Source organism: Lissotriton helveticus, chromosome 3_1 (genome assembly GCF_964261635.1).
Source record: "Lissotriton helveticus chromosome 3_1, aLisHel1.1, whole genome shotgun sequence".
Lineage (NCBI taxonomy): Eukaryota > Metazoa > Chordata > Amphibia > Caudata > Salamandridae > Lissotriton > Lissotriton helveticus.
Genome location: NC_136061.1, coordinates 463,149,081 through 463,221,169, shown reverse-complemented (window position 1 = coordinate 463,221,169; position 72,089 = coordinate 463,149,081).

Here is a 72,089-nt window from a genome sequence, read left to right as displayed (position 1 = left end):
TCTGAGGTGGAGGGCAAGTTTCTTACACTGGGCGGGTACTGAGGGGACACTTCGCATGCAGTTAGCTAGGCGTACTGCTAATGATAAGGTGTTGGAGATAGCGAGGATGTGGGGTGCGCTGGTGGCGGAGCTCCAGGTTCAGACAGAGAGGACGAGGGGGAGGAAGAGATTGCGGAGTTAGGTCTGGGGGAGCGGACGAGGGGGGCTGACCCGTGAGGGACAACAGGAGGGGTGGAAGGTCTCATTGTCTGAGGGAGGAGGACAGTATTTCCCATTCCAGGTGTGAGGTGCTAGTGGATCCCTGCGAAGACGTAGGGAGGTAATGCTTGACTATCGGAACACCCAACCAGTTCTCCTTTATGCTTTGATGTGGCATCCTTAGATATAGGATGGGTTGGGTGATGTTGGAGGGACTGACTGGGCCAAGGCACACTGACATGGGGGGTGGGGGTAGGAGGGAGGAGGATAGGAATGTTGGGCTAGAAGTTTCTTTGTACAGCTTTGAATAACGTGTATGAGCTAACAGGCCATCTGCGAAATGACCGAGCAAAAGTGAAGGAGATAAGGGTTGTTGGTTATTGAAAACAATAAAAAAATATTTTAAAAAAATATATATGTTCACCTCCTCTCTCCCCTCTCCATCCTCCCTTCTCATCTCTTTCTGGCCTCACCCCGACCTTGCACCTTATTTTCTTCAGAACAGTCTGGATGCTTCACAGCTCCTCTGGCCTCCCTGCCCCCTCCCCCCTGATCTATTTCTTGATCCTCTCCTCTCCAGCCTCCTTTTCCTCTAGTCTCTTTGCACTCCCATCTCTTATGAGTCTCTCTCTTCCACCTACATCCTCGTCCTTATCTCATCCACCCTATTCTCTCCACCTTCCATCATTTTCTCCTGCTCCTTCTATCCCACTCTTTACCCTATCACCCCATCTCTTTCCTGCTCGCTCCCCGTGCTTCTCCATTTCTTCTATTTTCTTTTCTCTCTCCTTCCCCAGCTTCTGCTCTTTCTGTACTCTCCCCTCGTGATCTTGCCTCAGCTTATCACCTTTTAGTTCTCCTCCCTCCATCTTCCACTTTTTCCATCGATGTTCACTCATCTCCCCGCACCCTTCTCTCATCTTTAGATCCCATGCCGTCTCCCACTCTCCTTCCCTCTATCTAGTCTTGTGTTTCCTAGAACTCGCAGGTAGACAGAGGGTAGGAGGCTTCTGAGTTTCTAAAAGCACTTTGCACTTCAGGAGGTCTAGCCCACACAAGAACAGTCATCCCCCTTGAAAATGATCCTTCATGTGCTGAAACGCGACTCTCTAGTTCAGGCGTGTGTGCTCTCTAGGGCCCAAGCATGATTAATTGTTGGCAAACTGGCCTGACCCCTACCTAGGCTAGTGGTCTCTCTGTGACAAAGAGCCATGCCTTGTGGACTACCAGATCCTGTACAACTGTGCTTGCATACATGCAGTTCATAGTGGGCACTTCACACACACACACACTGCACCCTCACACACACTGTACACACTGCACCCTCACACACACTGCACACACTGCACCCTCACACACACTGCACCCTCACACACACTGCATCCTCACACACACACACTGCACCCTCACACACACTGCACCCACACACATGGCTCCCTCACACGCACTGCACCCTTACACACACTGCCCACACTGCACCCTCACACCCTGCACACACTGCACCCTCACACACACATGCACACACTGCACCCTCACACACACTGCACACACTGCACCCTCACACACACTGCACCCTCACACACACTGCACCCTCACACACACTGCACCCTCACACGCACTGCACTCACACACACTGCACCCTAACACACTCTGCACCCTCACACACACTGCACACACTGCACCCTCACACACACTGCACACACTGCACCCTCACACACATTACACACACTGCACCCACACACACTGCGCCCTCACACACACTGCACCCTCACACACACACTGCCCACACTGCACCCTCACACACTGCACACACTGCACCCTCAGACACACTGCACACACGGCCCCCCCACACACACGGCACACACTGCGCCCTCACACACACTGCACTCTCACACACACTGCACCCTCACACACACTGCACTCACAAACACTGCACACACTGCACCCTCACACACTCTGCACCCTCACACACTCTGCACCCACTGCACCCTCACACACACTGCACACACTGCACCCTCACACACACTGCACACACTGCACCCTCACACACACTCTGCACCCACTGCACCCTCACACACACTGCACACACTGCACCCTCACACACACTGCACACACTGCCCCCTCACACACACTGCACCCTCACAAACTCTGCGCACCCTCACACTCTGCACACCCTCACACTCTGCGCACCCTACCACTCTGCGCACCCTCACACTCTGCGCACCCTCACACTCTGCGCACCCTCACACTCTGCACACCCTCACACCTTGCGCAACCTCACACTCTGCGCACCCTCACACTCTGCACACCCTCACACTCTGCACCCTCACACTCTGCAACTTCACACACTCTGCAATGGAACATACACTCCAAATACCACTCAGTGCCTCATATTTACACTGCACTCCATGCAACATACACTCCAAATTCCACTCAGTACCACATATTTACACTCCACATAATTACACTGCAATCAATGCAACATACACTCCAAATACCACTCAGTGCCACATAATTACACGCCACATAATTGCACTGCACTCAATGTAACATACACTCCAAATCCCACTCAGGTCCACATAATTACACGACGCATAATGACACAGCACTCAATGCAACATACACTCCAAATACCACTCATTGCCACATAATTACACGCCACATAATCAAACTGCACTCAATGCAACATACACTCCAAGTACCACTCAGTGCCACATAATTACACGCCACATAATTACACTGCACTCAATGGAACATACACTCCAAATACCACTCAGTGCCACATAATTACACGCCACATAATTACACTGCACTCAATGTAACATATAATCAGTGCCACATAATTATATGCTACATAATTACACTGCACTCAATGCAACATACACTCCAAACAATACCACTCAGTGCTACATAATTATATGCTACATAATAACACTGCCCTCAATGCAACATGCACTCCAATGTAATGTAATGTAATGTAATGTAAGCACACATTTTTATAGCGCAACTATCGCTCCGAGGAGCATCTTGGCGCTTCACATCCAACCCAGATGAAATAGGTTGGTAGACAGAGGGCAGTAACACACAGTACAATCACTACACCAATGCTCTGCAGGCTACATCAGAGAGCGAGAAGATCCATGTTTTCAGAGATCTCCTGAAATCCTTCTCCTTGACTATACAGCGGAGGTGAGCTGGCAATTTATTCCAAGCTTTTGATCCCAGCACAAAGAGAGATTTCCCTCCTTTGGTGGCTAGTCTAAATCTGGGAACAACTAAAAGGTTTTGATTGGTAGACCTCAAACAGCGTGTTGGCATATAGCGTTGAAAGCCCCTCAGAAGATATCTAGGGCCTTGAGACTGAAAGGCTCTAAAGGCAATCACAAGAATCTTAAAAAGTACACGTTTGTGAATAGGCAGCCAATGTAGAATTTTTAGCGCCGCCGAAGCAGATGATCTTTTCGGCCAGCGTAGTACCAGGCGAGCTGCAGCGTGTTGGACCATCTGCAGTCTATGCAGCACCGCTTTATTGGTGCCTGCATAAAGACTGTTGCAGTAGTCCAATCTAGATGTTATAAGGGCCACTGCAACAGTCTTCCTGGCCGCCAGAGGCAGCAGGTCAAAAAACTTCCTCAGTGATCTGATGATCTGAAAGCACGAGCCCGCCACAGCTACTGCCTGCTGTTTAAAAGAGAGTTGGTCATCAAATTTGACTCCAAGATTTCGTGCAGAGACTATAGTGTTAGGGGGAGCTTCAGCGCCCTCAGGCCACCATTGTGAGGGGGAAAACGTGTTTAGAGCTCCAAAAGATATTATCTCTGTCTTCCCCGAGTTACATCTGAGGTGATTGTTAGTCATCCACTCAAATGTGGCCCGGAGACAGTTCATCAAATTTTCTTCTGCCCCCGGCAACTCCCTATCCAGCACTAAAATCAGCTGAGTATCGTCAGCGTACGATATGACTTCAATCTGGTAGGACGCGATCAGCACTCAGCACTCAGTACCACATAATTACACGCCACAAAATTACACTGTACTGAATACAACATACACTCCCCATATTACCACTCAGTGCCACATAATTACACGCCACATAATTGCACTCTTCTCAATGCAACGTAAATACACTCCATATAATACCACTCAGTGCCATATAATTACACACCTCATACTTATACTCTACTCAATGCAACATAGATACACTTTATCTATCTATCTATCTATGGCCCTCACTCTATCTGTCTATCTATCGCACTCACTTTATCTATCTCCTTCACTCTATCTATCTATCGATCACCCTCATTCTATCTATCTGTCTATCTATCTATCGCCCTCCCTCTATCTATCTATCGCCCTCCCTCTATCTATCTCTCGCACTCACTCTATTTATCTATCGCATGACCATAGCATCGCTCAGGGGCACCACAACATCACTATGCGCTACCACAGAATCACTGTACGCCACAGCATCACTCGTCGCCACCACAACATCACTCAGCGCCACCACAGCATCAATCTGTGCAACCATTTAACAACAACTGGTTCAAATATGTTCTCTCAAAGTTTCAAGCTTTATTACAAATGTCACAAAACGATGTTAATATTTCACTTCTGTTCTTGGAATCTTCACAAAAGTTATTTACAAAAGCTATTGCCATTATAAATTACAATAACTTTTATTTAAGTATTAATAATTTAAAAAAATAAAATCCCTTTTTATTTGTAATAGCAATACATCTAAGTCACGTAAATACAACACATATTGTATTACAAATGCTATAGGTGTCACATTTGCGAAAGTTACAACTATTGGCATTGAAAATGACAAAGCTATTAATTTCGCTATTTTTAAAATTGTAATTTACAATACCACTAGCTCAAACGTTCCTAATGCGAGACCTATAGCATTGCAAATACTTGTTTTCTGTGGTTTTTATGATACATTGTCCCGTCAGACGCGTGGGATTTGCAGGCCTGTGGCTGTTTTTTGCTACTTTTTGTACCGCGGCTGGCCTCATCGCAAGATTTTTTGCGTCAGCACTTTTGCGGCGTGGCGTTGATTTTCACGCGGACATTTGCAGCATTATCTGGTGTCTATCGCATGCTACCACCGCATTGTGAATTTCACGTTGACACAGGGTATTAACCTGTAATAGGCTGCGATGTTGAAAGTTGCATTACGCTACTCTTGCGGTAGTTACCATCTATTCTTGTGCATATACCCCCTAGATGGGTAGTTGGTCTTGATAAGGGTGATGGTAATGAAGAATCATCTTTCATTAGGTGGGATGCTTGCAAAAGAAGGTGGAGTTTGTCGTATGCTGGAGGTCCAACTGTGTTAGAAGTACGAATCTGAGGGGATATATTAATGACATCACTTACATACATCATGAAATACAGGACTTGGCATCTGAAGGAGTTTGGGATAAGGTTGGAAAAGGATTTGGAGCTGCTGGAAATTGGTTTGCAAATCTGGGAATTGGAATCTTTGGATACATCTTGAAACTGATAATGATTGCTATAATCTGTCTCATTATCTTGGTTGGGGTGATAAGGGCATATAAGTGGCGCAAAGCAACTGGAGAGCGCAAGAGAAAGAGAGAGAAGGATGGAAAGACTGCAGGACAGTCACTATGAGAAGGTGAAACAAATGGAGGAATTCAGACAGAAGACTAGCACCGACATCTGTTTAGATCAGACTACTCTGCAGGGATGATTCAAAGGGTTTTATGATGACTCAACTCATCAGAGTGGGGGACTGATGGAGCATAAATCTCTTTCCATTTGAAGGGGTGCATTATAATCATGCGTAGAACGCATCCACATATAATCTTGCAATTGTATTAACATGAGGTGTTATTTTTTTTATGTATTAACGTAAGTACGTGTTATCTCTGAAGTCACTGACAAGTAGCATGGAGAATTAACGTAAGAAATTAATGTAACTAGCAGAAAACAATAATGGGAAGAACATGTGCTGCGAAACTGCCGACATCCATATACTAATTGTGTGTAACAATAATATTTTATATGGTAAATATGTTAGCAGTGATAGGGCTATGCAAGTCTATAATGCTTAACCCGTTTGATTCTTGCATCGGCCAATTGCAGACGCAAGCACTACCTCCTTGGTGCCCGGCAAGTCAAATTGCCGCCACCAGGGAGGGCTCCCTTCAATCCTCTGGTACAAAGCACCCGAGGTTTCCTTCTTAGGTCTCACCTAGCAGCGCGCAAGCGCTGCTTTGGAGACCTTTTGGAATTACTCCGGCCTTTATTGGGAACTTGTGTATGTTTTGCACTGTTCCCAATGAGTCCTCGTGCACGTTTGGCGATTCCCTTGCGGGAGTGAGCAGCAGCACCATATGTTAGCAATTACCACGCTCGCTCCCGCAAGGGAAGCGCCATGCACCACAGGAAAGCCTTCATTCACACACCCACATGCTTTTTTGTGACCCACGCAGTGTCTCTCCCCCCTCGTACAGGCCATGGTTCTTGGACTTTCACTTTCCCATTCTGGAATGAAAGCGCACACACCCTGGCTTATTTTAATAAACTGTCGAAAATGTCATTCAACTACATGAGGAGAGAAGATTTAAACTGATATTTCGACAGTTAAAAGTGGCCATTGGCAGGTGAATAGAGATATTACATTGGTTTTTGGGAGGACGTGGTGAGCCCCGGACGTGGATGTTGACAGATTGAGGTCATGGCCGGACTGGCTACCGGGCAGTTGTGTGTGCTGCCGAGCTGGGGGCTAATTTCTCTGTGATGTGGGCTTATTTCGTTGATGGGGACGTGCGTGCGCTTTGAAATAAAAAAAGCAAAACAAATTTGTTTTGCACACGCAGGTCCCCATCAACGAAATCATCCCCCTGCTCGGCTGGACACACAACTGCGCGGTAGCCAGTCTGGCCCTGATTGAGGTCAGGTCTCACTGTGATGCTACTGAACAGCTGCGCGCAAGACTGCAAAATGACCGGCCAGGCCTCAAAAACCAGACCGGGTCCGCTCTTCTCTCGAAATTAATAATGAATCTTTTCACCCGTAAAACGAGCCCTCTTCGTCTCTCTGTCGGCGGTTTCCGCTTTTCTAAATTCACTTAAATCTGATCTCCATAATTTTATTTTAGCAGGTAAATTCATTAAGAGGCATCGACTTTTTTGATGGGACGGTGCTATTGACTTTTTTGTTGGGAGGGTGCTATTGAGGGGCATACCCTGTCGATTGTTTGAGGCCTCCTCACATGTGTCTGGGAGTTGTTACAACTGTTTGAGGCTTGCCGCACCCCTTGTGTGTTGTAAAAACTCTACACTTGCGAAATTTTAACTATCTTCATATCTGGCATCAGGGGTTGGGAGGGGCAACTCGTGTCGGTTTAAACGTGCAAATTCACTAGTACGTCACCAACGTCTGCTTTTTGTCCCTCAAGCTTCCCTGTCTCTATGTCGTTGCCTAATTTAAACACCTATATCTTACTTACGTGGGCGACAGGTCGCTTTGTGTCTCACCGTCTTATTTTTTTCTCTTTCAGGAAATGGCATTTTTTTTATTATTATTATTCTGATCCGTGCATTTTAAAGGGGAGCTTGAAACTGCTCTCCCTTTCCCATTCAGATTTCATTTATGAGTAATTTAGCTAATCCAGTGTTTAACTTTACATTCTGGGACTTGTAGTGCTTGTCACATTTCTATAGCACTTACTATCCTTGAAGGAGGTATTGAAGCGCTTAATGGCAAGTGATCCAGCGCTCTGTTTGAAAAACTGTCTCACAAACACTACCTATCACCTCAGTACACACCATTAATCATGAAACACATATAAAGGCCCATACTACCAATGAGACAATTTTTGAGCGTCTGAATCAGGTGGTATGATTAACTAAAACTACTCACATATTATTTACAAAATTATATACAACAGCTGTTTATCTATTTTTACCATGGTTTTAACATTTATCATTTATTAATCAGACCACCAAGGCGATTGAATCAACTGATGGTAACTAGATCATGAATAAACAAGACCAGCTTGTCTTTTCAAATCTAATTTTATTAACTGTATTTTTCATAAAGAAAAAGCATTTACGGTTTAAAATCTTTATTTTATTAGCAATTAGGAAAGCAGCATTTTAATAAGGAAATGAATTAATAAACTGACATTTTCAAAGCAAGCTCAGAATCATGAAATATTAGCAGAATACCAGTTTCCATTCTCTAAATCTATTTTCCTGTCTATTTCTCACTTCATCTAGAAAGGAAAAATCATTTAAAGTCTGCTGTCCTTACGTGCGCCAAAAGTCCAACAGCATATCACGTCAATCAGGATTCGGAAAGAAGCGAGCTTTTTCCCTGCTCATGGTATCAGGTTTTATACCTTTCTTTCTAGCTAAACTTTCTACATTTTACATTCTTTAAAGCAAATCCGAGCTTTTCATTGGCTGTCCTGTGTCAGTCCATGATAAAATGTATTAGGTCATCTCCGATTCTTAACCAAGTCCAGGCTTCACATAAGCCCTATTGTCTTTCATTTCCACATCTTTCAGCTTCCTCAAGAAAGTTACTTTTCCTCGAGTTTTGAACATTTACTTCCTAGCCTTGGCACTTTAAGTTTCTGTCCTTGAGCCTTTTCTTCATGAGCACGTTCAACTCAACCAAAGAACTGCTTTTTCAATTAACGATGACAGTGCAGTAAAAATCTTCACAGCTACGCATGTGCAAAGACTTAACTCTGGACAAGCTTTTGCATCTGCAGCTCTGTCAGCCATGCTTTCTGAACCACCTTTAGGCCTCACTTTGGAAACTATTATTAAACAAACACAAGACATCAATTAATTAAAGAATTGAGACCCATTCTGTTACCCACTTCCTTTACTAATTAATCCTGTTAATTATGTTACCTAGCAAAAGCACAATCAAGCAGCATTATAATTAACTCTCCTTATTGGACCTGCACGAACTCCTTGAGCTTTCGTCACAGAAAGAACATAACATAAGCACACAAAATAAGCACATGCCATTAATTAAATAGCCGCATTTAATACTGACAAAGACAATAGACAAGGTTAGTTTATTATATTTTTTCTTTGCGTTTGCAACATAAAGCACATTAGTTTATCCCACGTGTATTGATGAATGTATTCTTAAACTAAGTTGATTAGTAATTTCACCACAAACTTATTAATTTAATTTAATTTCTGTTATGGGAGATTAACTTCACAAGTTTGAACAAAATCTTGTTCTTCAACTTGCTTCATCAACTCCCTCATCTGGTGATTTCTAAATCACCAAATAATACCCAAAATGTATACATATTCAACCCTTGAACATGTTTTGGACTTTCTTAATATTAGTATGTCTAAACTTTAGATTCATCTGTTTTCTGCATTTATCATATTGAGTTCTCCGAAACTCTTCTAATTCTATTTCTTTTTCTTTCTCCTTTCTAAGTTTGCAAATTCTTTTCTTTTCTACTACATGTTTTCTTCTCTTGTGTATCATGCAACAAATTTTTAACAAAAGTATCACTATAGCTATGACTATTAAAGGAAACACTATTTTACCTATAATTGAACTACCAATCTCTTGAAACCAGTGTTTAATTGCTACAAATCTTTTACTTAAACGTTCTGAAAAACTTTAGTCTTCCAAGGGTTCAACTTTATTAAGTAATTCAGTGATATATTTAATATACATTTCTATATTCTGACTTTTGTCAGGTATATAAGTACAACAAAATTGAAAAATTGTCCGAGCCAAGAATAACCTTTTCATATTTTGTTAGCCTATTATTTGTCAAATGTTGTGTTCTGCTTCTTGTGAGGAGAATATCAACTGAATGTGGTACATATACTTTTACAGGAAATCCCATTATTATTCCTTCACTTTGTTCCAAACTTACACTTGTTGCAGCTACTGCTTTTAAGCAACCTGGTAATGCTTTTGCAACAGGATTAAGAACAGCTGAGAAATATGCTATTGGCTTTCTCAGTCTTCCATGTCTTTGAATCAGAACTGATAATGCACATCCTTCTCTTTCACTGCAATACAGCTCAAATTCTTTTTCATAATCAGGCATTCCTAATGCTGGAGCTTCACACAAACTTTTCTTCAACTGTTCAAAAGCTTCTAATTCAGTTTCTGTTAGGCTAATCTGGTCTTTTATGTCTGCTTTTCTCAGTCTCTGCAGTGGTTTTGCAATTACTGAAAATCTACTAATCCATTGACGACAATAACCTACCATTCCTAGAAACATTCTAACCTGTCTCTGTGTTTTTGGAAGTTGCATTGCTTGAATCATTTTTATTCTTTCTGTTGTCACTTGTCTGACTCCCTTTGCAATTCTGTGACCAAGATATTTTACTTCTTGTTTGCAAAACTGTAATTTTGCAGGAGATACTTTATGTCCCTCATCTGCCAGATGATTTAAAAGAGTAATGGTATCTGTTACACAATTATCTCTTGTTTTTGCGGCCATAAGTTGGTCATCAATATACTGCACTAACGTAGATTTTCCAGGTAAATCTAGATTTTCCAATGATTTCTTTAGCAACTGATTAAAAATAGATGGACTTTCAGTGTACCCTTGAGGGATTCGACACCATGCTAATATACGCTTCTTGAACCGGAACACAAAAATGTATTTGTTGGCTTTCTGGATGCAATGGAACAGTAAAGAATGCATTACACAAATCAATAACCGTATACCATTCTGCATCATGCGGAATCTGATATAAAATTACCGCTGGGTTTGGTACAACTGGGCAACATGGAACAACAATTTTATTAAACTTTCTCAGATCTTGAACAATCCTGAACGTTCCATTTGGCTTTTTAATTCCCATAATCGGTGAATTACATGGACTACTCTCAATTTCTTTTAGAACTCCTTGTTTTATGAATTTGTCTATTACAGGAGTAACACCTTCAATCACTTCTGCTTTCATTTTATACTGAGGAATGTTTGGATAATCTGCTTCTTGTCTTACTGATATTTTTACTGGGTCTACATTTTTCATCAAACCCATTTCATCTCCAAATTTTTACATTCACTGTGTCTTTTAATTCTTCAGGTAGATTATTCTTATCAAACACAGGAAATAATTTACTTTCTTCTGCCTCAACCATTGACATTGTTAATTTGTAAAGCCCATCTTCTTCTTGAGTTTGAAGCTCTATACCATCCGGTGAGCAATATATTGCACAATTCATTTTGCACAGGATATCCCTACCTAGTAGATTTACAGGACTGCTATCACAAACTACAAATCTATTCATGTCTTTAAATTTACCTATTTCAACTTCAACTGGTTCAGTTAAATCTGTTTTTATTTGCTGATTAGCTACACCTACTACTTGGATTTTATCTCCAGAGAGAGGAAGGTTTTCTATTTCCACTGATCTAACAGTAGAACGGGTAGCACCTGTATCCACTAGGAAAGTAATTTCTACATCATTCACTTTACCATTTACAAATGGACCAGATTGATCTACCACAAGAGTGGCTCCAAGCACACACTCTTCCTCCTCTCTCAGGCACTGTCAGAAGTAATCTTCAGATTCACTCCCTCCATCTTCTTTCAACCAATATTGTTGAGACACATTCGACACATTCACTCTTGGCGATCTGTTTACCTGTTCACCTCCGCTGAATCCTGTTTCTGCACTGTATCTCTGCACATTTACACAGTTTGGAAGTGGCGGTTGTGGTAACTGACTTTGCTGAATCACTACCTGTCGCAGTAGCTGTTGCTGCTGATTTATCTCATTCTGCATCTGTGGATTTAATGATGTATTTTTAAAATAATTTCGGGGCGGATTCTTACATTCACGCTTCCAGTGTCCAATTTCGCCACAATTATAACATGGGAGTTTCTGTCTTAACTCTTCTATATTTCCCATCAATTTTGGTTTATTATAATTACCTTTAAATTTCCCTTGATTCTGATCAACATTTTTACTTCCTAAAGTTGCTATTTGTTGTTCAGCCACTTTTACATGTGCCCACATAGCCTTTTCTTTTAACTTCTTTTGTTTAGCATCTATTTCATCACTACAGTATTTTGCTTTTCTCAAGATATCATCTACTGTATGTGATTGCCAACCAACCATTCCAGTTCTTACCATTTCACAAATACCAGCAGTAATCTTTCATAAAATGAATGTACTGATTCCTTTGGGTGTTGGGTTGTTCTATCTATTTTAACCCAATCTATCTCTTTGGGGGGAATCTTGTTTTTCAAAAACACAATTACCTGTTCGTACTTTCTCATTACCTCTGGTGAAGGAGCACCTGTTACTTTATGTCGAGGGTATTCTTCTCTAGGCCAATCTATAGTAATTTTACATTCTGCCCAAAGATCTGATGGGACAACTATGTCAAAGAATCCATCAAGATCAATCCACAAAACTTTTGAAACTTTCACAGATCTGTCTACCTGTCGATACCATTCTACAGGTTTTTCTCTTAATCGAGGAAAATCATTTGTAAACATTAAAATGTCCTGTCTTGTCCATGGGACATGCACATACCCTCCTCCCGGTATTTCTCTGATAGGAAAAGCTAAACTTGTTCTGTTTTCATCTATTTTCTTTGCCCATTTCACTCTCCATTTACTTAATTCACCCCATTTTCTCAAAATCACAATTAAGTCTTTTATATGAATGATTCTTCCTGTGGTATTCATATTTTCAATATCTTTTTCAGAGAAATCCACCCTATAAGTTTTCTGCAAATTCTTCTGCTTACTTAAATCTACTTCTAATTCAACAGCCATATCCTCTAATTGATCATATTTGTTTTTCGTTTTCCATGTTATGCTTTTGCAAATAAATAATAATTCATCATCCTGATATGCCTTCAAACTGTCGGTACCAATCGTTCCAATTATTAATTCCTCTAAATCTGCTTTCAATTTTGCAACATCAAGTAATTTACATTCTGGGGTTTGTGTTAAATCTATTTTACTCAGACTCTTTTCCGGAGTACCAGAGTCAGATTCTGCACCAGATAGAGTTTTACTTGACAAACTTTGATTAAAAGTTAAGTCAGGCATCATTATTTTCTCTCGATGTATTTCAGACAAATCTGAATAAAAACTTTCGGTCACTTTCTGTATTTTTGAATTCAATGGAACAGTTAAAGCTGATTGCCTAATTTCTTTTTGATCAAATACTGGAGGAACAGGTCCAATCGTTACAGGTACTGTTACTGCTTCCATGCTTTTAGTTAACTGCTGTATTAAATAATTCAAAGAACAAATATATTCTGAGGTATTTGGTAATTCCTTATGCCTTTCTGTTCTTTTTCCATTTCTTGTGGTTTCATTTCTTTGAACTGGTGATTCAGTATAATTTCTATTTTCTCCTGATATATTTGAACTACATCTTGTTTCTACTCTTTCAGGTGTTTTTCTATAATTCTGATTTGTTTTAGGAGATGTCTCATCAATAATTTCTCTTGGAGGGGCACTTGGAGAAGACCATGAACAAACTGGTTGATAAGGTGGCGGTTTTCTAGTATAAATTTCTTCTAATACCGCATCTTCTGAATCACTTTCTTCACTAATATTATTTTTCCTTTGGGCAGTTACCTCATCAATTAGTCTCACTGGGTACAAGCCATCACACATGTCTGCATTTCTCCATCGACGCATTCTATCCTCATGTGTTTCTCTATTAAGACCTAATCCTGTTCTCCTTAATATTCCTCTACTCTCTCGTTCTAATTCAAACATTTCATCTTCCCATTCAACCAAAGCGTCAAATTGAGTAGGTCTAGGCTTTGGTACGAGTTTCATCATTTTTTCTCTTAAATTTTTCAAAACTGCCATGTTAAATGGTCCATCTTCCGGCCATGCTAATACACCATCATTTTCAGTATACTTCATCCAATTCTCAATACACAGACGAGTATGATAACCATATTCACCCAACATATAAGCTGCAGGTGTTTTGTACTTATGAAGTAATCTTCCACCCCGCGTTAAAATTTTCTTGTCAGGTTTAAGTTTATTTTTCAATTTCTGAAACCATGTAAGCTTCTTTTTCTCCTTCATATAATAGTAATCCATGTTTTTAAACAATTTCCCTTACTTCGGTAAAGATCGTAACAACTTCCTTGTTATTCCGCAACACCAACCAATCCGTGCGCGAAACTCACCAACAAACCAATCAAGTTAAGCTTCATTACTATTTTGCTCAACCAATAGAATTACTGTTTTTCAGGATGAGCCAATCAGCTGTAAGCTTGCCTTAGTCACATGAACCAATCTGTGCGCGAATACTGTGACGTATGCTACCGCTACAGCTTCTCTGTCCCTCACTTTACTCCTTAAACTAACACATCCTTTACAAAAATTTTAAATGCGCCATATTTACAACTCTTTCAATTGAATTCTGTTAATAACTCCACAAAAAAACAAGCCATTTGTCTGTTTCACTAAGGTAAAGTGATAGCTTTCCCAAACATTCAAGTATTCTTTATGCGTCAAATAGACGACGCTATTTTCACAGAATATTAAATTCGTCGATAAAGTAAGGCTACTTTACCCTTCTAGCAGGTAATAACGAACTCGTTTCTCTCTAAATGCACATACAGAGATATTTTACACCTCTTTAGAGACAATTCAGAGTTTAACTCGATCCTATATTACACAAATCCATTTATGCACATTCATACAGAAAAATCCCTATCCATGCATATATAAATCTTTAGTAGGACTTTAACCCACCAATAGAAATCCTCACTCGCCAGTAAGATAGACGACGCTTCCTTACCCTTCACTCAAGCTTAGATAAATTCTACTACTCTTTTCACAGTGAGTTTTAAAACAGGACATATTTCCCTATACTCGAAAGCTACAATTTCATAGACAATCCTCACAATGCATTCTACCTTACACACCTAAAATCCCTAAACTTGTGCTGTACGACCACAACACTTGTGATATACGGCGATACCACTATTTTGAAACAGAACAAATGCACTGTGTAACTTCACTTGTCACACTTCTCATGCCGGCACTGACCAGGAATTTTCACACTGCTGGAAAAAACCCATTCGACTACATATAACAACTGAACAAACTTAACATGTTTTAGACATTAATCCTATGTATTACCATGTAACATGCTAGTTACCATGGAAACCGTAACTCTGCTACCAAGATATTGATCCAGCACTCTGTTTGAAAAACTGTCTCACAAACGCTACCTATCACCTCAATACACACCATTAATCATGAAACACATATAAAGGCCCATACTACCAATGAGACAATTTTTGAGCGTCTGAATCAGGTGGTATGATTAACTAAAACTACTCAAATATTATTTACAAAATTATTTACAGTTTATCTATTTTTACCATGATTTTAACATTTATCATTTATTAATCAGACCACCAAGGCGATTGAATCAACTGATGGTAACTAGATCATGAATAAACAAGACCAGCTTGTCTTTTCAAATCTAATTTTATTAACTTTATTTTTCATAAACAAAAAGCATTTACGGCTTAAAATCTTTATTTTATAAGCAATTAAGAAAGCAGCATTTTAATAAGGAAGTGAATTAATAAACTGTCAATTTCAAAGCAAGCTCAGAAACATGAAATATTAGCAGAATAACAGTTTCCATTCCCTAAATCTATTTCCCTGTCTATTTCTCACTTAATCTAGAAAGGACAAATCATTTAAAGTCTGCTGTCCTTACTTGGGCCAAAAGTCCAACAGCATGGCACGTCAATCAGAAATCGGAAAGAAGCGAGCTTTTTCCCTGCTCATGGTGTCAGGTTTTATACCTTTCTTTCTAGCTAAACTTTCTACATTTTACATTCTTTAAAGCAAATCCGAGCTTTTCATTGGCTGTCCTGTGTCAGTCCATGATAAAATGTATTAGGTCATCTCCGATTCTTGACCAAGTCTAGGCTTCACATAAGCCCTATTGTCTTTCATTTACACATCTTTCAGCTTCCTCAAGAAAGTTACTTTTCCTCGAGTGTTGAAAATTTACTTCCTAGCCTTGGCAGACACTTTAAGTTTCTGTCCTTGAGCCTTTTCTTCATGAGCACGTTCAACTCAGCCAAAGAACTGCTTTTTCAATTAACGATGACAGTGCAGTAAAAATCTTCACAGCTACGCATGTGCAAAGACTTCACTCTGGACAAGCTTTTGCGTCTGCAGCTCTGTCAGCCATGTTTTCTGAACCACCTTTAGGCCTCACTTTGGAAACTATTAGTAAACAAACACAAGACATCAATTAATTAAAGAATTGAGACCCATTATGCTACCCACCCCCTTTAATAATTAATCCTGTTAATTATGTTACCTAGCAAAAGCACAATCAAGCAGCATTATAATTACTTCTCCTTATTGGAACTGCACAAACTCCTTGAGCTTTCGTCACAGAAAGAACATAACATAAGCACACAAAATAAGCACATGCCATTAATTAAACAGCCGCATTTAATACTGACAAAGACAATAGACAAGGTTAGTTTATTATTTTTTTCTTTGCGTTTGCAACATAAAGCACATTAGTTTATCCCACGTGTATTGATGAATGTATTCTTAAACTAAGTTGATTAGTAATTTCACCACAAGCTTATTAATTTAATTTAATTTCTGTTATGGGAGATTAACTTCACAAGTTTCAACAAAATCTTGTTCTTCACCTTGCTTCATCAACGTCACATTTCTATAGCACTTACTATCCTTGAAGGAGGTATTGAAGCGCTTCATGGCAAGTAACACGTTACTCGGAACCCAAGGTTAGTGATTGTCTTGTGCTCCAAAGGAAACCATTCAATGCCTCTCCTCCTATTTCTTTGTGTAACAATTAGTAGGGGCTATATGAGGTCAGTCGTGGGTGAGTGGAGCTTCCGTATTAGATTTGTTATGGCTTTAAAGAAGGGATGGTTGTGAACTATGAAATGTGGTTAGGCAATTTACAGAAACAGAATAAAGACAAAATCATGCAGCGCTGTTTATGCTACACTCGGCCCAGGCATGCACAGGATGAAGGCAAGGCTAGGGTGACCAGGCATCCCGGTTTCTCCTGGACTGTCCCGGGTTTTCACCTGCTGTCCCGGCAGATTTCAGGAAATGTAGCTTCAGTCCCGGTTTTTAGCAAGGGGCGAGTGAAAACTGTGGGAGGGGCTTCTTTATACTTTACAAAGCAGGGATAGTTAGCAGTTGTTTCAAGAAATCAATTTCATTCACAGGCAAGCTACTGGGTTTAAAAATAGCATTTTTATGTATGTTCTAAATGCCTGTTCTGTAATTCACTGCTCAGGAGCGCTGTCATTCTGTGCACTCGCTTGAAGTAGAACTGTAGTCCTTCTATTTTCTTGAGATTTTTGGCCTTAACATTCTGGTCACCCTAGGCAAGGAGCGAGGTCATTCGAAAGAGTGGACAACTGAAAGCCAAGGACTGATTGTTATACAGTGTTTTAGGACATAACGGGTGAGTTCTTTTTGAGAGTGCGCTCAATCGGGGGATGTAGAACATAAACATTAAGTACACATGAAAAACTACTAACTTAAGGATTTTGATCGAAGCTTGAATTGGGCTTTGTACCAGTAAGATTGATTTTATTAGGAATGGCATGTCAACCTGCATGGTATATGGGCAGAGACCCCTACCCTGAGTGCCTTACTGCATGAGTTTCTGGTATCCTGGCTTGTGTTAGGGACCCTGGCTAATCTAGAGTGTGTGCAAAGGTCTTGTCCCCTGATGGTGAGGTCTAGGACTTGTCCTGTGACTTGGAGAGGCATAACCTTATAGTGGCCAGAGAATTACTGTCCGGCTTCACACAAGGTGCTGGTGGCAGTATATCATGTTTCCTAATCTCGCATAATTTACCAGACTTTTTTATGAGTAGGTACAAGTGTTCCCTACTACACCCCACCTCCCCCCGTGTATAGTTCCTGTGATGTGAAAGTCCAGGGCCTTGCAATGACATTATGTGTGATTATGGAGTGCATATTTGTGTAGTAGGGCTCTGCTTTTATGATACTGAAACCAGTGGGAGCCATTTTGGATGCCCTTGCTTTGCCATTGCACACACTGCAGGAGGATGACCGCTTTCCAGACAGTGAAAGTTCAATGCCTGAGTTCCTGTATTGTTTACACTTTTATTAAATGAGGACTAGAATGAACAGGCTGCAAATAACAAATATGGACTTGAGAGGTCTGCCTTAATTTGTATTTTAACCAAATACTATTCTTTTTTTCCTTACTATATACTGGTGGGTGTGTATCTTATGTCACAGAGCTTTTATTTTCACACTTGCTTTACGTTCTTCCCTTGTCGAACACTGGATTCAAGGGTATAAGGATGGAGGTAGAGAACCTGTGGAGGAAGGTAACGTCATTCTAGTTACTCACGTTTTAGTAGGCCTTGGTAAACTGTTATTTTCATGGCAGTTAGATTTTGTGTGTTTGTGGTTTGTGTTGTGTGTAATTTTTTTGGACTACCTGTTCACAAAATGTCCTAAAATCTGGCGTATTTTACGAGGCAAACAGTTTTAAGCAGCACTTGGCGGACCCATTCTGAGTGTGAAGTGTGTCTGTCTGTGGTTTTCAAAATCACCAAAAGTGATCGATGGGCGTATTGCTTGCAAATGGTCTAACCAATGGTATCACTTTGGGTAGCATTCCAACCCATCGTTTTTCACTCACTGTACTACCAGTGGTGTAACATAGGCCCATCATGGTGTGGGGGGCAAGCTCTAGGGGCCACATCAGAACAAAACCCTGACCTGAGAGCTCCTTTTTAAGCCCTGAGGTGGGCAGCGGGGGCACTCCATGTACCTTGATTTAGGGGCAGGGGGAGGACGGACTAAAGCCTTGTTATGCCACTGTTCACCACTCTGGACAGAGGCACGCCTTAGACAAATCGGTACTGACCTTGCTCCCCATGGGAACAGTCTATCCTGGCCTGCCAGATAAGGCCCCCTCCAGAATACAAATGTATTGCTCTGCCACCTCCCCGGGGTTTTGTTATTAATGTGTAGGGGTACGTGGTCCTCCTGGATCCCCGGGGACTGCCACCTCCCCGAGGCTTTTCATAAAAAAATGTGTGGGGGGCACCTGCCCTCCCAACCTGCCCTGGGGACTGCCACCTCCTGGGAGCATAACAAATTACATGTGGGGGCCTTGTGGGCCCCCAAAACCCTGGAGACCGGCACCTTCCCAGGGCTTCAATTTAAATTAACAAGTGTGGGGGCACCTGCCCCCACACTGCCCCAGGGACCTCCACCTCCCTGGGGCACACCGAAATTAAGGGCAGGGGGCATTGTGCCCCCCCTCCCCAAGCCCCAGGGACTGCCTCCTCCCACCTCCTTGGCACTCCAGAACAGTTAAAGAAGTGTGGGGGGGCTCCTGCCCACCCCACTCTGCCCCGGTGACCACCACCTCCACAGGGCACAAATTATCCTAATGCGGCGGTCCATTGCTGACCCCCGGCCCTGGGTATCACCAGCTCCATGGGGCTACATACATGTTGGGAGGTGGTCCACGCAGCCCTCCTCCTGGAGCCCTCCATGGCGTCGGGGACTGCTACCACCAGGGCCCGCTCCAGCAATGTCCAGGGGTGCCCACCCACGGGACATTGCAGTGTGCAATGACAGGGCGGGAACATAGCTCCGGCCCTGCCATTGCAAACTCCACTTTGCTTCATGGAAGCGAGAGCAGGAAACCTGCTCTTGCTTCCATGAAGCAAAGTAGATTGCTGTTGGGCAAGGGGAGCTGCATGTCAGCAGGTCCCCTTGCCAAAAGTAATGCCGGCTCCCATGGAGACGGGAAGACAGCTGGGACCATGGGGGCATTGGAACTCCCCTGCGGTCCCCAACAAAGAGGCCAGGCCCAGGGGGAATGGGCCTTCCCTTTCTCATTATAAATAAATATTGCCGGGCCTCGGGGGACGGGTTCCCCGGGGCCAAAATTGGCCCAGGGAAGGGGGGCCACGCAGCCTCCTTCCATAAAAAAACTTTGCCAGGACCCGGGACCAAAATCGGGCTTGGGAGGGGCGCCTCATGTTCCCCTCTCTTTTTAAATGGTCTTTTTTTTTAAATGGCTCAGGCCCCGGGGGATGGGGTTCCCGGGGCCCAAAAGGTTCTAGGGAAGTATGGCCACACAGCCCCCCTCCCTAAAATAAAAAAAAAGAAACCAGCAACTCAACGGAGGCCCTGCCCTCTCCCTGTACTACTCTGCAAACGCACCTCCTGGCACGCTCTGCGTTAGGGGGATTTAGTCCCCATCATGACTGAGGGACCCTGGGGGCCAACTTTGCCACCAGGGAACCTCCAGTAAGCCCCACACAGTGGGATTGCTGAGAGGTGGTACGAGGTCACGCCCCTTTTTACACCACTCTGCAAACAGGCCTCATGGCGCACTGCTGTTGGGTCCCCTTGCATCCTAAGGAATTCAGGACTAAATTTGACTTCATGCCCAAGCAGCAGTGCCCTAGGAGCTGTGTTTGCAGAGTGGTATAAAAAGGGGGTATGGCCTTGTACAACCTCACAGCAATCCCATTGTGTGGGGCTTATTAGTGATAACAGGAGGGTTAGTTGGCCTGCAGGGACCCTCTGGAGGCAAAGGGACTTCATCCCCAAACCTAGAGCATGCCAGGAGGCACGTTTGCAGAGTCGTGGAGAAAGGGGGCATGGCATGCGTCACCTCTCAGCAATATCACTATGTGGGGCTTACTGGAGGTAAAAAGTAGGCTAGTTTGCCCCTAAGGACCACCAGAAGTGAAGGGGACTTCAATCCCCATCCAAGGATGTTCTTGGGTCCAACTACCCCTCCTGTTACCTCCAGTAAATCCCATACAGTGGGATTACTAAGAAGTCTTCCGAGGCAATGCCCCCTTTCTCCACCACTCTGCAAACACGCCTCCTGGCACACTACTGTTTGGGGGATGAAGTCCGCCTTACTCCTGAGGGACTTTGGGGGCCAAGAAGCCTTCCTGGTACCTCCTGTAAGTCCTATGCTGCGGAATACCTGAGCGCCGGTCGGAGGCCCAGCCCCCTTTCTCCACCACTCTGCAAACATGACAACTTGTTAAAGAAGTATTTGGAATGTAATAGGTCTTGCATTCGTGAAACTTCTGGCTATTGGCATTGTCAATGTAAAAGTTTTTTACTAATATTTTTTGGAGTGGACTGGATGAACGTTGTGTGTAATGGAATTATGCAGTATGTTGGGCAGTGAAATTGTGAGGATAGAAAGAATGAGGTATTTAGTGTATAGGAATTATGTAGAGTTAGATTATGTGTAATGGAGAGTGTTTATGTGGAACGGTAGTCTGTGTGGTGGAGTGGTAACCTCAGGTTTAGTCCTCCTCGTTTCCATTGAAGCTAAACTATAAACTTAATGAGACAAAAATAAAGAAGGAAACACTGAGGAGTACTTCTGGACCTAGTCGGAGGAATGTGCAGGGCCACTAGAATTATGCGACTGTTCGGCCGCACCTATTTTCGCATAATGTTATATGTACACACATTTTCAGACAAAAGATTTTGGATTTTTGAAATCTAAAATGTATGAAGAAGAAAGAACAGTTAATTGGAAATATGTATGATCACTATTTTGTTATGTTTGTGTAATTTCTGACTTTCAGATGTGAAAATCACTCTGCCTATATGGAGGTAACTAGAAAATTAAATTTTTGACTTTCACATATATGCAGTAGCTAATTAAGGTCCTGAAGAAAGCTTGGGCTATAGGCCCTTAAGGCTGAAACTAGTTGACCATTTTTATAAGAACAGCAACATATTTGTTTGACGTCGCTTCTGCACTTCATTTTAGTAGGTCTGGGAGAGATATTAGAATAAAGTTATTCGCCTCCATATCCTTTTTAAATCACTTTTTCACTTGCACTGCACTTCTTTTGTTCCATCACGTATATAGTGGATTGTCTTTAAAAACACCAGATTACCAAAGAGAATTATTTGATAGTGGTGATTATTGATCAATTTATGTAAATGTCACGGAGACCGATGCGTAAAACAAACCACATCAGCTCCTTATGCATTTGAAAGACTAGGTGGTGAAGTACGATGGATATCCACATGATGACACTGGCCATGTTTGGCAATTTATGGAAATCCAAAGGTTTCGCACTGGTTTCTGTTGATTTGTTGATTTGTTGATAGGTTAGCCTTTGGTACTAATTCCGATTAAGGAATGCTAAAATCCTTTCGGAGTTCTATATACCGGCAGGAGGTCACATAATTGCTGTTCACTGGTTGTTTCTCTTCATTCTATTTCCTGTTTGACCATCAGATTCCTGTGTATTGAAGATATATCCATACCTATTAATCAATAAGCGAAACAAACCGGTGAAGACAAAAGCAAGAATGTTCAAAAGAAAAATACAAGCCATAACCAGGAAGCCTGTATCTGTTTTCGGCTAAGCAGAGATACCCAGCTCAGGAGAAGAAGTGAGAATGCCACTGGAAAAACAAAACGAAGAAGCGAGCTGTCAGAGACAAGCTGGTGACACGTCCGAAAGAAACAACAGACCCCTACCTTTTGGCAGAGATAAAGCAAACTAGGAGGGGGCCACATGAAAACATCATAGGGTCACAGCTGCGGAAGTACTCGGGGGCCTCCTGATCTCTTTTGCAAGGTGGACGGTGGACCACGGCAGTCCTCGCCAAATGGCCTTTTTTAATTAGCATAGCCTCACGGGGAATCCCGAGCCAACTGCCCCTCACCACTCCCCCCATAAAATACATTAACTGGGAATGAACTCACCATGTGTTGTTGGCACAGCTTGGCGCCATATGCGTTAAATGAAAATGGTTAATAACACTGAGGCTCCCATGGCACAGGGCCTTGTCACGTGACACCGTGAAAAACCATTCGCTAAAAAGACAGGCACATATGACTCTTTAAAACACACAAGATGATGGACGGAATGTTGCACAATGGCAAAACATTTACCCCCAGTCACAGATCTGGGTTTAATCCATCGTTATTTTGCTCACCAAGCCACCCCAGTTCAGACATGGCCATATGCAAATCAGTCTTGACCCTGTGCCTCATGGTAACAGTCCAGCCCGAACTGCCAAGCATGTCTTCCCTGGACCGGAATCAAGCATCCTAGGTCCGGTTTCTGGCTCTGAGTCAAGACTGATTTGCATATTGCTGGGTTCAAACTGGAAAGGCATGGTGAGCAAAAAATCGATGGATTTAGGCCCAGATCTCTGTACTGGGGTGAATGTATGACATTGTTCTGCATTCTGTCCATCACCTGTTGTTTTTGCATTTGTCACCCCTAGTGGGACGGGTATGCTCAGACGTGAGTCCCGTGCTCTCCATGCCACTGGAATCAAGCTATCCAGGCTGATGAGGGCTGAAAGCCCAAAAACGGTCCTTGGATGCTTGTTTCCAGTCCGGAGAGGGCCTGGCTTAGCAGTTCGGGCTGGACTGATCCCATGGGGCACTGGGTCAAGACTGATTTGCATATGGGTGGGTTCAAACTGGAAAGGCTTGGTGAGCAAAAAAATGATGGATTTAGGCCCAGATCTCAGTACTGGGGTGAATGTATGACATTGTTCTGCATTCTGTCCATCACCTGTTGTTTTTGCATTTGTCACCCCGAGTGGGACGGGTATGCTCAGACTCAGACGTGGGTCCTGTGCTCTCCATGCCACTGGAATCAAGCTATCCAGGCTGAGGATGGCTGAAAGCCCGAAACCGGTCCTTGGATGCTTGTTTCCAGTCCAGAGAGGACCTGGCTTAGCAGTTTGGGCTGGACTGTTCCCATGGGGCATTGGGTCAAGACTGATTTGCATATGGCTGGATTCAAACTGGAAAGGCATGGTGAGCAAAAAAACGATGGATTTAGGCCCAGATCTCTGTACTGGGGTGAATGTATTGTAGTGTAGTTCCTATCTTCCCAATAGGCTCTGCGCATTGGAATAATACCTACAGCAGTAAAGGCCTAGGCCAGACATTAACTAGGTCTACTACTGTCGATACTAGACTTAAGTTTTGGGTTTGCCAGCGTACCTCAGAGTTCGCTAGAAACTTTCTCGAATGTTCAAGGAGGAATTAACTTCCCTGATTAGACAAGAAGGGATTTAGTTTCTGACAACCATAGAACATGACAACTTTGCTCTCCCCTAATCAAGAGTCAATCTCGAGAGTCGTGTGAACAAAAGGCAAATTATTTTACTCAGTCAGTACGTGCATTTCTTAGTCTCATCAGAATGTAGAGAAAAGGAAGAGACGGGCGTGTTCAATAAAAAGGTGTTATTTATTGATCAGTCTCTTTTCTCATACAAGAGAAATGGATCGATATTATTGCAATACTTATAGTTAAGTAAAGTGCATACATTAAAAGCAATAGTATAAAGTAATACTGTAAAAACATTGATATGGTTTCTAAGCCATATGATGTTTAAAATGAATAAAATATATTTATATACACATATACATTTGACTAAACGTACTCAACTGGTGTTTCTAAATACGCCTACCCCGTGTACCTGACCTAAGCCTAATATGTGGGCGGGAATAGAAAGTTACAGTTTAAGTTAAGTTTGTTTTTGCCAAGTGAATAACTAAAGAATTCTCTGTGAGGGGTTATTCAGTTCTGTACCTGGAAGTTAGGATGAATGAGGAATGGTATCTCTCTCTCTGGTCTCGATATTCCAGGCTGCCTGCGAGGGCTACCCGGAAACGCCGGTGCTGGATTCTCGGCAGGAGAAAGCAGCTTCTCTCAGCGCGTCAGGAAGGCGGGGCTGCTGCCAGCGGGGTCTGCTCTGCTCTCGGCTTCGGCAAGTATGGCTGCTCCGTCTCGTCACCACGCGTGTGTTTGCATAGGGCAAGATCGGTAATATTTATACCTTTAAGGTGCCGAGATTGACGTAAGGATGGACATAGATACGTCAATAAAGATGTCATACGATTTGCTTGTTAGCACATTCTTTTACTAAAGTTCTCGGTGAAATCAAAACAATGGCCGCAGGGTTTTGCCCAGGTTGTCATAGGTTTGATTTGTTATGAGAACTCCGTATGCCTTATCAGGGGCTGGAGGAATATCGCTTGTCTAATTAGATCGCAAGCGTTATGACCTAATCAGATAACACGTTCCTGTGCCGTAGTGTGACTGCGTCAGATAACGGTATCTGCATCATGGGGAATTTCTGCCTCATGGGCTGACTGCTAGTTAACTTGTTGGTTTGTTTAACTAGAATAGGGTCAGGAATAGGGGGATCGATTCAGAACCGATAGGAATACATGACACCCACTCCACGCTAACTATGGACATATTTACTAATCTAGGCATAGTATAACATAGTACAACATACTATAGAGTAGTGTGTATACCTTACCACCCCAAAATACATAAACGCATTTTGAAATTTTCAAATATACTGAAAAAAATTGCAGACATATATATATGGTATGCACTCAAGCTGTAGAAAAATGCCAAAGTAATCGCATTTGTATACATTATTGCTTATTTGGTATATGAGAATTACACATGAAATGATTTCTTACAGAAAAAAGTTTCGAGACCATTCCATCACAGAATAAAATATCTTTATGAACATGCCAGCGGGCAGCTAATGTCTATAAGCTATCTAAAAAAAAATTTTTGTATTAGAAACCTTAGTTCTTTAAGAATAGTTCTTACTTTAAGCAGAAGATAGTGTCCCGAAAAATATGCAAAAATATTTTGGGGCTGCTGGAAAAACTGCTGTCCGTGAACTGGAGCGAAAATGTTCATGTGACTTTATTTTTAAAGTTGAAGGCCGAATTCAGGGAACGCCGTGTGCGAGCTTGCTCAAAAGTTTCTATTTCTGTTCGGGTGAGAACATCATATCATTTAGGCTTTCGAAAAAACTGTCAACAGCTTCCTGGGAAAGTTCCACTAACTCGGAAATAGGTGTAATCATGCATTCTTGCGCATGATTGTCTCCATTGACATTCTGATTTGCATTACTGACAGAAGGTCGTACCTGTTCGATGCTGCTTTCATCTTGAACTTCACTACCCATCAATCGTAGTGGTGAAGCTTCCACGAATGCCGTCATCAGGATTGGTAGCCTTTGAGGGCAGCACAAAGCATGAACCTTAATCGGGCTCAACAATGTTTCTGCATCCATCGGCGCATCCGATTGTAGCGTCAGACAGGTGTCTAACACGCATTCTTCTCCGCATAGCAGACACCTCAATACAGGTAAAACACAACTTTGCCACATTGGTCGAAATGATAGAAACCAAGTCATGTTCAGGTCTCTAAGCCGGAGAGTCCCAGGATTTTTGATATCCGGTCCCGGTATCCAATGGCTAGGATTGTTTCTTCCCTTGTCGCAAGAGTTTTGTCTGTGACATGGGTTGCCATAACGAAAAATAAGGACTAAGAATAGGATTCCTGCAATTAGTCCCAGGATCAGGGGAAGTCCGCCAAAAATCGAATGGACGAAATCTGGAAAAATACCCAGTATGGCTTTGAATGGTGTTAATGCCATCGAAAATACTGTCTTAAATACCTTTGAGACCCCATTGGTATCAGAAATATTTAAGATTTCATTCAGGATTTCCGCGAAATGTACGGGGGAATTAGTTGATAATAATGTATGTATCTCTGCAGTCGTCCTTGCGACTTGTAGATCATACGTTTCTTTTGATGACGAGAGCCTGGTAGGCGTCTGAAGAAGGACTGTTTTCATTCTGCTTAAAGTATCTATTCGAATAGAAGTAATTTTCAAATCGGGCCATGCCCTTGCCTCCCTGTCTGGGAAGGAGCTGGGGAACAATGTGCGTCCACAGCACTTGACCTTCGCAGTAGTAGTTACTAGATAAGGAGTCCCGGGCATAAGACTACAACATCTGCGGTCTACAATAAGAATGTAACTCCCATTATAGAGTCTTTGAAAGAATGGTTCTATTTCTGTTGCAGGTGCGCCTTGCTGGTGACATGAAAGGTTGTATGAATTCCCTTCACAGGCTCCATGCAAACTAATTCCGTTACACAGAAGCGTGCCGCTTAGTGACATCTCACAATTGTTGCCACTAAGAAATTCTTTCTGTCCTTTATTACTGACACATGCATGTGAATAGGGCAGGTTCCAAGTTGTTTTAAGGTACCCCTTTCCCAATTTCTCGTACATGCCAGCCTGTATATATTTTTGGCAGTATTGAAACCTGAAGGTTGAGATTGGAATATTTATGATTCCGTGTATTATCCATTCACTGACAGGTCGTTCTGACATTGTCATTGGTAATCTTTCTAGCTTTTCAATGCTCAAGATTGTATAATCAGCACCCTTTTGCGCCATACCGATTTGTCTATCAGTAAGGTTAAAGATTTGGAATAGTGACGTTGTATTGATTAAACGCCAAGGCACATAGCCTGAACGCAGATTTTGTAACGTCCAGCCAAGCTGTACAATAGAACGCAATTGTGACTGACCATGTTGTAATAACAGTAAGTCTTGCGATAATATATCGATTGCTGACGACACAATGCTGTCCAATGAAAAAATTCTGGAGGACAGAGTCATTAACCCATTGTCCACTACAGAAAGTGATTTTTCCAAATTAATACGGTCAATTTCCCGTATTCTCTCTGCTGTTTCAATTTGAGTAACCTTCCAGGCCTCATTGTATGCTGCATATACAGAGGCTGCTATGAAACATTTTTGACGCTGTTTGCGTGGTCCCATTATGAAATCACGCAAGTCAGCACCATCAGTAAGTAAAGTTAGGTGTTGCTTAATTTCAGGCAGTGTGGAAGTTTGTAGCCATTGAAGGCATAATTTGCCCACACTGTAGGTGGTAATTATCCCTGGGTGATGTCTTTGGGGATATCTAGGGTCTGGCCTGTTCATTTTGAAACCCCGTGTTTTGTTCAGGAATCTGTCTTGACAGTTATTAGTATCTGTGGGCCAGATCAACCACTGTTTCCAATTTGGATGTGTTCTGTTTTGGTTTAATATATGGTTTACGTCTATCTCTTCATCTGTATCAGAGTTATTGCTAAACATTGTTGGCTTTGGAATAGACGGTTTATTTAAATCTTTGATTTTGGCTAAGCCAAGACAGGTGGTCTGTTGAACAGTGTCATTTAAAAATATCATTTGTTCTGGGATCATGCAGGCTCTAAACAAAGCTTCTATACCCTGTACTTGCCAATCTTTTGTACCCCAAACACTTTTCAATTCAACATTTTTGTCCCAATAATCAAATCCAAAAGTATTCATTTGTTCAAAAAATGAGTCTGAATATAACAATTTTGTGTTGGTTATCATGGTTTTGGTTCCTGTCTTGTTTGACAATTTAAAATAAAATGCTTCAGCATTACTTGTGTTAAAACCTGAAAAATATGAATATTTGTCGTAAACGGTTCTTGAGCTCCCTTTTGGAGGTGTTGCACAATGTTCCCATTGATTATAATTTAAAACATTTCTAGGTTGTGCAGATCTATGTAAAAAGTGGTTACCATAGTGGTTATAGCAATACATACTGTCATAATTTGTAGAACCCTGCAAATAATCATGTTTGGTAAATTTAGCAGACATTACTAAGTCAGACATCATGTTATTAATGCTTTCGAAGTCCCAATCATCAGCAAATGAGTTTGGTTTTGCAAAGTCACTCAATGAGATCTTAATTTGGTGTGGATATTTCAGGATCTCGACCGGACCATAAATTTCATAGTCAGTGTTGTCCCAGGCTACCCCACCAGGTATTGGATTGGCTGTGAAGTTGGCTGAAGAAAGTTCTCTTTTCTCGACGTGTGAAGATGTGTGTGGTTTGAGGATCAAGTTGATTTTCTGACTTGCTGTGTCCATTTTAGCATATTTTCCCTCAATGAAGCGTCCCAAAGTAAGTACCATGATGAGCCAAAGTACAAGGATAAATGCACCAAAACCCACCCAAAATTCAATCCATGGAGAAATCAGATATGTTTCTTTCAGTTGTTTCAAAAGTTCCTTAGCTTTGTCTTTAAAGGATTTTGATGATGGCTGTGTCTTTGATTCACTGAAGCCTTCAGAGGAATCATCGAAGTTTATGAAGTAGCCGGATGCAGTTCTGTCAATTGTTCCAATTGGTTCAGGATTTTTGTTTCTTGCATTGTCACTTGGTACTTCATTATAGAGTGGTGTGTCTCTGCTAAATGTTTTTATTTGGGTTTTCAGAGGTCTTAGTTCTATTGCATTATTGCATAGTCCTTGTTGTTCTTCTGTAGGCGTTTCGAATGTGATGAGCCTCTTCGTTAGGACCTCTGTACTGGTAGCAAACCTTGGTGTTCTGCTACTTATTGGGAGTCCACTTGGCCTACTGTTTGTTATCGGCCACATGTTGTGGTTTTACCAGGTCGATGGATACAACTCGGTTCTCCTTTTTACCAGCAAGTGGCGGTAGTACAACTGATCTTGTCCCGTTGACAGACAAGACAGGAACTGCTTTTCTGTAAGAAGGCCCAAATTCCTTCTTTACCGCGATTTTTTCCCTGACTAGATCCCCGACTTTTGGAATCCAGACAGGTCTTGCTGGGACAGGTGGTGGTTCTTCAGTGGTTGTTGGCTGTTGTTTCAACTTTATGTTGCTCAGGTCTTTTCTTGTTTTGTTTAAGTCCTGCAAAATAGCCAAACGGTCTTTGATATCAAAGCTTTTTTCTTTCACCACTGAAGTCTGACTATCAATGTCAGAGATCATCATCCTAGTTCCAAAAAATAATTCGTACCCACTGAATCCCTTCAGAGAATTTCTTGGCAAGTTATTGAGACTACGTTGGACACTTATTAAATGTTTGACCCACCCAGCTCCCGAACCTAATATCCTTTCCGCTATAGATTGCTTTATGTCTTGGTTTTTTCTTTACACCATCCCGTACCCTCAGGAAGGAAGTGAGAAGATTCCAGCTGGACTGTGCTCATTCGGCCATGTTTCCCCCCAGGCTGGTGGGCCTGAGTGAAAACAATGGTCGAACGTAGCATGCTCTTAGCGTATATGCCATTTAGACTCGCAAATCTTTGTATAACAGTCCGGACGTCAGCCGAGTGCTGGTGATCTACATTATAAGTGGAAACTAGCCTGTATATGTTAATCGCAAGCCATTCTTTTTACTGGTAATATTATCTGCCGTAATACGACGAGGTATCAAACTGTTTCTCTCCCCACTGCGATCTCTATTGCAGTTTGGGCAGCGTTTTACAAACATGGTGTGACGCAGGCTCATGCCTGGCCACCAGTACCGTGATTGTAATTCTTCCAGTGAATTTTTTAATTTAAGGTGTCTGAGACCCTCGCCCATGTGTGCGTCTGCGATTAACAAGTTTCTCCTGTCCATGTTTGGAATCACTCTATCCCCCACTCCAGGGATTCGAGCAAAAGGGACGGAGTTTGCATCGATTATGTATGTATAATTGAGTGGATAGTTGATCGGTAACACTGAGCAGTCGCCTTTTGATGACGTTTTCACCGCCAGCACTGTTTCACCGTCAATGTATTTTAATGTACGCTTTTTTCGAACTACGGGAGCCGATTTAGTGGCTGCCGCTGCGGCTGTTTCAGCCAATGAATTCCCTACAACGTGAACGCCATCACGTTGATGACTCAGTGAGTGAGTCACGTGAGTCTTTGGTAGCTCTTTCTGTAAAAGAGCTATTTGTTCCCAGAGCAGTTTCTGCTTTATTGGTGCATCTGTGTCATCTTTGTAACCGTTTTGAATCCATGTCTGCAAATCGCTGTTATATGATTTGACGCAGTAATATGAATCTGACACTATAAGTGTCGGGAATTCGCGATCCGCATTATCTAGCGCCATTTTCAATGCTATTATTTCAGTTTGTTGTTCTGAATTACTTTCTACTGAGTGTGTCTTTGTTAATAGAGGTTTTAGTTTACCTCCGCGCCACACTTCTTTTGTAATCTCACATGTGGGGTTGTATGCTTGTTCTCCCCAAACAGAGGGTTGAGCATGTCCGTCTGTATAGATTACACAGGCGTAATGTCGTAGAGGCAGAATGTCGATTGGCAGAGGATATGTTTCTTCATATTCTAGATTTTTTAATTCTTCTAGTTCTGGATCAAAGTAGTAGTACACTTTGTCCGTTGTGATAGAATTCACCCATTGTATCCATTCCGGATTCAATGCTGTTGTTGGTAAATTCCACGGTGTTGTTAATGCTTCAAAGGCTGATTTTGCTGTTCTGACTGTGATATGTCTACCGTCAGCTATGTCTTTTTCTCTAGCTATTGCGGTTTGAACTGCATGAACAATTTTTTCTTTTTTGCTGAATTTCTGTTCAGCTTCTGTGTACAAGTGTGATTTGAATGCAATTGGTACCTTTTCCCCCTCATTAGAGGTTAGGTATGTGAATCCGCATCTCCCTGGGATGACTCGAATCACAAGATTGCGTGTGTTATCACGTGTTTCTAATTTTGTTTTAATTAGCATGTCTGTTTGTAAGGATCTCAGAATTTCTGTGTGTATTTGAGTCCAATTGGATTTTTTAAAATCTGGTTTAATTAGATCATAAAGGGGTTTGACCCTTTCTGCGTAATTTGCAATGTATGTTCTTCCGAAATTTAGGAAGCCTAGAATTGACTGTAGGTTTTTTAGTGTTCTAGGTGCTTGGAGTACGGCACATTTCTCTAGGAAATTGTCAGCCAGGCTTTTGCCTTCACTTGATAACTCATATCCTAAGAACAGGACTGTCAGATGGGCAATTCTGGACTTTTTAAAGTTGAATTTGTAACCCTCTGCTGCGAACCCAAGTATTATGGTGTTCACTCTTTTCAAGTGAGTCTCCAAGTCATCATCTGTTAAGTAAATGTCATCGACATAAGATAATGCTTCATCATCATATAGTTGTAGTAATTCTGTTACTCTCGCTGAGAATACCCCCGGGCTATTCTTGTACCCCTGGGCTAACCGACAGAATTGTTTTTGAGTGCCATTTACTGAGAATGCAGTTAAATATCTGCTATCTGGTGCTATGTTTTGACAAAAGAATCCATTGGAGATGTCCAAGGTTGTTTTGTATTTTTTGCGCACTATGTTATTCATTAGTGCAGCACTGTGTGAGTTTTGCACTGCAAAAGTTTTGCAACATGTGTTAAGGTGTCGGTAATCCAAAACTAGACGATATGAATTGTCTGGTTTGGAGACCGGAAACAAAGGGTTGTTCATTTGTGAGGTGCAAGTTTCAATCACCCCCTGGTATTCTAGCTGATCTAGTATTTCATTTACCTGTTTTTTAGCTTCTTGCTTAATTGGGTACTGCCTTTGTGCAGTAGGTTGTGATTTTAAATGGATTTTGTGAGGAGGAGATTCCTCATCCCATCCTACTTGATTTTTATATAAAGCAGGTGCTAGAGCCACTGCCCACTTTCTAGCAAGTGTGTATTTTTTATGAATTGGGATATGATTCGAGAAGGCCGGCATAATTACTTCTTCGCCATGAGGGCACTCCCTGACAAACTCTGGTGGCCAGTCTTTTTCAGCTAGAAGGATGTCATAACCCTTGGAGAGGTTATCCCAAAATAGTCCCCTTATTTTCCTAGTCTTATCTCCCTCTATACGTAATGTTATCTCGTATATCTTGTGAGGTTTGCTAACCCTGGTGTCTGCAGTTTCCACTTGAAGATATTCATTCGTGTCCACTGTCTCCAGATGATTCATAAGGACTTTGCGAGCTATGCTCACTTCTGCTGCGCTGTCTAGCATTGTCTGAGCCCATTCTCCGTTTTTCAGTTGTGTCCTCAGTATTCTCGGCATTGTTAACTACCTTGATACTGGCTACCTTCTATTTTGGAAATTGTAATTTCTTTTTTAGCTGAGCAGGTTCCTTGTCTTTGGACTTGGTGTGCTCTTCTCTTTGTTCTGATCGTCCTCTTCTTTCCGATTTCTGCGAGGAATTCTGAAAAGATTGAGAGGGACGTGTATCAATGTCTTGATATCTATCAGGCTTTTTTATATTATCCCTATTTCTAAGGTTATATCTTTTCCCAGAGGGGTCACTCTGGGGTGACCTGTGTCTCTGGTTCGGAGATTTCTCCCTTCGCCTAGGAGACCTTCCTCGGGACTGGAATTTATTTTCTTTTGGATTGGATTGTTTGTTTCCATCCCAGTTCTTTTTTGGTGAATTATTATTAAAAAATATTTTTGCTGGACTTTCAGTCAGTTGCGGTTTTACTGGTATTCCACCTAAACTATCTCTACCTAGTTCCTCATAGGATTTTTCTATGATTCTGGCAATTTCAGCTGGTTGGTCTGCTATATCTGTCTCTTTTAACCTCTGGCGGATCGCCACGTTCGCTGCTTCACCTTTTATGTTGGCTAATAGTATAGCCGAGACCTGCTTGAAGTCTTTTAGTAATTTCATACCAAGAGTTAAAGCAGGTTCTGGACCATATTCGTCTTGAATTTGTTTTAGCACATCTGGTATCACCGAAATGGATGGAACACCGTGCGTTTTTGTGTAGATGGAAGCAAAGACTGTACCCCAAGTGTCACAGTCCTCAATGTGTGGTGCGATTCCCATTGGGAGACAGATAGTCAGAATCCTGTGTTTTTCTAATGGGGTGGTGTCAGGAAACACCGCCTCTATTTGGGTAATTTTCTGTGCCAACCAGAATGGTATTTGTTCCCGTTTAGCCGGTACTTTACCTAGGCAAGACTGGATGTTCTGTGGTGTAATTTTATTTGTGTTCCCCTGGTGAGGGGTCAGCTGTGGAAGTTTAATCGCTGGCTGAATTGTTGAAGTCCGCATCACATACTGAACTAATTGTCTATGAATTTTTATTAATTGTTTTAGTTGTACTAAAAGATCTGCTGCAGGCATTCTTTCGAAGTCTGGATGTGGTGTGTATCCGGCTAGGACCGGCCACGTTGCTCCTGGTCTACCTAAAGGACCGAGCCTGGTGATGTGATTATTATGTTTTAGGGCGCCATCAAATAAGAGCAAATGCTCTTGGAATTTGAGTGGTACTTCCACCTCCTCAAAAGGAGTGTACTCATTAGGAGGTTCCTCTATTTTGTAATAGTGGAAGTACTTTGTTACAGCATTAGCTGCTGGAAAATGTATCCATGAATAATATACCTCTGTCTGCCGATATTAGTGTGCCTCAATTACGAATATGACTGTGCCACCTCTAGGTGTCAGTCCATTTTCTATAAGTTTTAGAGTTATAGATCTCCTTTTGATGACCGGAATGAGTATTATATCCGCGTCTGCTGCTTGCATGGTAGCATCAGCATCTGCGAGTTCAGTTGCTAATCTAACTGCCTCTCCTTCTTCTTCATTTTCTGACATGTTACTGTCCTGAAGGTTATTTTGTTTGTTTGCAGATCAGGTTTCTTATGGAAACAGAGATTAGATGCACAATATTTTGGAACTGTTTATCCTTCAACGTTGACTATACCAAGAACCATACATAGGAGTTCCCTCCTGCGAGGTTTTGGAGGATATTACCTTTCACCCACTCCAGACGTCTTTGGAGTATTATGGGAAAAGGGGTCTGAGTGAGAAAGCACGACTGAGTTACTCTAAATGTCTTACGTTAGTTTTATCGCCCTTTCCAAACGCGTTGGGCGCCATGTAGTGTAGTTCCTATCTTCCCAATAGGCTCTGCGCATTGGAATAATACCTACAGCAGTAAAGGCCTAGGCCAGATGTTAACTAGGTCTACTACTGTCGATACTAGACTTAAGTTTTGGGTTTGCCAGCGTAGCTCAGAGTTCGCTAGAAACTTTCTCGAATGTTCAAGGAGGAATTAACTTCCCTGATTAGACAAGAAGGGATTTAGTTTCTGACAACCATAGAACATGACAACTTTGCTCTCCCCTAATCAAGAGTCAATCTCGAGAGTCGTGTGAACAAAAGGCAAATTATTTTACTCAGTCAGTACGTGCATTTCTTAGTCTCATCAGAATGTAGAGAAAAGGAAGAGACAGGCGTGTTCAATAAAAAGGTGTTATTTATTGATCAGTCTCTTTTCTCATACAAGAGAAATGGATCGATATTATTGCAATACTTATAGTTAAGTAAAGTGCATACATTAAAAGCAATAGTATAAAGTAATACTGTAAAAACATTGATATGGTTTCTAAGCCATATGATGTTTAAAATGAATAAAATATATTTATATACACATATACATTTGACTAAACGTACTCAACTGGTGTTTCTAAATACGCCTACCCCGTGTACCTGACCTAAGCCTAATACGTGGGCGGGAATAGAAAGTTACAGTTTAAGTTAAGTTTGTTTTTGCCAAGTGAATAACTAAAGAATTCTCTGTGAGGGGTTATTCAGTTCTGTACCTGGAAGTTAGGATGAATGAGGAATGGTATCTCTCTCTCTGGTCTTGATATTCCAGGCTGCCTGCGAGGGCTACCCGGAAACGCCGGTGCTGGATTCTCGGCAGGAGAAAGCAGCTTCTCTCAGCGCGTCAGGAAGGCGGGGCTGCTGCCAGCGGGGTCTGCTCTGCTCTCGGCTTCGGCAAGTATGGCTGCTCCATCTCGTCACCACGCGTGTGTTTGCATAGGGCAAGATCGGTAATATTTATACCTTTAAGGTGCCGAGATTGACGTAAGGATGGACATAGATACGTCAATAAAGATGTCATACGATTTGCTCGTTAGCACATTCTTTTACTAAAGTTCTCGGTGAAATCAAAACAATGGCCGCAGGGTTTTGCCCAGGTTGTCATAGGTTTGATTTGTTATGAGAACTCCGTATGCCTTATCAGGGGCTGGAGGAATATCGCTTGTCTAATTAGATCGCAAGCGTTATGACCTAATCAGATAACACGTTCCTGTGCTGTAGTGTGACTGCGTCAGATAAAGGTATCTGCATCATGGGGAATTTCTGCCTCATGGGCTGACTGCTAGTTAACTTGTTGGTTTGTTTAACTAGAATAGGGTCAGGAATAGGGGGATCGATTCAGAACCGATAGGAATACATGACAGTATGACATTGTTCTGCAATCTGTCCATCACCTGTTGTTTTTACATATGACTCTTTGTCAAAGTCTAACATCCCTGTTTTTAGAAGCAGGAATAAAAGCACAATTTAGCCAGAAATGCATTTTTTATCTGGAACATCCATAACCTACTCGGCAGTGCGTTTTATTTAATGAGTAATCGCGCTCTAAGGGTCCAGTCAAAAGGGACTATTGGTCAAACTCGCAAGTTACTCTTTCTAGGGTGTAACACTTCTTCCTAGAGACAAAATACGAGTCGATATTGTACAGAAGGTGGTTCTGGAAGACAGTGTGTATGAGTCACCAAACACGGCGCCTCCCAGTTTTCTTTTCTCACAGCTGCCTCGAACGTGGGGGTTGAAGATAGTTGTTGTTTAACTTTACTTCGCGAGGGGCGCCTGACCTTTGTCCTTCCTGGTCACTGCAGCTGTAAATAGCAATGTCCTGAAACCGGAAACACGATCTCAGCCAAGCTGGATGAGTGAATTATTGGACGTGCAACTCACGTTTATTACCACTGCTGCTTTGCCAGTAATTAACAAGCATTTACAATGCAACGGTCTCGCCTTTGCAAAAGTTAGAGCTATTGGCATTGTAAATGACAAATTTTTTATTTATGTGTTGTAAGTAATTCTTTATTGTTTGATTATTGAAAATCTTACAATTTTGTAAACACATAAAATATACTGTAGTGTATAATACCAATAAAAGCCATACCACCATTAAATTCATTACATTTAATTAAACTAGTTCATTTTAAAACTTATTCTCCTAATTTTGTTTTCGCTGTTAGTAGGAACCTCACAAAGGTAGCATTCATACCTATATCATTTGATTGAAGACAACATTTCAGTGCATGCCTACATGTACTTATTCCACGTAGATTAAAAGGTAGTTTAAGTAAGGATCTTCTTTTATTTTGGAGTCCAGGACAAATACATTAAAGGTGGACAATGTTCTCCTCTCCATTTTTACAAAGTCTGCATAATGTGCAATTTTCAGTGTTTTTCCACGGGGGTAGATGACAAAGTCCGGGATTATCCCGAATATTGCTTTGAGTAGAACTTGTTTATTTTTTTCCGACCAGGGTGTTTCCAGATATTGTTGTACCTTCTTTTTTTATCCATTTATTATTGTTCAAGCATGTTTTCTTTTTGTAAGACTATCTTTGTCCTTTACGAGAGATAGTTGGTTTGTAGTTTTATTGATTATTTTTTTGAACGATGTGTTACTTATCGTATTATTCCAGATTGTAATAACCGCAAACTCCTCTATCGCTTCCTTAAGATAATTCCATGCAGTTGACTTAACATTATTATTTATTTATTTCCATAATAACTGTGATATCTGATTATCTTGATCGGTTTTTATCCGATTCCAGGTTTTAATGAAATGACCCTTCCTCGCATAATATTGGTTGCTTAGACCGAACTCCAGTCTAATTTGTGCAGGCGAGGCATTAGTTGGAAGATGGAATAATGATTTGTATGTTTTAGATAGAGCATTATTTATTAATTCAGTATCCTTTCCCATTAGTGATTCACTGCCATATGTAATGGTTGGTAACAATCGTGCCCCTATAATCATCAAAAGCGGCCCATATGTTAGGTTGCCAAGTGATTTTTGTAAAATTCTGAATGCTGCAGTCAAGGCGTTTGACTTCCTTTGGATATCCCTTTTTTGTAGCTGATAGTTACCCTTCTCATGAAATAGTACACCCAAATACTTATATACTTCAACTTGTTCCAGTTGGTTGTTGTCCATGAACCATATACTTTTACGTCTTAGTTTTATATTCTTGGTGACTACCATGATCTTGGTTTGAGTTTCATTTATCACCATCCCGTTCTCCTATGCGTACTTGAATGTTTGATTGATCAAACGCTGTAGTCCAACTTTAGTGTGGCTTAGGAGGATGGCATCATCTGCATACAGAAAATTAGAAATATGCGTATCAGCTAATTTCGGAGGGTGTGCGTTTAATTCATCTATGGTCCCAGTTAAGTCCGCCAAGAACAAATTGAAAAGGAGTGGGGCCAGTACACAGCCTTGTTTTAGGCCTTCGGTTGCTGGGATTTCCTTTGATAGCGTTTGGCCATCCCCATCCTCACCCTAACCCAAGTTTTACTATACAGGAGCTGAATCAATTTCAATAGGGCCTTTGAAATGTTTTTTTCTTGGAGCTTTTTCCATAGTAAGTTTCTTTGGACACAATCAAAGGCAGATTTAAAATCTACAAAACATAGATACAGGGGTTGTTTGTCTTTGATTGCTTTGTCCATTAGAAGGGATAATGCCAGGATGTTTGTCGCTGTCCCCAGCCCTTTGATAAAGCCTGTTTGATTCAATGGCAGTATCTTATTTTTTAATGCCCATTCATTTAAATTAATAAGCAGAATCCTAGCAAACAGCTTGGCATCTGTGTCTTGTAGGGTAATAAGCCTATAATTTTCCTGAAGTGCCCAGATTTCTTTTTTAAAGATTGGCGTGATTAAAGACCCTCTCCGTGACTCAGGGATGACGCCTTCATGTATAATTTCTTTGAATAGCTTTTCTAAATATACTGCCCATAGATCTGGATTTTCTTTATAGAGAGCAAACGGGATACCATTTGTTCCTGGTGCACCATCTTTCTGTTTTGTAATTAACTTTATTAGTTGTTCTTTTGTTATTACAATTGGTGCTTCCGTATTACAGTCATAATTGTATGAAGGTTGTGGTTAGTTTTTTGTCATTGTTGAACCATTCTGATTTAGATGTTTTCTAAGAAATGTGATCCATTCTTGCTCAGTTAGTGCAGATGTAACTACCAATTTATTTGGTTGAACCAGTCCATTTATATGATCTTCCGGAACTCCCTTGCATTTGCTTGTTTGCTTGCATAAAATACTTTTCCACAGAATACTTGTTTTGTTTGGTTTTTGTCTTTCCATATTAATTTCTTCAAGTTTTGATTTAGAGATTTCAATTTTCCTAGTATTTCCTCATTAGCGACGGATTTCTTAATTTGCCTTCTCAACATATTTCGAACTCTTTTTAATTTCGTAATTGTATATGGAAGGTTTATATTTGTTTTCTTTTCCTTTCGTTCCTCATTTTTGTTCCTTTTATTCAATCGTATTTGGGGTTGAAATTGGGGTTTAACAAGCTTTTTGGTAAAATATACCCACTGTTCTATCGATGTTTTCAATGTTGTCTCATTGAAGCAATTCTCTATTATTCTCTCAACTTCTTCATTCGTCGCATCCTTATTTTGGACAGTCCAAATTTTTTTTTATAGTTTACAGTTCCAATGTACCCCGGGGCCGTTTCGTAAGGTTGGTTTGTGTTAGTCCTAATATTGATTGTTATTATCTGCTGATAGTGATCACTCTCCTTAACTTTCTCTAGCTGATATGAGATAATATTCTGAAAAATATTAAGTGATATCATTGTGTAATCAATCCTTCACCTTGCATTGTGCGTGAAGTATGTATAGGCTGGTGGCATATCTGCTTTAAATCAACCATTAAGAATTCGCAGACCCATCGCTTCCACGTCTTTTACAAATTGTATACCTACTTTGTTACTGAGGGAGTTGATCTCTTTTCCTAGCTCCTGATGGGGGATTGACCATTGATGATCTTGGGATTGAGAAATATCATCCCTTATAAATGGTGACATTAAATTTAGGTTGAAGTCCCCAGTCACCATATAGTCTGCTAGAGGGTCGTTCAGCATTTGCTCCAATAGAAATGTATTAAGTGTTTCACAAGTAGATTCCCTACTAGTGCGTGTTGGCTGTATATATACATTAATCAAATATAGGGACCTTGATATCTGATTAGTTGTTTTATATTTCAGTTTGAATATTAAAATGTTCGTACTATTTAGGTCCAGTCGCTCGTGCTCAACCAGTAGTTCACTCAAAATAAATGTTGCTACCCCCCCGCTTGGTCGGCCAAATTTATGGATTTTATTTGCATATTCAAAGTGACCTATATATCCATGTAACATAAATGGTTTGGTTTCCCATGTTTCCTGTAAGAAAATAATCTGACATGGGAGCCATATAGAGTCTATGTGTGCGTTATGAATCTTTGTTCCCAATCCATTTATGTTCCATGAGCACATTCTCAGTTGTTCCATCTCTGTTGCTTTAACTGAAGGGATCTTAGTTCTATTCGCTCATTGTTGCTCGTTACTATGTAATGCCAGGGTGATCCATTTTTCATTTATTTCTGAGGTTTTTCCTAATTTCATTTGCGATAATGTTACTCCTGCTTTCTTAGGGGATCTGCCCCGTGCATTTTTTAGTACAGGAACTATTTGCCTGTCTATTTTTCCTTGCTGTCCCCGATTTTCATCAATAAGCAGAGTCGGATAAACCTTTGGGACTTGCTTAGTAATTAATATGCCCCAGGCTTTAAATGTCTTTGTTCGGTTAGAATCTGTTCTGCTACAGCCGGTGAGTCTGATGTGATTAAAGTGGGAGCCTGGAGACTATGCTTTCCTGTCATAAATTCAATGGAGTCGATATCATCACTCCCAATTTTGAGTAAGGATGGAATAGACTTAAATAATCTGAGTATATTAACTCGATTTAGTGTATCTTGCCTACCTCTAGACTCAAATTCCGGTGTAAAAATAAGTTGTACTTTATCATTTGGTAGATGTTTATTATGAACATCTGTTGCCTTGGCTTGCTTTGTTTTATAGGTAATTCTTTTTACCCCTTCCCTGTTTTCAATAAACAAATGATCCCAATCTGGCAATTCTGTAATCATTTTTTCTTCCCCACTCATATCCGATTAAAAAAATGTTTCTGTTTTTTCATTAGCCTACTGTTTTTCATGGTGATTGGTTTTTAGCGTTACTTTTATAGGGGTACAATCCTTCCTTCTTTGAGAACTGTAGGTGATCGGGCTAATATCCTCTTCCTCATCTCCTTCTAGTATCTCGACCTCAGCTTGAGATGGACTAACTAAGGTCCTTATGTCCGCCTGCTCTTCTAATCTTCTACTTTCCTTCTTTGGTTGATCTTGATCTATATTCAACCCTTCACCCTTATGTTTTACTTTCCTCATTTTGTTCCATCCCTATTTGATTTGTTTTAGCACATTTTACTGGTATTTTTTCCCTTGAAGGTTTGTGTTCAAATATAGCAAAATATTTGTTATTGCCATTCCTATTAGGTGATGCAATCTTTTTATCCTCTCTTGGTAAATCATTTCCTATATCATGTCCATTCGCGTCTATGGTTGTTATCTGGTCATCGTCCGATTGCATTGTGGGACAATATTTAGTTTTTACGTTTTTCCTTGCTTTACGTAATATTTTCCTTTGGCGTTTTGACAGCATAGTGAAGCCATCGGTGTCCTGATTCTTATATTCCTGTTTTACCCTTGTTTCAATGCTAGTAGGTTCATCCCTTATTTGGTCCAATAATTGTGCATCTAGTGATGGTATTTTTTCACCCAATATTTGTACACCAAGTGTTGGTATTTTTTCGCCATGTACATTAAGTTTTAACTGCGACTTTTTTATTGATGTTACTTCTGGGCCTTCAAGGCTTTCCGTGCGTCTGATATATTCATTATCACTCTTATCAATCGTACTTGTTTCTTTAGTATTGTATTCCACTTTTTCATAGGCGCTTCCATTTTTCTTTCGAATGTTCCTTTTAGTATCTTCTATTATGCTATGCAGAACCTCTGGTATTGTTGCTAGTTTGTCTATAATGGGTGAGTAGATACATTCCGTGGTCATTGTTTCGTTATCTTTCTTGGCTCTAACTATCAGACCATTAAGCTGAGCAAGTTTATTGTCAATCCCCGCAACTGTGTTTGCCATCATTTTTAGAAGATCAATTTGAATATCCATTTTATTGGATTGATATTGTAATGCTTCCAATGTGAGAGTCGAGGTTTGATAGAAAATATCCCAAGTTATCCCTATATCTTGTTGTTTTATTCCTATTTGGTTGTTTTGTGTTGTCTTGCCATTTTTATATTTATTATCCGCGGAGGTTGCGTATTCTGCCCAGCAAATTTTATTTGTTTTTGAGTCGTAATCATTAATTACTTTATTCTCTAACTCTTCCCCCCATTTGGATTATCTTGTCTTATTCCGTGATGGCCATTGTCTTCTTGGATGTCATTCCCAGTTTTGCCACTGTGATTGCTCGATTGTTTAGGCAATGTTTCCTCAGAAACTATATGCAACCTTTTCTTGATTTCTACATTTACTTCTATAGGAATGATTAACTGTTTTTGTTCCATCCTACCACCCTGGTATGCTAGATTGGATTCAGGAAAATTGAAATCAGAGTTGTTTATAAAGCTGTTTGTGTCCTTAATCACTACGTCTGGTACACTTGTTGCATCTGATATATCCATTTCTTTTGCTTTTTCTTAATGAATTGACCCTGGAGATATCGTTGTTCATTTATCTTGATTTCATAGTTACACTTTCCGTTTTGTAGACTATTTTGTGTGACTTGCCTAGTGATTTTTTCACTGCTTGTAGGTTTGATGGGGGACTGTAATTTATTATTTTCCGCGTCTGTTTGCATTGTCATCAAAACTCCAGTTGGCTCCTTCATGAATTGGAATCTATCTGGTATTTTACCTGATTTCTCAAACATCCTTGCAATAGGAGAAATTAGTGTCTGATTTGATCCAACAGTATTTGATTTAACCTTTTTTAGCACCCTAGATTGTTGTATTTTCTTTGTACGTTTTGTAGTTGGTCCTGGTATCCTCTCCTTACCAGAACGCATAATTCCTCTTTATGATCGCCTGTCCCTTTTTTGTATGACATAGCATTATCTCAAGACCCTCTGCTCACAAAGTCCAGGACTCGGTAAACAGGTGAATGCTTGGGGCCTCGACGGTTTAGGAGGCTAAAGGATTGACAGGATTAATACTTTCCCCCGTATCACTCTCAGCCACCGTTACCAGCCTTTTTTATCCACTACACCAATACACCCATTTATTCTGTTAGAGAGAGGGATACGGTCACCGTACATATAGTCAGTTGGCTCCCGCTTACCTCCAGCTTACCCCTGATACAGCTTTAAGTGCACCGAGGGAGAGAGAGAAAGCCGAGGGGTAGCGGTGGACCGCTTACTCCGTTCGTTTCAACACCCGTGACAGACCCGTAACAGGTCTTCTCCACCTCCCCAGCCTGTCTGCTCGTTTTCCCTGCAGACCCAGTCTCAAAATATATATTGCCGCCAACACCTACTCACGCCCATTTGCCGAAAATGCCGAGCCGCCTAACACCCAACACAGAGGTAGCACAGTACGGCGCGATGTATTGGCGGAGTGTTATTAAGCCCTGGCGTCAATGTCCAGCAACCGGGCCACTGCAGGTACCCAGAGCACCAGCCGTCAGGGTCAAGCAGTGGAGGCCGGTAGGGGTCATACGGGTGGGTGGAAGGGCATCCCCAGACGGTAATTCAAAATCAAAATCAAAATCAAAATCAGCAGTGCGGCAATACGGCAATCACCTTTCCTGCTTCTGCTCCTGCTCCTGCTCTTCTAATAGCGTAAGTAGCGTAAGTCCCCCTCCAATTCCAGTTACTCCGAGTGTTACCATTTCAACCGTTTCCACAATGGTCACCAACGTTACATCAAAACCAGGTGATGGCCTTCTTGTGTAACAATGAATCTTGAAAGTGGAAGTGGGAGCAAGTATAGGGTTCAGTTCTACTATGCCGGAGTTCCTCCTCTTCCTTGAAGTAAATAGCCGGTTATCTCCCCCCCACAACAAGAGTCTGTTCTAGTTACAGCTCTCCTATGCGGTCATCCCTCCTCCTGTCCCGTATAACCCCCACAACACCAGAGACCGATCGCTAACCTCAGCTGTGGTGGGGCCAAATGTGGGCTTGCTTTTAAAGTCTGCCGCTGTCAGTCATTCACAGCCTCAGGTAATGGTAACGTTTAGGACTAAGAGCCAAAGAAGGGCCCAGGTAAGAGCAAAGTGACGGACCCAAAATCACTTTGCCATTGCCCCTGCTTCTTTGGCGGTTCCGGCACCGGGACCATCCCACGCAACCGCCGCATTGCGTCCTTCGCGGCTTCAGCGGCTCCTACCGCAACTCCTCATTGGCGGTCAGCTTTCCGCCAACACCAGCGTCACTATCGAGGTCAAGCGAGGCGGCGGTGGGTTCAGTCCTCACGCTCCCCAGCGGCAATGGGGTCGGACACTCTCACCTATTCAGCCTCTATTCAGCCGCAGCCGCAGCCGTTCAGTGCCGTTCAGTGCTCGCTCGCGTCTCCTCTCCTGTCTCGTTTAGTGTTCAGCCGCAGCTGCAACCGTTCCGTTCTGTGCGGTGCAGTCCGCTCTCTATCTCCCATTATTTATGTGTTGATTTTGAAAACAGATAAATAAATGGCATTGTCATTTACAGTGCCAATAGCTTAATCTCTCGCAAATGCAAGACCTATTGCATTTGCACCCACACACACGAGAGCCACACATACACACACACACAGAGCCACACACACACAGACCCACACACACACACAGACCCACACACAGACCCACACACAGACCCACACAGACCCACACACAGACCCACCCACAGACCCACACAGACCCACACAGACCCACACACACACAGACCCACACACACACACAGACCCCCACACTCACACACAGTCCCACACAGGCCCACACACAATGCAACTTGAACTCACCTTCACGAGACAACAGGCTCTGGAGCTGGGCCGTATCCGGGGCGCACAGAGCTCGCGCCTGCGGTGGCACCGCTCTTGCAGAGGGCAGCACGGACGGCGATTCTGTGAAGGCCCAGAGCAGCTCCCATCAGTCACCATCATGTATAATGCACAGCACTCCTGCATTCAGTGTGCAAACCTTAGAAAGGGTCACATCTCCAGCTACAATACTCTTCTGTTTTTTACACCGCACCTCACAAACTTAAGATACCATTAAATTATGATTTTCGTGAAGGATGAACGTCTGCAGCTACAGGATGTGAGGAAAAGGAGAGCAGAAAATCAACTGTAGGAATTAAAAGTAACACAAATGTGAGCCGTGAGGCATGGTGTGTGAGCTGGTGAAAGCACAGTGTGCCATGAGGCATGAGTGATTATTAGTGCAAGCGCAGTGTGCCGTGAGTCACGGGGTGTGTGCTGGTGCAAGCACAGTGTGCTTTGAGACATGGGGTGTGTGCTGGTTCAAGCACCGCGTGCCTTGAGACATGGGGTCTGTGTGTTGGTGCAAGCGCAGTGTGCCGTGAGGCATAGTGTGTGTGCTGGTGAAAGCGTATATTGCTGTACATGAATGTATTGAGTCTAGACTTCAAACAATCTGTGAGCAAATTATTAATGTTTCAACCCCTAAGCAAAAACACATGGGACTTTATACTTGGCGAAGACCAATTTATAGGAGCCACCTACACAGTTCAGTAAGGCAACCTCTTGACTAAAAGAGAACTAAAGTTCTAGTAAGTAGTAGCAGTTAACCACAGTATAAGGAATTGAAAGGAACAATCTGAGACTGGCAGATGAGAGTCAACGGATGCACTACACCGCCACCGCACGAAGAACTGAGGAAAGCACCCACAGTGTGGCTGGAATGAGTCAAAGGGGGCCATTTCCACAGGTTACCTAGGCGAAAGGAATGAGCGTGAGTGTCATCGTGTGTGTTGCGGCCTGCATGCCATCCTACCAGTGGATGTAATCAGTTGGTCTGTGAAGTGCAAAAAATGGTTTAAACAAAGATGGAGGAAGCGCGGTTTGTGAATTAAGTTAACCACAGTCTCTTGGTCTATGTAGTGCAGAAATGGTTAAATGAAGGTGGGGGAGGCGCAGTGCTCACACTGTACAGGGCTCGGTTTGTGCATTAGGGTAACCACAGTCGGATCGATCCGCAACTAATGTGTGAGTACTTAAAATGCAGAGTGGGCTCCTAGATCATGTAAATCTAGACGCGCCACAGCGAGGCCGCAAGGCTCACAGGAAGACGCTGGTGATGGGTAATCAATGAGAGAGTTAAACAATGGTGAGACATGTACATTAAGACAACGGCTAATAAATTGTGCGTTTAACCGTGGTGCTCTCTGAACTACACAAGGAGACGCTTGTGCCGAGCAATTAAATGAATGTTTAAACAGCGGCAAGTCATGTGCATTAAACAATGGCTAATCAATCGTGGTGCTCACTATACTATACTCATGCCGGGTAAAAGTCACGGGCGGGTCATGTGCTGTGAGCTTGATGACTAAAACAACTAATGGGAGCTTTCTAAATGTGAAAGGTTACAATCCTGGCACCCCCCCCCCCCGCTGAGCCGCAGGGAGCGACCCAGCGGTAGCATGGACACAATCAAGGCTGCAATAAGTGGCAGTGGCTCACCTTCGGTCGTTGTGAATGGATCTGACAATCAGCGGAGGACAAGCAGGCATCAGTCCTGCGTTATCGCTGCGAATGAATCCAATCTGGTTCACACAGACAATGAGCCTATAAACGGCGTGTCAGACAGCGTGTACTCTGCATGACTTCAGGTGAATCTTGATTGCTAGGCAACCGGGGATAATCGATAGGGGATTAGTGGATGGGTTCTGTGTAAGCATCAGATCAGGCGAGTGTGTGCTAATTATTATTATTATTATTATTATGCGTTCTTATATAGCGCTCGATTACCCGCAGGCATCTCGGCGCTTGCCTTGGGAACCTGTCCTGGCTTTTTTCCCTGTGAGATACCCGTAATGGGCATCCCCAAGGTGGAAGCCAGGCATCCCGCCGCGGGGGGGCCGTAGTGGAGATTAAGCAGGCTAATGCCCAGAGCTGCAGAGTGTGAACCCGTGATTCGAGTAGGCACCGAAACGAGAATTATCGAGTCCGTGGATATTTGGGCTCAAGACCCTGCCGCGTCGGGAATTGAACCCTGGTCCCGGGTCTGACCTCTGCTTCAGGGTCTGCCTCCTCTAACCAGTGAGCCACACTTCTCCAATAATAGCAATAATGAACACGCTGTTCACCACGGCCCTGCAGACCGAATATTCATACAGTGTCTAAGCATACACATATGTTGATTCCAGACAAATGGGTAAATTGAGGTCCTGTTTGAACATAAAAATAGTTACATATTTGGACAGGTGTGCGCAAGACCTCATAAGTTACGCGGGGCAGAGTGAAGAGGGAGGCGAGAGCGGGACGAGGAGGGCTGCGGGCAGAGGGAAGGGGGGAGGTGAGCGGAGCCGAGCAGCTCCAGAAAGAGCCGAAGTACGTTGGGGGGAAGACTGGGGGCAACAACACGAGGACAAAGAGCAGAAGTTACCTGCTGATGGTTACATGCAGCACAGGAACACACCAGAAACATGCTTTCGTTCTGGGACACAGGATCCAACACCACCATGTTTCTCCGAGGCGAGGCAGAAATGCCTCTGAGAAACGCAGCCTCATTTTGGGTGACGGGGGCGTGTTTTTCGTTCTCTCCTCTTCCCATTGGCTGGAAGGTAAAATTCCAGCCAATGGGAAGAGGAGAGAAAGAAAAGAGAAAGAAAGTTAAAAACACACCCACGAATCCCAAAAACACAGGGCTTGAACGGAGTGACGCCCCTCTCCTCCAATGGCTGGCCTCCGTTTAGGAAGCCAGCCAATGGAGAAGAGGGGCGGGTTCAAGCCCCACTGTAGGAAAACATTAAATCTCGGCTGCGCGACACTACTGCGTAGTGTACGCTAGGCCGAGACCTAAAAATGTCATGTACCACATTTTATTTAAATTACAATTTGAAGAACTTCAAGAAAGGGCTCTACATTTAAATGGTTTACGTGATCCACAATCAAATATAAACTACGTTAATTAATAAATGCATTCCTCATGCAATTAGCATCAGTATGTAAAATGTTTTTTATTCTGCCAAAGTTCTTCCACATCTTGGCGAGTGTGCTATGGTAGAAGCTGCACACTTGTTTGTGCAGATGTAAAGCTTACTTATAGAATATATATACTGGACTCCAATGTGCCTTCATAATCGCACCATAAACTTCGAAACGTTCCAAGATGACAAAACTGTTTCCACGCACATGGGGTGAGTGTCACAGCAACAATATTAGAAGCAGTTGTATTCTAAAAAGTCAAACACTGTTTTTTTGCATGCTTGAAAAAAGTGAAAACATAGAAATTGAAAAGGCCCAGTCGCCCTTTTCGTCTTTAACCTTGCTAAGGGCATGAAATTGGAATGGAGCTAGTGTCAGCTATGACAATAGAATCCTTAAAACTAAATATATGTCCTATTACAATACACTATCAAGATGTCTCTAATTGCAAAATACCAAATGCTTTGTAAAGTGTATTAAAAAAAAAGTTCAAATGAAGGTTTACTGGGCCAGCTTTAATGACAGCGCAGAGAAAAGAACGCGGCGCTAGAGTGCAAAAAGTGTGGTATCCCCATGCAGTCTTCGAGCTCCAACCCATTCCTCCCACATATCGCATGCAAACAAACACTTCCCCGAGCACCTGACCAAGAAATGCAGTCAAAGATAAATGACTCCGGTTTTTCGTGCACATTTCCGAAATTGTTCTTGACTCTCATAAAACTGCTCTGAATTTAAAACTGATGAAAGCAAGTAGAGCAGCCGTACTGGCACTGTAGTAATATATATCCCTTGTCAGTATTTTGTTTTATCTAGACTCTCTTATAGCTCTGCTACTTTGAGATTTAAAGAAAAAAGCGGTGCCAACTCAAGGAGTTCGTGTGAAGATGTTTCCATAAGAAATGCACTAAATCGGTGTTTCTGAATATAGTGGGGAAGTGTGCTGTCTCACTGTATTAACAGGCTTTGACACGTTGAAGCCACTTTGCAATATGTTCCAAGTGATTGCTTGTGCAGCAAAATAAGTGTTGTTTTTATACAGCAGAGCATGTGCGCGCATTCCACTGCAGAGGCAGTTCCTCTTTTCAAGCGCAAACACAGGACTACGCAGATAAAAAAAACTCTACTTGTGGGGATATTGAAGGGGAATGTACACAGGGATTTTGATACACAATTGCAAGAAGACACCCCCAGCAACAGCTGCAGCCATGTCGTAGACCGTGGGGCGCAGACCTAGGTTCTAACCCCGCCATTCCCACTTGTTAAAGCTGGTATCTGAGTGCCTTCCTCACTTTTACAGTTTCCAGATGTCACCCATTTGGGAGTCCTTAAAATACGCTCAACGCCAGCTTCAACTGCTAAATTTACAGTAAAGTGCTTTAGCGGCAATTAGGCACAGCACTTAGACACGTTAAGCCAGTATGTAACATTAGGCGCTATGGAAAAAAAAATCAAGATTTTTTGTTAACATGACAGAAGAGATCATGTGTTAACTAGAATAGTGACCTCCCACATATTGAGCATTAGCTCGTCATGGAGGCCTACCCTTCCTCTCTCCAATCCCCAACTTTCCCGCACCCCCAAAAAACAAGTACAGTTCATAACAGCTTAGGTACAGTGTCAAACTGCTGTTATGGGGTGGTAAATGCACAGCTACCCTCTTCCTACCCGATGCTGGGACTCCGCCGCACCACGCTGCAGTCACGGTTTCCGGCATGGCGAGGGCAACTGGTTTCGAAGGGGGAAGTCTGGACCTGGAGCCTTAGAATGCGGCAGGGAGGCCATGGTACCACTACAATGTGCGGATAGAAACAGACAGATGGGCGGGACAATCAGACCGCTGTAAACACTGCCCTCATCAGTCCATTGTAAACACTGCCTGTTACAAAGCAGTAAGCACTTCTCTTTGGTTCGTAACGCGGGGGAGTGAGAGCCATTCTTTGGCGTGGCAGGCTGTCGGCAGCAGGGGTAGGCACGCGCACGCCTCGGCAGGGGAGAGGTGAGGGGCTGTGCCATTTACTTGTGGGAGCAATAATTGCTACCATATGGTGGCGCTCGCTCCCGCAAGTGAATCTCCAGACGTGCACGGGTTGCCATTGAAGGCAATGGAACGCGTGCACGTGTTTGGCTGAAAAGCCATGGCGATAGCAAAACGTCTTTTTGCCTACCAGCACATGCGCGCTGCTTAGGCGAGACCTAAAAATGAATGTGTCCTTGTGTAACGCAACTGGTGCTCATGTAAAGCGCCCTGATACCTTTGGGTCAAGTTTGCGCTATTATAAAACTACAAAAAAATATATATATTGCTAAAAGTGGGTGTTAAATTGGTACTAATGATGCACAAACCACTCTTGCTTCTTTCTGCACCTCTCTTGCCTCATTCAGCCTTTTTCTTGCTTCTTTGTGCACCTTTCTTCCTTTTTCTACACTTCTCTTGCATCTTTCTGCACATCTCTTCCACTTTCTGTACCTCTCTTCTTTCTGCACCTCTCTTGCTTCTTTTTCCACCTCTCTTCCTTCTTTCTTCTGCACTTCTCTTGCCTCTTTCTGCACCTCTGTTGCTTCTTTCTGCACCCCTCTTGCCTCTTTCTGTACCCCTCTTCCATCTTTCTGTACATCTCATGCCTCTTTCTGCACATCTATTCTGCTTTCTGTACCTCTCTTCTTTCTGTACCCCTCTTGCTACTTTCTGCACCTCACTTCATTCTTCCTTCTGTGCCTCTCTTGCCTCTTTCTGCTCACCTGTTCCCTCTTTCTGCACCTCTCCTGCCTGTTTCTGCACTTCTCTTGGTTCTTTTTGTATTCCTCTTGCCTCTTTCTGTACCTGTGTTGCTCCTTTATGCACCCCTGTTCTCTTTTTATGCACCTCTCCTGCCTGTTTCTGCACCTCTCTTTCTGTACTTCTCTTGCATCTTTCTGCGCCTCTGCTGCTTCTTTCTGCACACTTCTTGCCTCTTTCTGTACCCATTTCCTCTTTCGGCACATCTCTTGCCTCTTTCTGCATCCCTGTTCCCTCTTTCTGCACCTCTCCTACCTGTTTCTGCATCTCTCTTGTTTCTTTCTGCACTCCTCTTGCCTCTTTCTGAAGCTGTGTTGCTCCTTTATGCACCCCTGTTCCCTCTTTATTCACCTCTCCTGTCTGTTTCTGCAACTCTCTTGCCTCTTTCTGCTCCTCACTTGCCTCTTTCTGTACCTCTCTTGCCTCTTTCTGCACCAGTATTGCCTCTTTCTGCACCTCACTTACCACTTTCTCCACTTCTCTTCCTTTTTTCTGCACCTTTCCTGTTTCTCTCTGCAAATCTCTTGTGTCATCACTTCTCTTGCTTCTTTCTGCACATCTGTTGCTTCTTTCTGCACCCCTATTGCCTCTTTATGTATCCCTCTTCCATCTTTCTGTACCTCTCTTGCACCTTTCTGCACCCCTGTTACTTCTTTCTGTACCTCTCCTGCCTGTTTCTGCACCTCTCTTGCCTGTTTCTGCACTTCTCTTGCCGATTATTGCACCTGTGTTGCTTATTCCTGAACCCCTGTTCCCTCTTTCTGCATCTCTGTTGCCTGTTTCTGCACCTCTCTTGTCTCTTTCTGTACTTCTCTTGCCTCTTTCTGAACCTCTGTTACTTCTTTCAGAATCTCTCTTGCCTCTTTCTGTAACCCTGTTCCCTCTTTCTGCATGTCTCTTGCCTCTTTCTGCACTTCTCTTCCCTCTTTTCGTACCCCCTTGCCTCTTTCTGTGCCTCACTTGCCTCTTTCTGCACCTGTCTTGCCTCTTTCTGCATAAAACATGCCTCTTTCTGCACTTCTCTTCCTTTTGTCTGTACCTTTCTTGCTTCTTTCTGCACCTCTGTTGCTTCTTTCAGCTCTTCTCTTGCTTCTTTCTGCACCTGTCTTGCTTCCTTCTCCACCCCTTTTGTCTCTTTCTGTACCCTTTTTCCCTCTTTCTGCACGTCTCGTTGCTCTTTCTGCATTTCTCTTCCCTCTTTTTGCACCCCTCATGCCTTTTTCAACACCTATCTTGCATCGGTCTGCACCTCTCTTGCCTCTTTCTGCACCAGTTTTGCATCTTTCTGCATCTCACTTGCCTTTTTCTGTACTTTTCTTATGTCTTTCTGCAAGTCTCTTGTCTCTTTCATCACTTCTCTTTCTTCTTTCTGCACATCTGTTGCTACTTTCTGTACCCCTCTTGCCTCTTTCTATACCCCTCTTCTATCTTTCTGTACCTCTCTTGCCTCTTTCTGCACCCGTTACTTCTTTCTTTACCTCTCCTGCCTGTTTTTGCACCGCTCTTGCCTCTTTCAGCACTTCTCTTGCCTCTGTTTGCACCTATTTTGCTTCTTTATGCTATTCTAGCTAATGGAGTTTCAAGCATGACCAGGCTGGCTTCCACAAAACCTGGCATGGATTGAAAATGGATGGCAATTTCCAAATAGCGTCCAAATGGCCAGAAGTCAGTTTATGCATGCATGGGAGTGCCCAGAAGCTTATTTGAACACTGGAAAGTCCCACAATTCGCCCCCCCTGGTCGTGGACACGAGAGTGCAGGGTGAGAATCGTGAAAATCCTTAAAAAGAATATTATCCACAACACATTGCCCCCCTAAAAACAATATTTTGATGAAAATAAAACAAAACACGAAATAAACTTTAAAACAACAGCTGAAATCTGAATAAAAAGTATTAGAAAATTAGTTCTATTCTGGATGCGGAGCCATCACTGATCTAATTCATTCTGAAATCTCTCCACCAAACCAGCTTCTTTATAGCCCTCTTACCCAACACTGCACCACCACCACCAATTCCCGCACATACCATACTCTCATCAACCAATTTCATACTCTCTCCAATACAATACTGCCTTGACATGCTCCAACCCTCTTCTGATTCCAACACAACCACGTGCTTCCTAATCTCAGATATTTTAAAGTGACCAAAATGTTCTGTCATCCTTTTTCACAACACTGAGGTCTTTGACCCATTCCCCAGTTCTCCAACTCCTCTGCACTGCATCTTTTTATGGTGTATCACATTTTATATTCCTTTTGTTGACCTACTCATCTTTTAGCAGACTCTTACCACTGGGTGCCTATATTCACGTTTAAGCAGTAGCTTATTCAGTTTTGATCCAGTGATACCCCCTCTCAAAGACACACTAGCTACACAATTCAGTGATTCACCAAATGGTTTCTCTCAAGGTATCCTTAAGAGAATAACCTAGCTCTCAAAATCTCTAAGCGCATGATCTGACAAGCTTATTCATGCTTTCGGCTAATCCATTCACTTGTGTTGCATAAAGTGCTGTCATACACTGTGTACTCGACAAACACTCCAAAACCTCTTGCATTTCCTTAGAAACAAACTGCAACTCATTTTTAGTGATTAAAACACCTAGAACACTTTCATAAATTAAAACGTCCATCAAAAAAATCCACAACCACTCTAGTTTTCACCTCTCTCACACACCTATCGACTGCCCATGACAACATATAATTGATAACGAGATTCACTTACCTTTTAGCAGCAGCCTACAGGTTGAACAGAACAATTATATTAAGGCCTGGTTTATTCCATATTTCCAGATGCACCTCAACAGGGATCAATGGTGCAGTCCTCACCACCTGATATTCATAATTATCAGAACACATAGAGAAATCTTTCACAGTAACCTCCACCACCTGGTCCATCTGCAGCCACTCAAACTACTCCCTGATACTGGCCTTTATCAAGTTCCTTCCCAGGTACTCTTCATGAGCCAAGCAAGCATCCCAAGTAAAGTTATATTCTCTCAACCAACCTTCCAACATCTGGTAGTATCTTTCTGTAAGACCAGGCATTGATCTATTCGTATAACAAAACGAAAACAGCATAGATAAAGCTTAAAATGATGCATCACCCTTGAACACACTAAAGCTTTCAGTTCAATAATTAAACAGTGTTCCTCTGCATCCCTTAAACAACAGGACGCAAGCCCCACTTTTTCTTCTCCATTTATCATTTGCCAAAGTGCAGCCCCTTTAAAAACATTATGTATTGTCAAAATCATCTTTCAATTCACATCAACCCCCCAGAGTTCTCATTCTTCTAATCCCCTTTCCCTTTTTTGTCTTACGAAATACTTATATTACTCCGTCCACACAAGTTTGGCACCTTTCAATAGCATGTCTTATAGCAGTCCATTTCTTAACTCATTGAGACAACCAGACATACTGCCTGTGCCCACCACAATAAATATGGCTTCTTTTTTTTAAAGACTTGCACTCTTTGACAATTTGTGCACCTGACCAGTTGATCTCTGTTGTAACAATCTGTTTGCTCCTCAAACTTACATGCTTTTATTAAATATCTTAAACTTGCTACACAGAGTCAGAGATATCAAAGGGTTTCACGCATACTGCGTCTATTGGAAAATATTTTTATACACATGGCCCATAATTCTCTGCTTTTTCAGTCTTACCCTGTGACCTAAAACAACAAGCATTGGCATAGCCAATAGGTCTCGCCTTTGGGACCTTATAATAAGTGTTTAGCCATGCAACAGTTGTTGTTGCACCAAGGATATTGTGCTGCATAAGTAAATACTTATAAGTCCGAAAAGCGAGACATATTGGCTATGCCAATAATTGTTGAGATTGACATTGGGCATGTGAGCCTGGCCATATGTTGGCTGTGCCTGTGAATAAAGTGATTATGTCTGGGCATTTGCGACACTGCATTGTAACTTGAGGCTGTGTCTGGCTATTTCAGACTGTGCCTGAAAATTGGAAACTATTTTTGGGCATATATGTGTGAGCATATCATATTTATACATGGGTATCTGCTGCTGTGCCTTAGCATTTGAGGCTAAATTAGAGCCTCCTATCATGTGCCTGGCACTTCATGCTCATGCATTTGAAGCTCTGACTGGACATGTGAAGATACCCCTATGTATACAATGGTTGGACGTGGAAAATTAAAGTTCTGCCAGGCCATCTATTTGCGTTATATAATATCTTGGTATTTGGTATATATCTTTTTATCATGTTATACTTCACAGAAATAGCTGTCATAAGACCACCCTTAGCTCTTCCAGCATATGAGGGCTCAGCGTGAACAGTAAAACATTTGATATCCATCCAAGCTATGGGTCCCCTCTACTCCAGGTTTCTTGGAGGCAAATTATATCAAAGGATTCAATACATTTTTACCACACCGGATCCTCTAGCCTCCGGGAAAAAACAGCTATGTTCCATGAGATCAGGCGGAAAGGGCAACCTTCAGCCAGACTATCTACTTCCCCCAGGGATATTGTTACTTTCGGCTGGGTCGCATCACTCTCCCCCTGAATTACTACTACAGGACTAATATCTGTATCCGAGGGTGCCAATTCTAACTGTCTGGTGTTATCTCTCCCACCCTGATTTACTGCTATATGAGTATTTTCTGGGTCCAAAGATACCATTGCTATTTGTTCGGCCTCATCTCTCCCTCCCTGGGCTGCTACTGTGGGGACAGTCAACGGATTAGAACATAAATTTATATTACTAACCGTCTCTACCTAAATTCCAACTACTTCATCTGGGTTTTGCCTCATTAGGCTGGCAGCCCTAGCCCCATCCGTATCTTCAACCCCGCTATTAGAGATGCAGGCGTTCCGGAGTCAATCCACCCCCTCCAGTCCCATGAGTGGGTCAAACCTGGTTCTTAGTGGTAGATACTGTGCTACCCAATCCAATTTGTTGTCACCAGAAGGTCTACCCCTGCCAAAGTTCTGTGATAGATGTGGCAAACCAGGATTCAAATGGGGGTAGAAATAATCTAGGCCTAGTGATTGAATGTCACCTGATCTGCCAAACCTTGGTTCCCTACGTATATAGTCTATAACCCATGGGTCTCTAAAATTAACAATTATACAATCTCCCTAGAGATCCTTAGTGTTTTGGCCCAGCCAGGCCACTCGCCTCACACCTAAGATCTCCGAATTTGAGCCCAGGGGTAATCTCCTATTCTTACTAAGCCAAAAAATAACTTTGTTCTTAAGTTCCCTATCGGATTCTTGGGATTCTGGCCTAATTTCTGGTACCCCTGTTAAGATAATAGTGAGGGTCATAGATTCCGGGGGGAGATTTACACATGGGAGCCTCTTTCTTGGCACTTCTTTACCCTGGGGTGCATTACTCAAAGACTGTTTGACCACTTGTTTTAGATTTGGTACCTGTTTAGAGGCAACCGCCATGTCTACCTCAGTGCCTTGGGCGTTTCTACTTGCTACACCCTTTTCCCCTGTGGCTAATTGAACATTCTGCGCCACAGGAGTTGCACTTATCACAGAATGAGCAGCTTTAGGAGGCTTAACGTTTCCTGAGGATGTAGTGGAAGGGGCTCTGACATCTTTGCTTTTCATACTCTTAATTAGCACATCGAGTTTTAAAGTGTTCCATTTTGTCATTAGCTCTAACTGATCTAATTTTTCTTTAATTAATTTCGTTCGATTGAACAGGGGCAATATTAGTGACCTTACTAGTGTTTCCATTTTAACAAGAAGATCCTCATTAGGATTCTGTTGAATCAGAGGTAGAACAGTATTAGTTAGTGCATCATTTGAGATAGGAGACTGGACTACAACCTGTGGAGCATCATTAGGATTTTGAGTTTTTGTTAGTCTCGTGCCACCGCCCTTCCTCTTACCTCCCCCTCTCTTCTTTTTTCCAAGCTTAGAAGTTACAATACAATTCTTATTTACTCCCCTCGTAACCTGATCTTGTTCTGTCCAGGGACAGGAGGTGGTGGCGTTGGTGTGGAGGTTCTGCGGCTCAAGCCACTGGAAAGAGGACTAAGTGAGGTTAAACGCAACATAGAGCCAGTAGGTGAACCACCTGGCCCCTCCTCCAAAGAACAAGGGATTGGGATAGTGGATACCAGAACGACCTGGTCATTACAATGGGCCGGTGTTACAGCAGACCCGATCACACCCAGAGAAGACCGCTTGCCCGTTAGAATGTCAATCGACAAACACTTTTCTGCAAAAGCTATTTCCTTCTCTAAAATTCCGGTAGCCCGTTTAAAAAACTGATCCAATGTGCCCGTAACCATTCCAGCATTTGTATTCAGAGTAACCAATCTGATTTTTCCTGATCGTAAGGCCATAATAATAGGTCAACAGTTATCAGTGAACACTTATAATGGGCAGAAACTCTAAATATATCAAATATAATAACACAGTGTAGGAATGAAACCTGGAGTCAAATGGAGTGGCCCAGACCGGCCACGATCGTCCTCGGACGGCCTCAGGCGGCCCGCCCTTTGCCCGGGCTTAGCCCGGCTAATCCCGCGCGCGTCCCGCGATGCGTGATGGTGGCGTGATTAAATACACAAAAGAAGGCGGTTAGAGCACGGGAAGAAGCACCAGCTGTGGGTCTTACAAATAATGCTGGTCCTCGCAGTCCCAGTCTCCCGCAGTAGGCGTCCCTCCAATCAGGGTCCCAAGCACGCCGAAAGTCCAACAGGTGCTGCGGGCAGAGCAGTAGGATACACCAAGGGTGAGATGAAGGCAGCAAGGTAATGGGCAGAGTCTGCTGCGAGCGGCTCCCGCGGAGCGGGGGCCGCGAGCAGTTAAGTGCTGGTGGAAGAAGGCGGGGAGAGCACGGGAAGAGGCACCAGCTGTGGGTCTTGCAAAGAATGCTGGTCCTCGCAGTCCCGGTCTCCCGCAGTAGGCGTCCCTCCAATCAGAGTCCCAAGCACGCCGAAAGTCAAACAAGTGCTGCGGGCAGAGCAGTAGGATTCGCTACGGGTCAGATGAAGGCAGCAAGGTAATGGGCAAAGTCTGCTGCGAGCGGCGCCCACGGAGCGGGGGCGCGAGCAGTTAAGTGCTGGTGGAAGAAGGCGGGGAGAGCATGGGAAGAGGCACCAGCTGTGGGTCTTGCAAAGAATGCTGGTCCTCGCAGTCCCGGTCTCCCGCAGTAGGCGTCCCAAGCACACCGAAAGTCCAACAGGTGCTGCTGGCAGAGCAGTAGGATTTGCCAAGGGTCAGATGAAGGCAGCACGGTAATGGGCAGAGTCTGCTGCGAGCGTACTTTTCCGCAAACAACACTATGGTGTCCTCCCCCGATCCTACGGAGCGTCTGTCACTCTCTACCCGAATGCATCTTACCTCTGCTGAACGGCTCGCTCAGCACAGGCACTGTCCCCAGCACTTTCAAAGAGGCCATCCTAGTCCGCTACTGAAGAAACCTGGCGCGGACCCAGCAGAACTGTCCAACTACCGCCCCATATCGCTTCTGCCCTACTTCTCCAAACTAATCGAAGCACATGCTACTCGTTGCCTCTCCAACTTCATCGAGACCTCATGCTACCTGAAGCCTAATCAGGCGGGCTTCAGGCCTACTTTTTCAACTGAGGCTGTCATCCTGGCTGTCCTTGACATGCTGAGGAGGAACGCCGACGCAGGAACCCCCCAGGCCCTCGTACTCCTGGATTTATCGGCCACGTTCGACACGGTTGACCACAACATCCTGCTTCACCGTATCGAACAGGCTGGTATCCAGGGCCATGCCCTCAGCTGGATCCAGTCTTTCTTGTCTGGTAGAACACAAGCCGTCCATCTAGGCCCCTACACGGCGCCCAAAACCTCCACGACATGCGGAGTTCCCCAGGGCTCCTCCCTGTCACCTTTATTGTTCAACCTCTACCTCCGGCCCCTACTTCACTCACTCTGAAACTGGGACATCACAGTATATAACTATGCTGATGATCAGCAGATCATCTTTCCACTCAACTCCCAGAACGCGGTAGCCAATTTTCATTCCGCCATGCTCCACATCCAGGAGTGGATGAACTCCAACCAATTGAAATTGAACCTTGGGAAAACCGAGCTCCTTCTTCTGTGCTCCAGCCCCTCTTTCTGGGGACCCCAGTTCTGGCCCACTGAACTGGGCGCCCCACCGACTCCTGCGAATTCTGTAAAGAGCCTCGGCGTGACCATCGACGCCGAACTCTCTCTCCGATCTCAAGTCGGCTCCGTGATATCATCCTGCTCTTTTCAACTCCATAAGATTCGCAAAGTCAGCCACTTACTCCCCCCAGCTGCTTTGATCCAAGTAATCATCTCCCTTGTGCTCTCCCGCTTGGACTTTTCCAACTCCCTCTATCACAGACTTCCCAAATCACTTCTCTACCGCCTACAGGTAGTCCAGAACCAAGCAGCACGCCTCATTTACAAATTCCCCAAATGGCAATCGGCCAAACCCCTGCTGCATAAACTGCACTCGCTGCCTATAGAACAAAGAGTGGCTTTCAAGCTGGGCTGCCTCACGTTCAAGACTCTTCACGGCACCAGCCCAGCCTTCTTAACCTCACTCATCTACCCTTACCGCCCAAATCGTAATCTACGCTCTGCCCATCTTCACATGCTTGTTGTGCCCAAAACCAGAACTAATAAATTCGGTGGGCGAAGGTTTGCCCTCTTGGCCCCGAAGTTTTGGAATACTCTTCCCCTGTTTATTAAATCCAGCAGCTCCCTCCTTCATTTCAGAAAGCAGCTCAAAACCTTCCTCTTCCCCCCACCCTGCTAATCCTGTAACTTCCAGCCTGCGTCTCACCTCTGTCCTATAGCGCCAGGAAACCCATGGTGTCAGCGCGCTCTACAAATCTCATTTAATAATAATAATATGGTGTAGCTCACGCAGTCGATGCCGTTTTTTATTTCCATGCGATGGGGAATAATAGGTGTTGTGAGATTGTAGAGGGCGCTCGTCAGGCACAGATGACTATTCATGGTTGCTTTGTGGGTCAGGGAGTATGTAAGTGACCCTGCAAAGCAGGCGATCTGGCCTCTACTCACCTCTAGCGGACAACCGCTTTCCTCTTGCTCAAGTCCCACAACATGAATCTACTGGGCTTCTCGCCTACTCTAGGCTTTTTGGGGACAGTAAGCAGATGGTAGGAACTACCTTTGTCAGTAGCTCTCATTGAGCTAGGATACTCAAGGTGCTGACTAGACAAGCCCCCCCCACCCAGCACCTTGAGACCCTTTCAGGTCCATGGTGGTGAGTGCCTGTATGTGTGGGAGTGACAGAAAGGCTAGTAAGCGTTTTCAGGCATCAATCAAATACCCACACTGGAAAAGGCAACATGCTTCAAACAGAAGTCTGTTAATCAGCGTTGTGAAGAACTTACAAATGGCGGCAGAGACAGTCAGTGAATTTGACAAGACAATCCTGGGTCAGCGCTCTAGAGTTTGTCAGCGCGCGAGAGCCAGGAGAAATCAAATGCGCGTGAACAGGGAGAAACAGCGCACTTCAACTGTAGCGTGAGGCGAGATGCTTCGTGCGTCCGAATTGTCTCTGAGAGAATTAGCAAGACGCTGAAGAGAGCGTTTCAATTTTGGAGAACCGGAGGAGCAATATCAAAGTATTACGTTTCTTTTCTTTGAGCAGCAGTGTTGCCGCCGAGAATTATCGAATGCGCATCAAAAGCAGTATTTGTTTAGTGTAACGCGTCTAAGGACAGAGTGTTCTAACTCGTATTTGTGTTAAGGTACCTCGCAAGTAGGAAGAGTACAGAAGGTAGTAGACGCAACTCAGTAAGCCAGTTTTCTGGAGGATTCAGCTGGAAGATAAGGTACCGTGTTGCGCACCGCAAAGACACTTGTGCCTAAAACTTGTAGCAGGATTTAATTAGCGTATCTTTGGAACTACCAGAGTATCTCTCATGACGCTAAGGCCAGTTCAATAAATCTACGGAGACTGAATTGTGTGAATACAAAACCAATAAGAGCTGTTCCATGAGACTTTATATAGGAACATTTCTTCACATAGAGAGAAGCAATTGCCTTTGGACAGTGGGGTATGGAAGGGTAATGTTTGTAATATTCGTAATAAGCATATAGCAGGAAATTCGTTGAATGTTGTTGTATGATTCTGTTTCTTCCTATGCAGACGCAGTAAAATAGTCCCATGCTGAGAAGCTGAGGCGCGGAAGGTGTCCAGTGAACACATATTCCAAGGCAGTCTCTCTCTTTTCCACTTCTCTTTCCCCCCCCTGCTGTTGTCATCACCAGGAATTATCTTGCTGGTGGGGGTACTGGTGGCGGGGCGTTGGGACCATCATTGAATCCTGTGGAAGTAGTTTGGACTTCTGACAGACCCTTACGGGTATGTAGTGCGTTTTACAAATGATTAATTGATTGAGCAAGAAGACTTCCAAGGTCAGCAGGAAGCAGGGGAACTAGCTCTCCCAATTGTTTGGGAAAGTGAGCACCATGGCAGGTTTAGTGTTTCATCACAGTTCCTTGCTGCTCTCTAGGGATGTTCTAAGGTACTGATCATACATTTTGTATTGCAGAGAATTAGGAAGCTGTTTTGAAGTTGTACCTCATTTTCTTTTGTTGCTTTGTTTCCTTTATATTTTTTTATGTTCTTGGCTACTCATGGCTAAAGTACATCTCATTTAAAGTTCTCTTGAGCAAGATGGCATGGACGTTGTCTGTATTCTCGCCACTTCCCAGGAAATTCCAGGCAGTCATAAGTCTGTCTTTCATCAAAATTTAGTCTACTGGTTGCATCATAATTCACGATGAGGGCTCCTCAAAGCAATACAAGGGGTCAGGGAACGAGGAAGAAGCTATATGAATAGAAAGAGCAGGCACAGGATTATGTGTTTCCACCATCAGTTTGTGCAGGAGCAATGTCTAGCTTCTGAGAATATCCCCTGAGTTTAGTGGAATGGCAGCACAGAAGCACTCCTCGGTACACTACACAATGTGAACCCACTTGCCGCGCGAGCTTGTTCTCCCAGGCTTTTGTTCTTTTCTTGTGATCTTTCGAGTCCTTCCTGGGTTGTGACTCATGCCTTCACGCGGGGCGCAGGGCTATTGTTGATGTCTTTCTGTACTGAGACCCTGGGTGTTTCCAGTTCTGCCAGAGGAGACGAAGAAGGGGAACTGGGGGGCTTGCGCCCCATGAACGCCGATAGAGTGATGATAAACTATCGGATTAAGGACATACATGTAGGCGCGTGAATCGCCATATACAGCGTTCGCTTCAGAGTGGATCGTCTATGGGTGCCCCGAAAGGCACAGACATGGGTTTAAAGTGTTAACACAAAGTAAGCTGGCTCTTGCCTTTTCTCTCTGCGGATGCCAGTTTCTTGCTACAAGAACAACATAAGCTGGAAGAGGTTGAAAGCTATCCCGCTTGTTTTTCGAGACAGACAAATTGCAGCTACTTCGCAAAATGGATGGATCCGCAGTCAGGCATCCCAACAAAGGACTGCGCAAATCTTATGTTGTGACTCAGATTCAGGCAAACGTAACACACTGTTTACCCCTGTGCTGGTGCTTTTTTCAGTAAATTGGCAGAACATTGTACTGACAGTTTATTGAGAAACCTTTAAAAAGAAACCCAGCAGGGGGTCTGCCGTACAGTGGTACTCTTAAAATGTCAGCGGAGAAGAGTATGGACGGCCTTACTTTAAAAAAAAAGAGAACTCTGCCACACAATTACACTCTACTGAATACAACATACACTCTACACAATACCACTCAGTGCCACATAATTATATGCTACATAATTACACTGCGCTCAACGCACCATTAACTCCAAATACCACTCAGTGCCAAATAATTACATGCCACATAATTACACTGCACTCAATGCAACATACACTCCAAATACCACTCAGTGCCACATAATTACACTTCACATATTTACACTGCACTCAATGCAACATACACTCCAAATACCACTCAGTGCCACATATTTACATGCCACATAATTACACTGCACTCAATGCAACATACATTCCAAATACCACTCAGTGCCACATAATGACACGCCACATAATTACACTGCACTCACTGCAACATACACTCCAAATACCACTTAGTGCCACATAATTAGATGCCACATAATTACACTTTACTCAATGCAACATACACTCCAAATACCACTATGTGCCACATAATTGCACACCACATAATTACCCTGCACTCTATGCAACATACACAACCCATATTACCACTCAGAGCCACATAATTACACTCTTCTCAATGCAACCTAAATACACTCCACATAATACCACTCAGTGCCATATAATTACACACCTCATACTTACACTCTACTCAATACAACATAAATACATTTCACATATTACCACACAGTGCCACATATTTATATGCTACATAATTACACTGCAATCAATGCAACAAACACTCCAAGTACCACTCAGTGCCACATATTACATGCCACATAATTACACTCTACTGAATGCAACATACACTCCACACAATACCACTCAGTGCCACATAATTATATGCTACATAATTACACTGCACTCAATGCAACATACACTCCAAATACCACTCAGTGCCCCATAAATACACTCTACTGAATGCAACATACACTCCACACAATACCACTCAGTGCCACATAATCATATGCTACACAATTACACTGCATTTAATGCAAAATGTACTCCACACCATGACACAATTTCACTAAGCATAATTTCACAGAACACCACATTTCCAGGCCTCACAATTCAACTCCACACATTTCCAATACACACCGCATAATTACACCCAAAACAACATATTACAACTCCAAAACTCCACAAACGTACCTCCAATCCACACCATATAGTGTCACCATCTGAGCACCAAACATCATTCACCACCACCATTTTGCATTAGCGCACCACCTAAGCATTACGTCAGTCTGCCCTTGGAATCTGGCATCTGTTGATTCTCCCCTAGTGCCTGTCCACTGCTCATGTTCTAATTAAATTACTATTTTCAAACATCCACTCCCCGTTATTTATGTCCCGCTCCCCCATAACTAAACAATTATAACAAACAAGCATGAGAACAGGCAGGAAGTAGTTGCCAACAGTGCAAGCACAAAAAAAGTAGAAGACAATTTGTATGTTAAAAAAAAAATTTTATCAGGTTTTTCAGTTGCATATAATGTTGCCTTTGTTTGTATAAAGGTAACAAAAATGCTTAACACTTTTTATTATAAGTTTTCAACATAATGCACAGCAGCCACAATGCTCTACAACATAGCCAAAAGTTCTGGCTAAACACATAAGGTCCCAAAGGCGAGGCCTATTGGCTCTACCAATGCTTGTTTTTCTTCCCTTGACGTCCCAGGGGTGCAGCGAATTAATATAAACCTTGGTTGGGCAATTAAGGTGGAGATTTTTGACAAAAATGTTAGCTCAAATCGCATTGAGAGTGTTTATATTAAGATTACCATCAATCATTCCGACAGTTTTAAGCTTAGCTGTGAGAGCCGAAAGACTCTTGTGGCATAGCTTGGGAGGAGTGGTCGTCCCCAGGACGGATTTTTTGGGGGGCAGTGGCACTTCACGTGAGGTGAGCAATTTTGGCAAGGGAGTGTTTTAAAAAAAATATATGTTATTTTCTCCCCGTCAGCGTCTGTCGACTCCCAACCTTCACTCCCCCCCCCCCCCCCCCGCTCTTACCTGCACCAGCCGTCGTTGGCAAACTCAGGGACCGCCACAGGTGCCAAAAGCTCTAGCTATGCCACTGATTGTGGCTCACCAACACTCTTTTGGTGACCATGTGTCCTTTGTCCTAACAAGGAGTTATTAATGTAATCAAATCTGGATCTATGTGGAAAAGATCCCTCAATGGGGATATCTATTTTTTCTGTCCAAAACGGTCCATGCTGAAATCAGACTCTGGATGTAAACAACCATCGAAAATTTGACACTGTTTATGTAAAAGGGGAAAGGAAGGTAGCGATCCCACCAAGTAAACATATTTGTTTTTAAAGGCCAAACCGCACAGAACGATTGTGCTTGTTCCAGCACAACAGTTTAAACTTACTTGGCCTTCTGCTTCTTTTGGCAAACATCTATTCACTCACATTTAGGCCTCAACTTCAACTGGGAGGCGAAATTCATCACCTACTATAAAATCAAACACTGTGGGGTACGAAAGTTTGGTTGCAATAAATCCCATCTATTCAACATTTTGCCAAAAAAATAGGGTATCTCATCCGGAGTTTTGTGCTTAAAGCACGAAAATCTGCATGACCTGTTTTCAGTCATGCTCTTTTAGCTGGATAATTTCGGCAGAACTGACCTGCTGAAATGTATCTAAGGGTGTTGGCTTTATCACACCCTTAATAACCGGTGCATTAAACTTTGCACAACTGGCAATTGTGATCCCTGTGCAAACGTGTTGTTGCAGGGATCCTAAAATACCGGAGCACTCACAGTGGGGGTATATGTCAATTAAAGCCCCAGGACCGGGGGTTATTTATTTACCTGCCAAGGCTCTGACTCACCTCATTAGGCATTAAGAACTAATTAGTTGAGGACACACTAACACTGAATTCTCTTGTATGTGCAACAGACTTTAGTAAGGTGACTTGAGATGAGGAAGTATAGGTGGGTGGGGGAGAGGGTCAGGATTAATACCTGGCCCAGAGGGCCCGGGATGCATTTGTGGTAGGGATTCTAGGTTAGTTCATGGTATAAAAAAAGAAGGTGCATGTTTTGAGTTTCTTGAAGATGTTTGTGTTGTTGTTTTCCGCTCTTACGTCTGAGTTGAAGACACTACAGCCTTTGGAAACTTCTGACTTCCCACATGCGCATTCTCCAGACACAGATTTGTTTTGTGTACGGGTTTCGACATTTGTAACAAAATGCTCTATAATTTGAAGCAGGTGGGGCACAGAAATGTCATTTAACAGGAAAGGCAGACCTCCCTGCCAACAAGCGAAAATCATTTTTTCACCACCAGCCCCAGCCTGACTTCAGGGCCACTAGGAGGTCACAAGGCTGTTCCCGGCACCTTTAGAACACAACTGCACACGTTTGCATCTGCCCCACCCTGAGTGCTGTCAGTGAGCAAACGACACCATGGCAAATGGCGGGAATGGTCTAGGCTGATCAAGGCGAGGCAAAAAAAAAATGCAAACCAACACCACAAAGTATGCTGTACTTGAGCTGTATCAAGAAAACACCAAAGGGCCTTGACTCGGACCCAGTAAGGCTGAGTCAATATATCAAAGAACAACACAAATGCCAATACTGGACTAAACTCACCAACTTTTTACAGCGACCTTAATGAACAAAACATCCCGGTCCATTTTTTGTATTACGTCACTCAATGGTTTATTCTCTTTTAACAATCATATCACTTCTTTACAAAAATTGACGTTTTTGGTGCATAAAGACACGATTGAATACATAAAACCACAAATTCTATACAAATAATTCTCTTATGTACAAATATACCACACACCCACTTGCAACTTAGGCCTTCACATACATTCCTCTCTCATCCTTCTTCCACTCATACCCAAACCCCTTTGGGGACAAACGCATAAAGGCCCAATGTCAACAATTGCTTACAAACAAGATGAAGCAATAAATTATAGTACACTCTATTCTTAGATTATATAACTTTCTGATACAATCAAAAGTTCATCACAAACTTTGTGCATATTTTATACATGACATAGGGCCAGGTCGACGCGTTTTGAACCCGTTGGTTTAGGGGTTCTTCTCAGGACCACAAATTTCTTAAGTCGTCAGGAAATGAAAACTCATTTTAATGTCTGGTGTGTGTTCATGGAAAAAGCCTGTCTCGATTTGTAAGGCCAAAAGATGACGCCAGTGGTGCCGATTTAAATCCCTGGCACCGCCGGGGGGTTCTGCCGCCTGCCGCGGTTGCTCAAAGTCGCCTGGTTGCGGATCCTTTTCGCGTAATCTGTTTCCTCCAACACATCACTTGCGCTGTATATCATAATCATTCGTAATACCCATGAGACGCCCTCCGACAGAATTACAGAGGTTGAATCTACTGGGAACAAAAACAAATTAAATCAAATGCACCTTGAGGAAATGTTGTGAGATGCAGAGCATTGCTCCTACGCCAATACTGCGATCCTTTAGGACTGGGCCAAGCTCAACCAACACAAGCACACGCCTCGCGCGGCAGCAGGGGGAGTGTGGCCTGCGCAATTCCCTTGCAGGGAGCAAGCAGCAAGGCGCGATGCTTGCAACCATAGGGCGCCGCTCAGTCCAGCAAGGGAATCGCCAAACGTGCACGTATTGCCATTGGAAGCAAAGCAACGCGTGCACGTTTTTGCCGTCAAACTGTGCCGATGGCTAAAGGTCTCTTTCCTATGCAGCGTGTGCGTGCTGCGTAGCCGAGACCTAAAGAATCAATGCTTCTCCAATACGATGTTTATATTGGACCCAAAATGTTCCTCAAGCATTTTGACATGCAGATCATAGATGTCGCTGAGCTGTCCACACCCATTTCCCAAAGGTAACTCTTCCCCTTTATTTATAGATATGGAAGAGTTTTTCCACCTTTTCTAGGGTAACTTGGGTGCCCCAGCTTCTAAGATAGCTGTGACATACTGGCTGCAGCCATTATATTTGTTCATTTTTCTTTCTAGTCACTATGATTAGTGGAGCACCACCCTACACCCATAATTTCTCCCCCAGTGGCCTGTAATAGCTAGCGCCCAGTGCACCTGCGTGGGTGGTTGGCAGAATAGGACCCCGTGTCAACGACTGCCCCCAAACCCCCTGTGTCCAGTAACCTTCTTTCAACTTGCTGCAAGCAGCCCTTCGAGGGTCCTGTGATGCGGCTGTTATGTTGGTGTAAAAGGATACATTACATGTACCTGAACTGTACCACCAATCATGACCTCATCCGCCTGCTAACATAACATAAATACTACCTCAAATAAGAGCTGCAAGAGAAAAGAAGGTTCGAAATGACAACAGACAGTACTAATGACCTCAAATTACTCCATTGGAATTGCACTATAGAAAACATTGCATTGCTTATCACAATCCATCACATTATGCCCCCAAAACCCCTAGCTCTCCTCCACCTGGTGCTTCTTGCTCTGTTGATGAAGGTGGGAAAAAGAAAGAGACAGTGAGAGATGTGAGGGGGGCTCCTAAAATCCTGGTGATGTACTGTCAAACGCAGCAAGCAGGAAAAAATAGTGCCGGTCACTGCCTTGCAGCACCTTTTTTGAGGGCAGGGATGCCATGAAAGTTCTTTCGGGCCAGGCCCTCGACAGTCAATCCTACTGACCCTCCCTGAATAGATCACAGCACCCCACGCAGTGACCCCAGGTCAGGCCTCGCTCACCTGTATACGAGCGGCTCCCTCGAGTTGGGGGAGGCTTTGTCACAAGGCCAAGTATTCCCCATGTCCCTTGGTAAATTGACCCCTAAATTCTCCCGCACCAACAAACCCATCTCACTAACAAGAAATCTAAAAAGTGTTGTTGTTTTTTTGTGCTAGGGGTCGTAAGACCCTCGGCTGTATTTATTCAACCATTTGCACAAAACACATTTTCCTTTATGCAGAGTAACCCGCAATTGTACAGTTTCATTTACAGGGATTAATACCTAGCCTTAACACAATTGATAATACACTGTATATACCCAAAGAGAGCTAAAATTGTTCCTGAGCATTCTTCAAATTACTTTTCTGAGTCAGTTCATGACTGGTCCTAATGTCCCTTCCTTTTAACACCCTTTGTCCAATAAAATGGACATGGGCGGATTCCTCTTTAGGGGAAGACTCCGCCCACCACCTTCCCATACTGGGATACTCGTGTGAAAGGCGCCTGTTTGCCCACTAGGATACCTACCTCGCCACCTCCACACCCATCATTTCTCACCCCGAGGGCCAGTGCTAGCTTGCGCCCAGTGTGTCTTTTTGGGCAGTTAGCAGGTAAGGACTACCTCCAACCTCCTGCACTACTGAAACCTCCTTTCAACGTGCTGCCAGTACACATGGAGCGTCCCATGATGCAGCTGGTATTTTGGTTTAAAAGTATGCCTTATTGTCCCACCAATAATTACCTCACCTGCCACACACCAGCATAGTTCGACTACTATATGCCCTTCCCCCCTAACAATACTAATACAGGTGTTGAACTAACCATGCCAGCAAGTTCTCGAGGAATATTTATTACCTTCTTTGGACAAGTGGACCCGTCCTGCAAGTAAAACAGTTTGCACTTTATGCAACCATGCATTTTAGATGACAGCCAAATTGACTTAAACAAGTTACCAATCTTATTATTCACTCTCTTCACTGAGTTGCTGAGGGGACTAACCAATTTACCACCTCTCCACTGTAACCTGGGAATGATGTCGGTCCATGCCAGCACTGTCTCTGGCAACTTCTTTGCAAGCCAAACAATCTCAGAGATCACCTACTCAAACAAGTCCCTCCTGCTAATCTCTGCAAAGTAATTACCACTGGGGTGTACATTAATAATCCCTGGGCGCATATACCCTTGGGACAAGTTTATCCAAAGCAGTCCTCAAATGCACCAAGCCCTCTTGACCACAAAAGGTCATCCGATATCCAGATTTCTTTGCCCTGCCCACAAAGCCACTTGCAGAATTAAAACCTTTCACATGCCACATGTATTTCTTTGCCCTGCCCACAAAGCCACTTGCAGAATTAAAACCTTTCACATGCCACATGTATAAATGGCCCAACACGAGCACTTCTGTAACCCTTGTTACAGGTTTGATCTGAAATAGCACTTGTAACAATCACAATTGCACCTGCCAATCTTTTTCACCGCCGGACATGTTAGCCCCATCCCTGCTGCAGCGGTGGTGGCCCCAATTATAATAGAGTTCGAGCCATACTCTATTAGATCAAAATCTGCAGCTCTCAGGGCACTTCTAAGTACTCTACAGAACTAAAATCTAGTGAAAGGTGTCCCATCTTCATGCGCCAAAAGTGGGTGCACCAGAAAAGCCTCCAACTTTGCCAGGGGACGCCAGTCATTACCAGGAGCCCTATGCAACAAGATGTGATCACCCCTACCCTTCTGGTCCATCTTAGAAGGGGAATAGGGATCGCCAGGGAGCCATTCTACCACTGGATGTCATCACACTATAAACCCCCATGGGTGTCCCTCTTGTTTTTTACCACTAATTCCCCTACCTCCAGTGCCCTATAAAATACAAGGGCAAAGACTGCCCTGAAAAGGCAGACCTCATCCTGTAATCTACAAATGTTCCCCGGAGTGGACATGATTGCTGCTAGCCTAACTGCATCAATGGGATGGCCAGAGCCTGACTTGACCCCTCAAGATGCTGGCAACGCATTAACGCCTTCTATACCAGGAAATCTTTGTCCCAGCTGTATGCCTCAGCATCTTTGCAAAAAAGTATCTTGGAGCAGTGTGACACCTGACGTATGACACTGACTGCCCCTCCACCCTAAGTGACCCCAGGAATGCTATCACTGACTCTGAAGCATAAACATACCCCACCCTAGCTCTCCCCACAAACATGCAATATGTGCCAAATGCCCCCTCATATGCGCACCTCATCCTGGGTGAAGAGCTAGCACCCACAAGGTCTGGTACACTGGGGCATCACACCACCACTGTTGCTCCGGGATAGGTGTGGGAAATTCTGCTGCTCCTGGGTGCTTGTACCTGAAGGCCTGCATCTTCAAACAAGATAAAACATCAGCTGCATTGTTCAGTACACCAGGCACATGTTTAGATTTAAAAATGACATTCAGCTTCAAACACAACAACACAATCTCTTTTAGCAGTCTAAGGATCACTTTACAGCTTCTTGATTTCTGAATTCTACCACTTTCATGTTAGCCAACCTGAAGACTACAGATTAGTTGCAGAACTTCTCTGGCCAGACCGTCAGGGCAACTAGAATGGGAAAGAGCTTGGGGGGCGTGGCCGGACGAGCAGCGAGATGGCTGCCTAACAAGCGAGCTCCGCCGGCTACATTGAAAATCCTTTCAAAATCCTGCTATTTCATGCTTGTACACACAATTGGACGGTGCGTGGGGGAGCCGCAAAGAACTGAGGCAGACACGACCCAAGATTTGGAGATCCTCGATGCCCGCTAGGCTCGGTTTGAACTTCCGAAAAATCTGCCGAGAGGGACGTGCTGCGTGACCCGCCGCCTCTGGCGGCCAGCGCGGCGGAGGCGGACACAGAGAGACCGGTGCGCTGCGGGCCTGCCCTGCTGCACGCTTCACGCCTGGGGCACGCATCAGCTGCCAGACCCACTCATTACGGGTAAGGAGAGGCTGCGGTGGGGACCGGGACAGGTGCGGCCCCGATGCTGATCATATCGGCGGCGCCTCCAGAATACCGAGCTGCACACGGAGGGTGGCGGCCGCCATTTTGGGCTTGCTGGTGCGCCGCAGGCCGACGGAGCTAACTGGACTGACAGCAGTGGGGCGTGGGCCGGGCGGTGCCCACAGCGCTTCACATCCTCCCTGCCACGAATACACACAGATGCAAGGGCCCCACTGGCGACACGACAGTGGCTGGGACGGGCACGAGACCTGTACTCACCGCAGAAAGAGAGACGCTGAGGGTGGAGACCGGCAGACACCGAGGTGATCCCATAGCTGCCACGGGGTCCGAACACAGGAGTGCTGAGGGGGTGCTGCCAAAGGCTGACACTGGCTGCAAATTGCGGACCGGGAAACAACGCTGCCAAAGGCCCGGGATCTGGGGCACGCCCTGGCGCTCACTTTTGGCGAACCGCGTCCCGCGTTCCGAGAGGTGGGCGCGAGTCACGGTGAGGGCCAGTGGAGGCTCATATCTTGGTGACCCAACAGGGACATTTATAACTCTAGCACCTCCCTCGCTTCCCCAAAGGTTCTGGACTGTGAAGCAGGGCTAAGAACTTGGCGCTTCGCCAATCTACATATCCGGCGGCGGACCGAGTGCCAAACATGGGGAAGGGAGATCCGCGCCAGCCGAGGCTCACGTTTGAGCAAAAGAAAAATATGAAACCGACCGAACAGGACGCTGGAGCTGCGGGGGGGTCAACGGCGGACGCAGCTCAGGATATCGACGTGGCGGCGCTACTCATGGAGGTGAGGACCAGCCTAAAAAGCATCGATGCGAAGTTGGACGGAATGGCGGCGCAACTGGACAATGTGCGAGCGCAAGTAGCCACACATGAAACACGCATTGATGGCCTGGAAAACAGACACACAGAATGCTGCGAGTTCCAACAGGAAACAAAGGCACATATTGTCAACCTAGAAAAGAAAGTTGAACAACTCTGCGCCAAGGCGGACGATCTTGAAGCACGGTCGCGAAGATGTAAT